The sequence below is a fragment of the Hippopotamus amphibius genome, chromosome 9 (assembly GCF_030028045.1).
Source record: "Hippopotamus amphibius kiboko isolate mHipAmp2 chromosome 9, mHipAmp2.hap2, whole genome shotgun sequence".
NCBI classification, from domain to species: domain Eukaryota; kingdom Metazoa; phylum Chordata; class Mammalia; order Artiodactyla; family Hippopotamidae; genus Hippopotamus; species Hippopotamus amphibius.
The window spans coordinates 39,279,785-39,351,873 of NC_080194.1; the positions used below are offsets into that span (position 1 = coordinate 39,279,785).

At 38.8% G+C, this 72,089-nt stretch overlaps 6 protein-coding genes and 2 pseudogenes across 6 annotated transcripts; 3 read left to right on the plus strand and 5 right to left on the minus strand.

Moving 5' to 3' along the window:
• Positions 1 to 1,135: 1,135 nt before the first annotated feature.
• LOC130861544 (olfactory receptor 51I2) lies at positions 1,136 to 2,074 on the minus strand. Its single transcript, XM_057750534.1, has one exon. It carries the CDS (start codon positions 2,072 to 2,074, stop codon positions 1,136 to 1,138), a length of 939 nt encoding a protein of 312 aa, XP_057606517.1.
• A 10,235-nt stretch (positions 2,075 to 12,309) lies between these two features.
• On the minus strand, positions 12,310 to 13,491 carry LOC130860814 (tubulin alpha-1C chain-like; annotated as a pseudogene).
• A 572-nt stretch (positions 13,492 to 14,063) lies between these two features.
• On the minus strand, positions 14,064 to 15,002 carry LOC130861268 (olfactory receptor 51I2-like). Its single transcript, XM_057749960.1, has one exon. The coding sequence runs from the start codon at positions 15,000 to 15,002 to the stop codon at positions 14,064 to 14,066; it is 939 nt and encodes a 312-aa protein (XP_057605943.1).
• Positions 15,003 to 27,013: 12,011 nt separating this feature from the next.
• LOC130861611 (olfactory receptor 51I1) lies at positions 27,014 to 27,958 on the plus strand. Its single transcript, XM_057750658.1, has one exon. The coding sequence runs from the start codon at positions 27,014 to 27,016 to the stop codon at positions 27,956 to 27,958; it is 945 nt and encodes a 314-aa protein (XP_057606641.1).
• A 7,411-nt stretch (positions 27,959 to 35,369) lies between these two features.
• LOC130829183 (olfactory receptor 51I2-like) lies at positions 35,370 to 36,320 on the plus strand. Its single transcript, XM_057695442.1, has one exon. It carries the CDS (start codon positions 35,370 to 35,372, stop codon positions 36,318 to 36,320), a length of 951 nt encoding a protein of 316 aa, XP_057551425.1.
• A 9,011-nt stretch (positions 36,321 to 45,331) lies between these two features.
• LOC130860815 (olfactory receptor 51Q1-like) lies at positions 45,332 to 46,305 on the minus strand. Its single transcript, XM_057749376.1, is given in 2 exon segments — positions 45,332 to 46,230; positions 46,233 to 46,305. Coding segments are annotated over 2 exon segments (972 nt in total).
• Positions 46,306 to 50,045: 3,740 nt separating this feature from the next.
• Positions 50,046 to 51,035, minus strand: LOC130860816 (olfactory receptor 51Q1-like). The gene has a single exon (XM_057749379.1). The coding sequence runs from the start codon at positions 51,033 to 51,035 to the stop codon at positions 50,046 to 50,048; it is 990 nt and encodes a 329-aa protein (XP_057605362.1).
• A 12,441-nt stretch (positions 51,036 to 63,476) lies between these two features.
• Positions 63,477 to 66,239, plus strand: LOC130860817 (olfactory receptor 52A1-like; annotated as a pseudogene).
• The last annotated feature ends 5,850 nt before the right edge of the window (positions 66,240 to 72,089 follow it).

Sequence of the window (72,089 nt, forward strand, 5' to 3'; positions counted from 1 at the left end):
AGGACAAGACAGGGGCAGGTGATTAAGAGGTACAAAGTACTACCTATAAAATAAATAAGATACAAGGATATATTGTACAGCACAGGAAATATATCCATATTTTATAATAAGTATGAATGGAGTATAACTTTTAAAAATTGTGAATCACTATGTTGTACAACTGAAACTTTTATAATATTATAAATCAGCTATACCTCAATTTTAAAAAAATCCTAAGAAGTGAAGAGAGAGAGAAATTGTATATGTAGTAAAATTTTCTAAAAAAAAATCTCTGGTTCACTGCTGTATAGCACAAAGAACTCCACCGTGCAGTAGAAACTAACACAACATTGTAAAACAATTATACCTTAATAAAAAAAATGTGTGGTTCAGATATTAAATATTATTTTCCTTGGGAAAATAAGACATGATTAAATGGTGGTCAGACAAAGGAAGCAGAGAGGAATCTGGAGTTTCTTTTCGACGTCAACCTTTATCATTTTTCCTGGGTCATATTCATACATCTTATGGCAAGTTCTGAACATGCATCCAATCTCACTTTGTGAAGTTAAAACAACTCATGAATGTTTGCGAATGACAATGGTGGTGAAAGCAAGGATAGCAGTTGCAATATTCATAGTGATGCCATTAGAGAGGCATTATTTGCAGTGGTTGAGTATAAATACTGGAGACAGACTAGTACTAAATCTCATCTGGATCACATATTATATGTGTTACTCTGAACAATTTAGTTAATTCTATATATCTCATAAGATTGTTATAAAGATTAAGGGAATTCCTACAAAAATAATTTAGAACAAAACCTGGCACTTTTAAGGACACAATATATGAATTAGTATTATATTAGCAATATGTATCATTACAGAAAATGATTCCTAGCTTATCTCAAGCCCCTTTGTAATGTTTTGTCTAATCACTCAACTGCCTCTAATATTTATGTTTCTATGGACGCTATTGAAGTTTACGGAATGTACTACTCATTTGTTTTGTGTTATAAGTATTGCAGCTCCATTCCTGATCGTTTACTTTTCCCCCAGTACACACATCTATCATATTCTTGATGATGTGATGATGATACCATGGATGACAGTCTATGACTACAATAAACATCAGATTTTAAAGCCAAATGCGGAAGTCACATTTTGATACGGTGAAACATGCGAACAATGGCTCGGCGGATCTCCTTTGTCTTGGCGCTGTAAATGAGAGGGTTGAGCACAGGAGGTACAAACAAGTAGACATTGGACAAAAGGACATGTATATAGCGTGGGGCGTGTTTCCCAAAGCGGTGCACCGTGGAGACCCCAATCATTGGCACGTAAAATGCAAGCACAGCCAAGATATATGACACACATGTGTTGAGAGCTTTGAGGCGTTCCTCACGGGAGGCAATGGCCATGACTGAGTGCAGAATGAGCACATAGGAGAGGACGATAAATAACAGGTCCAAGCCAAAGGTGGATATGAGAACAAAGAATCCATAGATGCTGTTGATGGTGATATCAGCACAGGCGAGCTTCATCATGTCTGGGTGAAGGCAGTAGGAGTGGGAAAGCACATTGGATCTGCAGATAGGCAGCCTCTGGATGAGGAAGGGAAGAGGAAAGAGGATGATGAAGCTCCGGGCAGTCACCGCTACACCCATTCCAGCGATGACTTCATTAGTGAGCACAGTGGCATAGCGCAAGGGATCACAAATGGCCACATAGCGGTCAAAGCTCATGGCCAGCAGAATGCCTGACTCCATCATGGAGAAGGAATGGATGAGAAACATCTGGATTAGGCAGGCATCAAAATCAATGTTGCGGGCATTGAGGCAGAAGGTTCTGAGCACCGTAGGCAGTGTGGCCATGGACATGGCCACATCGCTGAAGGACAGCATGGACAGGAAGTAGTACATGGGCTGGTGCAGGCTGGGCTCCACTCGCACAGCCTGCAGGATCACTGTGTTGCCCCCAAGAGCCACAGCATACATCACACAGAGGGGTCCTGCCAGCCAGAACTGAGAGCTCTCCAGACCAGGGATACCCGTCAGAAGGAAAGAGGCAGGGTGGGTGATGTTGAACAATCCCATGGCAGGAGGAAGCCAGAGCACTTTTCAGTCAGATGTTCTGATTTAGAGATTTCTAAGAGTTTCACTTAATAGAGGAGGAGGAACCAGGGAGTAAGAAGATGCAGCAGATGGTGTCTATACAGTTTAAACTGATACATTCATGAAATCACTTGTTTTGGGAAAATACAGGCAAACTTCCTTCTTCATATTCTATGATCATCAAGCCATGGGCCGGGCTACTATTTGCCTCTGTTTTATGGAAAAAGGAAGATACTGACAAATGCTTAAATACATCCATTAGTTACAAAGAAAATGTTCAGACTATGTTATTTACAATTTTAATGTGCTTTAAAAGCATCATTGAATGGAAAGGTTAACGAAAATTCGCAGGGACTTATTATAAAAGAACACAGGGAATTTGAGTCATCAATAACTGTTGGAAGTATTTAAATTTTTCCTTCAAAATGTTGTTTGGTTCAGACATGTCACTGATTAATGAGAGCATTGCCCAGAGCTAGTTTGCATTGTGATGTGTATTCGTTCAAGGAGGGTCAGGGAAATTGACTGCCTCTGGACATCATCTTTTCATTGGCAGAAGTGCTGCAAAAAAGCAACAAAGAAACTGTTTATTTGTGCAAAGGCACAAAGCTGTTCCTGGTTTTGGAAAAACTGTGAATAATTCTCTCCTAAATCTGACATAGGTACACTAACATTCAGCTTGTCTAAAGACCATAACTTTTTCTTTATTTTTTAATTGAAGTGTAGCTGATGTAAGGACCACAGTTTTAAATCTATGTCCCAGTTATCCACGTTTAGAAATGCTTATCTATTTATGGCTAATCTAAAGTTTATGACTAACTGATTTCTTTTTCTCTCTTAATCTCCTTGCTGACTTTTACATATTGTTTGGCAGAATTCATAAGATGAGAACAAAGTGAGACCCTGTGTGCTGCCTCAGCTGTTAGTCTGAGTCATGGGATTGGTAGTGACCACTTTGCTCCTGCATTTCTGAACCTTCCTTGTGCCCCCAGCCCTGCTTTCCTTCCTGAAATTGCAACAATGTTTGTGAATCATAGAAACACTGATCCCAAGGAAATTGACTCTAGAAAGTGACAATGTAGAGAAGTACAGTGAATTACCCAGAGTTACACAATCAGTTAGTGGCAGTGCCAGGACAAGAACCCCAAGTCCAGGGACGTTTCCATCTGCTCTGCTCACTCAATTAAGATGCTACTATCTGACAAGCTCCACTGTCAGTCTCTCTCTCTTCACCTTGCCTACCCCTTTCCAAGTTTAACCCTTTCTTGGGTCAGGTTTCAGGAGAGTCAGCTAGTTCACCCCTACTGGTTTTCAGAACTCACCAGAGAACAGGCAGATGGGAGACACCCACAGAACAACCCACTCTTCTTTCTGTCTGCTAAAGTGCATTCATGCCTTCCTCTTTTATACCTCACTCTAAGCCCCAGGAGAGAGGGCAATGTTGCTGACTTTGTGTCTCAAAACTGATTAGGACGGGTTTAGTCTCTTGAGGTCTTTCGTGACTGCTGAGAATAAAACACATACTCTTTTAGCTGAAAAAGAACTCAGCAATCTGCCAGACTGATTCTCTACCCAATGCAAGACACCATCTGGTGAAGTCTGGGAGGCATATAAGAGAGGAACTCATTACCCTCTAAGAAATCCCAGAATTGTGTGACATATTGACCAAGCTCAACAAAGAAACTATAATCAGAAATAGTGTTTACTTTTCTTTTCCCTTTAAATATATTGAAAAGGCTAGTTCATTTTTTACCCCTGGATGAAAACTAAGTTCCCTAAGATGTCTGCTCACATTTACCTAATAAAAAATCCTCTGAGGCGTAATTGGAAAACCCAGCCTCATGTAATAGTCAAATTTTCCAGTGTTCAGAGTTGTAGTCTGTTTTTTCTCTTCTCCCATCCTTCCCTTGCTAACCATGGTTTCTAGCTGCTCATCCAGGAAGGCACCAGCGAGGGAAGTGCAGGATTCATAATTCATTATGGTCCAGTTAGCTGCTATCATGCTTCCTAGATGTGTGAAATGTTTAAAGCTGATTCTTTATTTCATTGGATGTTTTCATTGATTATTTGAGGAAATCTCCCCAGCTTTTACATCTCCACTTGCTTTTGATCTCGGAGAGACAGCAGTAAGTAGTCTTAAAGAGAGATCTTAGGTCCCTGCCCAGGAATTGGACGTAGGTAGCCTGGATGATAATCAGGAATCCTAGCCGCTAGTCTACCAGGGGCTAGAGTCTAGAAGCAAAGTTTCTCTGGCTCTTGCCCTGTTTGAAAAATGAACTTCTCAAGGAGATGAAAACTACTAAAATGGGTACAAAGTTTATTATCAGAGGTAGAGCAAAACATGTGGGAGAGCATACAGATAGTTTCTTTATTTAAGACAAAATCAAGGCAGAAATACACACCCAGAGAGAAAGGGTGCGGGTAGCCTCCCTAATGAGGAGAAGCACAGTAAAGAGATGATTTAAATCACTTATATGGGAGGGTTCTTCTGGGTCTTTGTTTACCTTTAGCCAATTATCTTGTTTCCTTTTTCACACCTGACCTGCCCTAGGACCCTCCCCAACATGCATGAGCAACATTTTGCTAAGATGGATTCCAGTGCAGAGGGCTGTGGGGGTCTTGGCATCACCTGTTATGGGATGGTGCCCCATTCTTTTTGACCCCCAAGGAGTCTTTCTGTGTCTGTGCAGTCAAGGATGTTTCCTTGATCTCAGAAGTGGTCATCTTATCTCTTTACTCCAGCAGAGCTCAGCTTCTGCCACCAGCTTTGTCCTTGCAGTGTTTGGGGCAAAACAAAGCTTCAGTTTTACTCCACTTGACAAACACCAGCTGTTCAGCCCAGGGGCCCATCTACCTCCTACCTCAAATTTCACTAATATATCTTACCTTGTATGGTTGCTTTTGACTTCATCCACAACCCAGACTCCCTTTATGAAACCATACATTCTTCTGGTCAGGATCTACAGTAATGCCATGTCAGCTCTCTCTAACATGTAGCCCCCGAGGAAATGGTTAGCCCTTGTGTGCGTAACAAATGCCCTACCTCAAAACAGCAATAGTCTCCTATTCAGTCCTGCTATCAGAACAGCAAGGTGACTTTCGTCACACCATTACATTTTCAGGCATAATGAGGAACCAGTCTTCTGCTGTGTCTCTTTGTCCCCACAACTCAGGGGACCTATGTTTCTTGAGTAGAATCCTTGAGGAAACTCTATTTTTATTCAAGGAAAAGTGGGATATACCCCTGTATCCCTTCCTCTTGAGTGTGGGATGTGGGATGGGATACTTAGCTCTTTCTAATGATTGTCTTCAGAAATGCTTATTTAAATCCTCTAATTCATAGCTCTTTTAAACCTTACATAGGGCAGAGTTTCTCAGCCTCAGCAATGTTAATGTCTTGTGCCGTATGTTTCTTTGCTGTGTGTGATGTCTTGTGCACTGATCATCGCTGCTCTTAACATAGTAGATACTTCACCCCAATTGTCACAACCAAAAAATGCCAACAGACTGCCAAATGTCCCCTGAGGGACAAAAGCACCCCTGGTTGAGAGCTACAGAATTCAGAGGAGTTTACAAGTCAGCTAACTGGTTCAAAAAAATGAAATCAAAATTTCCCCGTGGTTGTTCATTGAGAATATACTATCACCTATTAGCCATTTTGAGATATTCAGAATCCATTTAAAATTCTGTTTGATGTATAAAACATCTCAAACTCTTAGTGTATTAGACTTTCTCCTCTCAAATGGCCATTCTCTGAACTGCAATTATGCAATTTGGGATTTGTCTATAATCAAACCATTCCTTCTGCAAGGATTGCAACTGTTGAGTATATACAAGATCCTTCACTGCTTCTCTTTCCAATAATTTCTCTTTACTTCAAGCCTTATAACATTTGTTCCAGTCTAACTGAACCTCTTGCAGATTCTCAAGCAAATATGCCATTACACTTAATCACAACTCTATAAGGTGCTTGAAAAGATCAATGGAGAATGTAATATAAGCATTTGTTAGGCTAGGAGGTTAGGGGAACCTTCCACAGGGCAGTTTAAGCTAGGAGATGGTGGGTAGAGATCCAGCTAGAGGAAGGGAAGGAGAGTGGGGAAAAGTCTCCAAGACTTGGGAAGTGGCACTTGTGAAGGCCACATGGAAGGAGCAAACTTTGCATATTCAAGAAACTAGAAGATCATTTTGGTTGCAACAGAAAAAAAAAAACCAAGGAAAATGGCTCAAGATAAAGTTTGGAAAAAAGACGGTTGTCATATCACACAGGGTCCTCTGAACCATATAAAAGGTTGGACTTTATCATAACAGAAAAATATAATATGATGGAATTTCACATTTCTGTAATTTGGGAAGTGGATTGGAAAAGGGCTGAATAATGTAGGGGAATCAGTTAAATCTCTGCTATAATTATCTAAGGTTGACATGTTGGTATTCTGACTAGAGAGGAATTGAGGAACTGGGAATGGAAAGAAGTGTCACCAATTGAATACAAATGTGCTGAGCTAAGTTCTGAATAAGTAAGGGACCACTGTCCAAAATAGTGATAGTTATTTCTTTCAGTGTCTGAAAATACTCACTTTCCAGCTCTTGCTTGGTTAGGGACCTCTGGGGCACGCACAGCTGTGCACACACACATACCACCTGTTTAGAGTGACTATAGATTGTGGAGACATGTTGAGGAGGCAGAAAATTATAAGCTCTTATATTCTTAATAGAGAAAAATAATCCGTTATATATACGCATGTATGTAAATATGTATGTGTATTACTGCTGCCTAATAAATATTGACCAATTCCCTAATTAATAGACTTGTGGAGGGTAAAAGTTGTTTTTTTTCCTGAGATAAATTGTATTTGTTCAAACTGTTAAAATAAGTATTTAAATAAGGTATTGGTATCTAAGTAAATTATAAATAATAAACCTGTTTGTAATATTTTTGTGTGTACTAAAGGTTAAGAGTGCTCTTTAAGAAATTATATTGAAAATATATCAAGATGGGCTTAAAAATAGTGCCTAATTGTCCAGTTTATACCTGAGTTGTGTCTCATAACTCTCTTTTCCCCTAAAAATAAAAAACTTATTTTTCTACATTATTTGTAAAAAGGTTCTTGCTGTTATTGGGTTTCTAAATGTTGAATGATATTTCCTGTTGAATGTAGTCTTTAAGCTACATACCTTGCTGAGTAACTGACATGAGCAATATTTACAATTTACTGTCTATAACTCATTATATAAAGTTTTGAATATATCTGTTGAACAGGAATTTCTTTGAGTTTCAGATTTATTTTACTTGTCTCTTCTACATTTAGTCAAGATTTATTTATTAAATTGCTGACAGATTTTTGAGTTAAAATCCACAACAGATTTGTTTTCACACAATGTCATGTCAAATATAGAAAAAGTCACTTAGCACTTTGTTTAATATTTATCGAAGAATTTATCTCAGTCAGGGACATCGGGCTTGACTATGGAGACTAATAATTAAACTTGACTCTAATCCATTGTTGCCTAGAATCTTTCATTGTAAACACACAGACTGTCACCCAGGAAGCTTATCTCTCCCAGCTAATAATATGGGATATCTGCCTTGTATATATACGTAGCCTTGGCAAGGTTCATGTGAACACTGACCACATTTCCACCAGTAACACTCCTCCCTCACACTACCACCATTCAAATGTGGTGGAGCTTCGCAGGGGGTATTTAAAAGGAATACACAGTTGGTAAACACATCCCAGGAGAGTATTTGACATCCTCCTTCCATCTCTCTCCAGGTAGGTTTTTCTCACAAACCCTAATGACTAAATTACATAATTGCTGAGCTCTCAAGTCTAACACATTGCAGGTTTCAATAAATATTGTTGGGTGAATAAACAAATGAACGAGCAGTTGTGTTTACTATAAGAAAACAAAGGAGAAGAAAAGCTTATAAGAAAACTACTTTGCCACCAGAATTATATTCATTCCCCCTCAAAATCACCACATTTCTTTAGACCTTGAGTTGAGCAAAGGAGGATGACTAAATATCTCTGCTAAGAGGAATGGAAGTTGAGAAACACTTTAGAGAGGAGTTCTCCTGAGCAACATGACTGACAGAAGATAATGGAAGATCCAGATTGCCCAATAAACAGCTCTGTTTTGTTTTAATTCTTTTGCTTTTCTTTTAGTTGAGATTTGTTTGTCATCTAAACTTTAATAGAGTTTGCCACACATCAATGCACTGAGTGATTGATACATGACTCCAGAAGTTTATAGACAGTTTTCGCTGGCAGTTATACTTTCCCCTTGAAGATGTTGGAGGCTTTTGCAAATTTCAGTGGAATATGAGATGTTTAGTTGGTATCAGTTGACTTCAGAGTTATTCTTGTTCAAAACACACACACTAAATAAAAATAATCATTTGATGAATAATTTACCTCTTCTATTTATTTTATTACATATATTTGATCAACGAGTTTTCCATGGGTAATAGAACAGAAAAAGGAAAACATTTTATATTATAAATATGAACACAAACCACATATACTTAATTCTAGTATGAGAAATACATGGAATCAAATCTTAGTTTCCAACATTCATGTAGAGTTACTGCCTGCTTAGCAGTCCTCCTCTTCCCCTGCAGAGGGTAAATCCTTGGCAGTGACTCCTGATTAACTGTCTGAGGTCAGGAATATGGTAATTCACAAAGTAATTGCTGACTCCATAAGCCATTTGCTGTTTCTATGAAACCTGAAAGGTTTTAGGAGCACATAGCCTACTCAGCTGTCTGGAGGGCAACTGGGTGCCTGTGCTCAAATGTACAACCACCACCAAACAGATGCCTTCTTATCAGAAAATGAAACAGAACAATAAAGGGTCTTGTGCCCACACTGCCTCTGCACAGTTAGAAAATATATCCAGTTGATAATGGAGTACTGGATAATCTTCTGATGAGGAAACACCCTTATAGAAAATCCTAACTGGGAAAATAGACTCTCTGTACCTTTTCTTTTATTTATTATTTTGTAAAACATCTTCTGGGGGGAGAGCACTTTTCATCTAACTGAAGTGTAACTGCACTGCAAAGCAGTCTTGTCCTAACAGAGCAGATCAGATGTGGAGACGGCTTTGATAAGGTCAGGCAAAACCTCTCTCTGGTACCCAGAAAGTGAGGCTGATGGTGAGCCACGCCTAGGGGCCCATCCATTTCCCCCTTTTACCACACTCTCATTTCTGAAGGTTCACCTATTTCCTGGGCTCACACAGAAAGTAATTCTATACAAGCTCATGCAATATGGATTTTTTTCAGTTCTGTATGATATTCAAGTCATGTTAAGTTTTCTATGAAACTCTATGAGGCACAGAGGTCAAACATCCTATCCTATTGTAACTCTCAAGATCCCATCCTACTATAACTCTCATTCTAGTTTCTTCTCTCTCTTTCTCTCTTCATCAACCACCTAACACTGACCCTGGAGGAAGAGATATACACACATGACAAAGCAAGACAAAATATGACTTTCATTACTCAGAGTATTTTTTCCACAAAGCTCAAAATAGCCCCTCACCAGCTTAGCTGAATCATGTTCAGTATTTAATTTTCTTAATTAGAGGCAGACATCACAGACCCCAAATAAAAGAATTAGAAGAATTAATTTTCTCCTTTTTACTAGACCAGAATTCACGTATTTTACCACTTTACCAGGAAAAAAAATCTTGAGTTCAAAGGAAAGCTTTTTAAATAAAAAGAGGTGAAAGCAAATTTCTACATAAGGCCAAATGATGGGGCTTATTGTAGACTTGCTCAGGATAGAAGCTGAGGTTGTGGTCGTAAGTTATTTTTATGGCACCTGTCTCACAGGAGGAGATGAAACCTAAAAATACTTTTTCCCTTACCCCCAGGAACATGCAGCATTTCTAATTGATGATGGAGAACAAAGGATAAAATACAGCGGAGAGAAGCCTGAGGCTATTTAGAAGGCTCACATTCCCTGCTCCTTGTCCTTTGCCCTGGCATACTTCTGGGTTTCTACTTTGAAACTTTAGGCCTGTGGTCAAAGGATGGCTTTCTCTTGTCCCGTAGGGTGAGAATCTGTGAGTGTGTAACTCATTTTCATGTGTAGCAACTTCTCCAAGCCTTGTCTTTGCATCTATATAATCATTTAAAACTAAACTCTCAAGGCATTATGGGTTACTATTATTATTATTGTTATTATTATTATTATTATTTGATGTTGAAATAACAAGTTGTGTGAATCAGAAAGGTCATTATTTTAATTGGCTGAGGACCATTGTCTGACTCTGGACCACTCAATACCCCAAGTATTTTCCATTTTAACTCATGCTAAGTTATATTATTCAATCATGCTCCTAAAATAATTTATTTAGTGGAAAAGTGCACATATATTATGAATCTCTTATTATACTTATGGATATTTTTGGAAACTTGGATTTTAAATATGTACATTTCCTCCATTCAGAAATAATTCCCTCTCTCTGGCACATAAATTTCAAGTCTAGAGTTTTGAACAGAGAGAAAAGCTCAAGGTAAGTCTATGATCTGCAACTACGAAGTCTCTCGCCCAGAGTCCCAGGTGAGTAGGTGAGCCTCCATAGGGCATCTCCTTTAATTCACGCTAGATATATGCCCAAATTTGTGTATGAGCACTAAAGAAAAGGGCAAGAGATTTCCTACTATATCCTACCTCCCTGCTATCAAGGAAAGAGTCTGCACGTAAAATCAACTTGAGAAGATCCAAAAATTATTTTATAATGCATAAATCATAAATGCTCTATTCTGTCTGTCCCCAGCCTGTTTGGAGCTAGAAATTCTAGAAGAATACAATTTTTGACATCTCTATGTCATCATGTGGAAAAAATTAACACCCCAAGAAGGGAAGAGAAAGAGAAATCATACACTCAGTAAAATGAAAAAAGTCTATGGTTAAGATATATTATTTTCCTTGGGGGAAGATTGAGTGGTGGGCAGATAAAAGAGGAGAGAGGAGTCTGAAATTTCTTCTGCATGTCAGTCTCTTTCAGTTTTCCTGGATCATATTTGTCCATACATCTTATGATAAGTTCTGACAGTGCGTCAAATTCCATTTTGTGAAGTTAAAATGACTCATGAATGTTTGAGAACGCCAATGGCAGTGAAAGAAAGGATAGCAGATGTAACTTTTTTAAAAATTTTCAGATGTAACTTCTATTAGTTGTTTTCCTCACATTTAGTTCTGTATTTAGTTATAGTGACTCACGCTAACAAAAGTCAACTCTATCAGCACTTTTTGTAGGAAATCACATTTTTATAATTTTTTATTTTTAATTTTTTATTTCTTTGGTTATATATATATTTTAAAAAACTTTATTGAAATGTAGTTGATGTACAATGTTGTGTTAGTTTCAGGTGTACAGTAAAGTGATTCTATTATATATATATAATATTATATATATTATTCTATTATATATATGTACATATTCTATTATATATGTGTATATATATACACATATTTCTTCTAGATTCTTTTCCACTATAGGTTATTACCAGATATTGAGTATAGTTCCCTGCGCTATAGAGTAGGTCCTTGTTGTTTATCTATTTTATGTATAGTAGTGTGTATATTTTAATTCCAAACTTCTAAATTATCCCTCCCTCCATTTTCCCCTTTGGTAACTGTTTTCTATGCCTGTGAGTGTAGTTCTGCTTTATAAAGATGTTCATTTGTGGACTGGAGAACTCGAGGTATGGGAGGGGGCGGGGGGTGAAGGGGAAACTGAGACAAAGCAAGAGAGTAGCACAGACATATATATACTACCAACTGTAAAATAGTCAGTGGGAAGTTGTTGTATAACAACGGGAGCCCAACTCGAGGATGGAAGATGCCTTTGAGGACTGGGGCGGGGAGGGTGGGGGGGACTCGAGGTGGGGGAGTCAAGGAAGGGAGGGAATATGGGGATATGTGTATAAAAACAGATGATTGAACCTGGTGTACCCCCAAAAAAATAAAAAAATAAATAAAAATAAAAATAAAAAGATGTTCATTTGTATCTTTTTTTTAGATTCCACATATAAGCAATATCATATGACGTTTGTCATTCTCTGTCTGACTTACTAGAAAAAGCTGTAATGTTAATAGTGATGTCAATTATACAGAGAGACAGCATTTGCTATGGTTGGATACAAACACTGGAGACAGAGTAGTATCAAATCTCATCTGCATCATGTATTATGTGTGTTACTCCTTTTTTTTTTTTTTGGACATTGAAAATAGAAATACTTTTATTAACAAGATAGGGCCAAAATGGGCAACTTCCAGGTCTCCTCCAGGTACTACAGTGGGAGGCTGGTAATTAATGCCAACTTTGAAGCCAGTGGGGCACCAGTCCACAAACTGGATGGTACGCTTGGTCTTGATGGTGGCAATGGCAGCATTGACATCTTTGGGAACCACGTCACTACGGTACAACAGGCAGCAAGCCATGTATTTACCGTGGCGAGGGTCGCATTTCACCGTCTGGTTGGCTGGCTCAAAGCAAGCATTGATGATCTCTGCTACAGTAAACTGTTCATGGTAGGCTTTCTCAGCAGAGATGACAGGGGCATATGTGGCCAGAGGGAAGTGGATGCAGGGATGGGGCACCAGGCTGCTCTGGAATTCTGTCAAATCGACATTCAGGGCTCCAGTAAACCTCAGGGAAGCAGTGATGGAGGACACAATCTGGCTCATGAGGCGACTAAGATTCGTGTAGGTTGGGTGCTCAATATCGAGGTTTCTATGACAGATGTCATAGATGGCCTCATTGTCTACCATGAAGGCACAATCAGAGTGCTCCAGAGTGGTGTGGGTGGTGAGGATGGAGTTGTAGGGCTCGACTATAGCTGTGGAAACCTGAGGGGCTGGGTAAATGGAGAACTCCAGCTTGGACTTCTTGCCATAATCGACAGAGAGATGTTTCATCAGCAGGGAGGTGAACCCAGAACCAGTTCCCCCACCAAAGCTGTGGAAAACCAGGAAGCCTTGAAGACCTGTGCACTAGTCAGCCAGTTTCCGAATTTGGTCCGAGACGAGGTCAATGATCTCGTTGCCAATGGTGTAGTGACCTCGGGCATAGTTATTGGCAGCATCTTCCTTGCCTGTGATTAGCTGCTTAGGGAGGAAGAGCTGGTGGTAGGTGCCAGTGCGAACTTCATCAGTGACCATGGGTTCCAGGTCTACAAACACTGCCCTGGACACATGCTTGCCAGTCCCTGTCTCACTGAAGAAGGTGTTGAAGGAGCCATCTCCTCCCCCAATGGTCTTGTCACTTGGTATCTGGCCATCAGGCGGGATGCCGTGTTCCAGGCAGTAGAGCTCCCAGCAGGCATTGCCGATCTGGACACCAGCCTGGCCAACCTGGATGGAGATGCACTCATGCATGACTGAGACCTATAGGGTTCTGCGGGGCTGGAGGAGGTGAGGAGACGGCCACGAAGACCTTCCACTGACAGACTACCAAGGAGTCCGGAGGAGCAGTATGTGTGTTACTCTTAACAATTTAATTAATTCTCTATACATCATAAGATTGTTATAAATGTTAAATGAATTAATGCACAAAATAATTTAGAACCAAACCTGGCACTTTTAGGAACCTGATACTACAATAATTATTATATTAGTAACATTTGTTATTATAGAAAATTACTCCTAACTTAGATTAATCTTCCTCTACGAAGTTTCGTCTAATCACACAGTTGCCTCTAATAGCTATCTTTCTATGAATGCCACTGATGTTTGCTGAATGCGCTGTTATATATTTGTTCTATGCTATAAATTTTGAATCTCCATTCCGGAACTTCTACTTTTCCCCCAGTAAATCTATCTTATTCTTTATGATGATATGAGTATGACCATGCTTCAGACGATAACATCGACAATGATGATGATGATTATACCATGGATGACAGTCTATGACTACAATAAACATCAGATTTTAAAGCCAAATGCGGAAGTCACATTTTGACGCGGTGAAACATGTGGACAATAGCCCGGCGGATCTCCTTTGTCTTGGCGCTATAAATGAGAGGGTTGAGCACAGGAGGTACAAACAAGTAGACATTGGACAAAAGGACATGTATGTAGCGTGGGGCATGCTTCCCAAAGCGGTGCACCGTGGAGACCCCAGTCATTGGCACGTAAAATGCAAGCACAGCCAAGATATGTGACACACATGTGTTGAGAGCTTTGAGGCGTTCCTCACGGGAGGCAATGGCCATGACTGAGTGCAGAATGAGCACGTAGGAGAGGACGATAAATAACAGGTCCAAGCCAAAGGTAGATATGAGAACAAAGAGTCCATAGATGCTGTTGATGGTGATATCAGCACAGGCGAGCTTCATCATGTCTGGGTGAAGGCAGTAGGAGTGGGAAAGCACATTGGATCTGCAGATAGGCAGCCTCTGGATGAGGAAGGGAAGAGGTAAGAGGGTGATGAAGCTCCGGGCAGTCACCGCTACACCCATTCCAGCGATGACTTCATTAGTGAGCACAGTGGCATAGCGCAAGGGATCACAAATGGCCACATAGCGGTCAAAGCTCATGGCCAGCAGAATGCCTGACTCCATCATGGAGAAGGAATGGATGAGAAACATCTGGATTAGGCAGGCATCAAAATCAATGTTGCGGGCATTGAGGCAGAAGGTTCTGAGCACCGTAGGCAGTGTGGCCATGGACATGGCCACATCGCTGAAGGACAGCATGGACAGGAAGTAGTACATGGGCTGGTGCAGGCTGGGCTCCACTCGCACAGCCTGCAGGATCACTGTGTTGCCCCCAAGAGCCACAGCATACATCACACAGAGGGGTCCTGCCAGCCAGAACTGAGAGCTCTCCAGACCAGGGATACCCGTCAGAAGGAAAGAGGCAGGGTGGGTGATGTTGAACAATCCCATGGCAGGAGGAAGCCAGAGCACTTTTCAGTCAGATGTTCTGATTTAGAGATTTCTAAGAGTTTCACTTAATAGAGGAGGAGGAACCAGGGAGTAAGAAGATGCAGCAGATGGTGTCTATACAGTTTAAACTGATACATTCATGAAATCACTTGTTTTGGGAAAATACAGGCAAACTTCCTTCTTCATATTCTATGATCATCAAGCCATGGGCCGGGCTACTATTTGCCTCTGTTTTATGGAAAAAGGAAGATACTGACAAATGCTTAAATACATCCATTAGTTACAAAGAAAATGTTCAGACTATGTTATTTACAATTTTAATGTGCTTTAAAAGCATCATTGAATGGAAAGGTTAACGAAAATTCGCAGGGACTTATTATAAAAGAACACAGGGAATTTGAGTCATCAATAACTGTTGGAAGTATTTAAATTTTTCCTTCAAAATGTTGTTTGGTTCAGACATGTCACTGATTAATGAGAGCATTGCCCAGAGCTAGTTTGCATTGTGATGTGTATTCGTTCAAGGAGGGTCAGGGAAATTGACTGCCTCTGGACATCATCTTTTCATTGGCAGAAGTGCTGCAAAAAAGCAACAAAGAAACTGTTTATTTGTGCAAAGGCACAAAGCTGTTCCTGGTTTTGGAAAAACTGTGAATAATTCTCTCCTAAATCTGACATAGGTACACTAACATTCAGCTTGTCTAAAGACCATAACTTTTTCTTTATTTTTTAATTGAAGTGTAGCTGATGTAAGGACCACAGTTTTAAATCTATGTCCCAGTTATCCACGTTTAGAAATGCTTATCTATTTATGGCTAATCTAAAGTTTATGACTAACTGATTTCTTTTTCTCTCTTAATCTCCTTGCTGACTTTTACATATTGTTTGGCAGAATTCATAAGATGAGAACAAAGTGAGACCCTGTGTGCTGCCTCAGCTGTTAGTCTGAGTCATGGGATTGGTAGTGACCACTTTGCTCCTGCATTTCTGAACCTTCCTTGTGCCCCCAGCCCTGCTTTCCTTCCTGAAATTGCAACAATGTTTGTGAATCATAGAAACACTGATCCCAAGGAAATTGACTCTAGAAAGTGACAATGTAGAGAAGTACAGTGAATTACCCAGAGTTACACAATCAGTTAGTGGCAGTGCCAGGACAAGAACCCCAAGTCCAGGGACGTTTCCATCTGCCCTGCTCACTCAGCTAAGATGCTACTATCTGACAAGCTCCACTGTCAGTCTCTCTCTCTTCACCTTGCCTACCCCTTTCCCAGTTTAACCCTTTCTTGGGTCAGGTTTCAGGAGAGTCAGCTAGTTCACCCCTACTGGGTTTCAGAACTCACCAGAGAACAGGCAGATGGGAGACACCCACAGAACAACCCACTCTTCTTTCTGTCTGCTAAAGTGCATTCATGCCTGCCTCTTATATATCTCACTCTAAGCCCCAGGAGAGAGGGCAGTGGTGCTGACTTTGTGTCTCAAAACTGATTAGGACGGGTTTAGTCTCTTGAGGTCTTTCATGACTGCTGAGAATAAAACACATACTCTTTTAGCTGAAAAAGAACTCAGCAATCTGCCAGTCCAGTTCCTCACACAATACAAGACACCATCTGGTGAAGGCTGGGCAGGCATATAAGACGGGAGCTCATTATCTTCAAAGAATTCCCAGAATTATATGACATATTGACCTAGCCCAACAAATAAAGTATAATCAGAAAATAACTAAGTTTACTTTTCTTCTCCCTTTAAATGTATTGAATATGCTAGTTCTTTCTTTATCCCTTTGTGGAACCATACATTCTTTGGGTCAAGATCTATAACAGCACCGTGCCAGCTCTCTCTAACATGGAGCCACACAGGAAATGCTCAGCCTTTCTGTATGTAACAAATGCCCTACCTCAACACAGCAATAGTCCCCTATTCAATCCTACTTTCAGAACATCAAGGTGATTTTTATCGCACCGTTTAAATTTCCAAGCATAATGAGGAACCATTCTGCTGTGTCTCTTTTCCCCCACAACTTAGGGGACCTATGTTTCCTGAGTAGAATCCTTGAGGAATCTCTCTTTTTATTCAAGGAAAGTGGGTTGTACCTCTGTATCCCTTTCTCTTGGATGTGGGTTGTGCGATGGGATACTTAGCTCTTTCCAATGATTCGCTTCAGAAATCTTTATTTAAATCATCTAATTTATAACTCTTTTAAACGTTATATAGGGCAGAGTTTCGCAGTAACAGTAGTGTTAACATTTTGTGCCAGATAATTCTTTGTTCTGATGTGATATCTTACGCAATGTAAGAATTTTGGCAGCATCACTGGTCTTGATAGATGCTCTACCTCAGTTGTGACAACCAAAAATTCCACCAGACATTGCCAAGTGTCCCCTTAGGGAGAAAAGAATCTTTGGTTGAGAGCTACTGAATTTCAACAAGGAGAGTACGTGTCCGCTAACTGGCTCTATGAAAACAGATTCGAAATTTCCCGTGGTAGTTCATTAAGAATGTAATATCCATTGTGTTCATATATTAGCCATTTTGAGATATGCAAAATCCATTTTAAAATTCTTTTCTGTGTACAAAACATCTCAAGCGCTTAGCAGATTAGATTTTCTCCTCTCAAAAGGCCATTTTTAAAAAAATTCTATTGAAGTGTAGTTGATTTCTTAAATATTTGTTTATTTATTTATTTATTTATTGGCTGTGTTGGGTCTTCGTTGCTGCACATGGGCTTTCTCTATTTGCCGCAAGTGGGGGCTACTCTTTATTGTGGTGCACAGGCTCCTCATTGCCGTGGCTTCTCCTGTTTTGGAGCATGGGCTCTAGGTGTGTGGGCTTCCGTAGTTGTGGCACATGGGCTCAATAGCTGTGGCTCATGGGCTCTAGAGTGTGCAGCCTCAATAGTTGTGGTGCATGGTCTTAGTTGCTCAGAGGCATGTGGCATCTTCCTGGAGCAGGGATCGAACCACTGTCCCCTGCATTGGCAGGCAGATTCTTAACCATTGCAAAAAGGGCATTTTCTGAGCTGCAATTATGCAATTTGGGATTTGTCTCTTCTCTGTTATCAAACCATTCCTCTGCAAGGATTGCAGCTGTTGAGTATATACAAGACCCTTCACTGCTCCCCTTTCCAATGATCTTTCTTCACTCAAATCCTTATAACATTTGTTCTTTCTTCACTGAACCTCTTGCAGATTCTCAAACAAATATGCCATTTCATGACCTTGAGCTTCTGTATTTTGTCCACATCATTTCCTCTGCTGGGAATTCTGTCACCTAAAACTTTTCTTAGTGGATCCTAAAACTATAAGATTCATTATGAGCTTTGCCTGCTTTATCTAATTATTTTTCTAATCTCTTGAGCTTTTTGTGACACCCTGGTTGCTTGACACTTTTTTTTTTTCCATTTCTGAGTTTATCAAATGCTACGGAAACCTTAAATAAATTATGCATTTTGTGTCTTACTCATTGCATTATCCTCAATACCTAGCTCAGTGCCTGGGACTTTTTTGACCCTTAGGGAGAATGAATAAAGAAAATTATTTTCAGCTTTATGGTCACAGAAACCATACCTTATCCAGACTCTGGCCTGACTTCATGTGATGCAGGCACTTAGAAACTGATTTTGGAATGGAGCGAGCCCAAGGTGGTGTACATAATCATGGAAATAGCTAAAGGTTTTCCCATAATTTAGCAGTTATAACATGTAGCCTAAGATGGTGTCATCTACATTCATTGCCATTCACTGGTTTTCAAAGTTTCTCTGAAAAGAAGTTGAGGAATTTTTCTGAGGTGAGAAAATAATATGGGATGTTAAAACATATGTTGCTGACTATAAGACTAACTCCTAGGATTTTTTTTTTTTTTTAACTGCTAGGATTTTAAACAAAGTATTTATCACCTCGAGGCAAAGAAGATAAGAATAAAGGAAAGTTCCATGGATTAAGAAATTATAAATTACTTGTTCAAACTGCTACCACCTTCCCATTATTTTCCTCTTTTCGCTTCTCATCCTCCTTCTCCTCTTTCTCTTCTTCCTCCTTTTAATTCTACCCCCTTTTTTTCTAGATATTTCTCTTATTTCTTTTTATTTTCTCATCTTTTCTTCTTCTCTCCCACCTCTCTTCTTTCTCCTTTCTTGTCTCCATATTTTGGTCCACTTATGCCTCTTTATCTTCTTCCACAGCAACAGCTGTGGTTCTTTCTACTCAACATCCTCCTACCCTAAGATTTAGCCCATGCCGTTCCTTATCTCCTTCTTTACACTGCAGAAAGCAAAGCGCAACAAAAGAACAAAACTAAACCCGAATTCTACAGTGCCCATGTCATTTGAAACTTCCTCTGTTTATTCAATCAATGTATGTCCAGCTTTTACTAAGGGTCAAGGCACTATGTAAAGAATTAGCAAACCTGAAAATATGACAATATATTTTAGGGTTTACTTTCTTTCTTCATCCCTCTCTTCACTCTCTGAATTATTGTATCACTTGTTATTGTCTGTCATCTCCACTATACTATAAACACCATCCAAATTGGCCTTGACTGTTTTGTTCACAGTTGTGTCTACATTATTTTAAAAGTTGTAGGACACCCGGTAGGTGCTCATATGCGTCTGTTGAATAAGTGAATTTATAATCTCTGCTCTTTTTCAAAAAAACCCTTGTGAATGTGTCTCTTACTTAAGCATCTTTGAAATTTTAGTGTCTTCTATGTTCAAGTATTTCTGATTATTTTCATAACAAATGCTCAGGTAATCTCAGAATATTTCTTACTTTCTTGATAACGGTCCTTTCACATTGATTGCAGTGGATTCACCTGTTGTATTTCCAACTGTATAATGAGTTCTCCCAGAGAAGGATCCCTCTGGTCTTGATTTTTGCTACATGTTCAGGTCCTAGAATAGTGCTTGGAATGTAGTATTTAGTGATATCTATTAAATTCATATGTGTTACTTATAATCTAACCCAGAAAACAAAAACTATGGTCTAGTTATGGTTCACTCAGAATAAAAGAACCATGCCAATTTCTTTAATGGAGAAAAATTAATGTAAAAAATTCTTAACCAAGCATTAGAGATGCACAAGACAAAAAGAGACTATGACATTGTCATTGGAAGTAGTAACTTCAGGAAATAGTTTCTAACCATGGGACTGGAAGAACAAAGCAGGAGGTCTGGAATTATTAATTCTTACAAGCTTAAAGGAAGAGTACTGAAGAGCTGAAACTTAGACTCCTGAGAAGTGGGCACTGTTATGTGGTGCTGGGGTCTTGATTTCAGACAAGAGGCCCTATATAACTGAGACTTATTCCTCTGAGATGGGAGGGATAGGGAACTTCTCTGGCTTGTTCTGAGGTCTTTAAGAGGTCATAGTGAGACTGGTTCTAGGCGTCTTGAAAAGCTACAAAATGGAACCAACTAATGCACTGGAAAGAACCACTGTAGCTTGAGTGCAAAAGTGTTGCTGGGGTAACACTGACTGAAACAGAAAGCAATCTTCCTTCCTGCCCCAGCTTCCTAGCACCCCTGTTTGCAGATCTTGGGAGCTGGTTGGCAAGGGAGAAATGGACTTTACAGAGACCCAGCCCCAGTATTGCAAAGAATAGTGTAAAAGATGGGATTGAGACTAAGAGATAGTTATCATTGTAAGCAGTATAGTAAAGCAGAGTGAACTTTTATTCCTGTGTAAAAATTCCTGGGAATTTTGAAACACAGGTTTCAAAAGAGCTAAGAAACTGACCAACAGTTGCTAACACAACCTAGAGATTTGCCACTATGACCCATAGGCTGAAGACTCCAGGTGGTGTCACCAGAACTGAAGCTAAGGCGATCTCAACTGGCAGAAGCTGGAGCTGTGGAAGAGATGCAGCCCATGCCAGAGACGTCTATAGGCAGGAGAACGGAGTGAGTGACATAACCTCCATCTAAGTGCTTCCCAACCACTGAACCCATCTTGAAACCAGCTGATGTTAAAGTTTGGGATATTCTTCAAGTAATAATTGGATCCTTGTGACATGGAGAAGAGCCACAGAAGAGTAAAAGGTGGATTTGAGGATAAAGAGACCAATCCTTGGTACAGAATAGAAGTAGAATTCATCCATTCACCTCAGTCTAATTATATCACTAGAATTGTAAGATACATGACACGATCTCCTATGAACTTTCACCTTCATTGTTTGCACCATGCAAGGTATGGACTCACTGTAGTCTGTGAAATAAATCACAGTAATAGAACTTAGTTCTTAGAAGTAAAATTTCTATTGTATAAAATGATCTTCTCTTGCAAAGCCAGATAGCCAGATTTCCCTGGAAACTTCTTCAAGATTGGCACACAATCAACACCTACTCATATCCCTGAAACCTTACTCAAGTAGAATTGATGACTTTTTCTTCATAACATTGTCCACTTCTGCCATGAAAGCAGTGACTGGGCTCTATTATAGTTGGCCCTATGTAGTTCTGTAGCCTCGATGGGAGAGAAATGAGTCTGGGGGAAGAACCAGATGCCCCTGGGATGGAGCACAGCTGTGGCATGGAGTGTTAATTTGTTAAACATAAGTGACTGACCTTGGGACAAAGCAAGCTGCAGCTGAGAAATTTGATTCTTGTCTTTAATCATATGAAAAGATATCAATTATGTCAAATCCATAATATTTAGCTCAAAGCATATTTATGCAGAAGATATTCAGGGTTGGTTTAAAATAGGACTTCAGATCATTTACATCAGATTGAATTTTCTTTGCAGTTGAATGTAGTTTGTGCTTTCAGAAGAAAGGTCTCTGTTTTGCTCCATCTGTTTTTTTTTTTAATTCAAAAATTTTCCCCAAATTTTACCATGAAAAAATTCAAACACACAGAAGATTTTAAATAATTTTCCAATGAACATCAGTCTACCTAGATTATATCAATATAATACCAACCACCTAGGTTATATCAATAATAGTTTGCTTGCCTTATCATACACTTGTACATGTAGGCATTCCTTGAACGATCCATCAGTCCATTTGTCTTACTGTGCTTTTCAAAATAAGCTGTAATGTCAATACACTTCCTTCTAAATATTTCAGCATTCATATCGTTGATTGAAGTTTATGATTTTGTATAGCTCTTTGATCTCTTTCATAATGCACAGTCCTTACATGCATGTTAGATAAGTTCTGACAAACACATTGGTTTTGTTGTGAAATACATTTATGAATATTTCTGAGTAGTGTTGGGAGGCATATTTACCTCTGGGTAGCATCTGGACAGTTGAGTGGATAAGTTTTTTAATATTTATCTTTTTTGCTAGAATAGGTGCTGTGTCTACATTGCTCTATATAATATCAATGCTGAGAATAATACCTGGAGCAAAATAATGCTCAAACATGTGTTTTCCGTCTGTAGAGACGTGGATGGACCTAGAGACGGCCACACAGAGTGAAGTGAGTCAGAAAGAGGAAAACAAATGTCGTATATTAATGCAAATATGTAGAATGTCAAAAAATGGCACAGATCAACCAGTTTGCAAGGCAGAAATAGAGACACAGTTGTAGAGGACAAACATATGGACACCAAAGCGGGGAAGCAGGAGTAGGGGGAGGTTGGGGTGGGATGAGTTGGGAGATTGGAATTGCAAAAAAAAAAAAAAAAAAAATGTGTTGTCCATTTTTTTTGTTTGTTTGGTTCTAGTTGAACAGAACTAAGTTTGTAATTTTTAGGCCCCAGACAGTAGTGGAGTAAAAGCAGTGCTTGCATGAGAAGCATGTGAAATGGATCCACTGACATGCAGTTTAAAAAAATGCAAAGCACATTCCATATATGGATCTGTGTAGAGATGTGGGGATATGGATTGCTGAACATTTTGATCTGTTAATGAGAATATGAGTATTTGTTTGAAATGCTATACAGTTTTAGATTTGTGAGAATAAGACTATATTTGAAATATCTGAATATTTCTTTGGTTATGTGTATGAGTCTCTACTTAACTGTTTCTAAAATCCTGTCTATGATCTCTGTGAGTCTCTATCATCAATGTAAGATGTAGCATGTGTATGGGCCCAGATGTGTGATCAGTGACCAGAGCATTGGGCAGTTGTAGGAACACATTTGGGTTTATTTGTATGTGTATCTGAAAGAGGCAATGTGAATGTTAGTAAATAGATGGCTGAATGTGCCTAAGGGTGTATCTGTGGGAGTCTCAGAATATCTGTGATATGTATCTTTGTATGCATACAAGGGGTTTGCATTCCTTGACCAAGGAAGGATTAACATAGTAATGGATGTGGATGATAACATCGGTGATGATGGGGTTAAGAAGGAGATTCTCTTGGGAGCAATTCTCCTATAGCCAGTTCATTATTCATTGATACCACCCTCCCCATTATTTTCACTCTTCGTCCTCCAACCACAAGCAAACAAGCCTAGGGATTTGATACATTTAGGAGCCACAAAAGACTGGGCTGATGCTGTTCTGCCTGCAGGACCCAGAGACCAGTGCATCCAGCTACAGGGAAAAGAGTCCTTGTCTGCCATCCAGTGAGTGCCACCTCCTCCAGGCTGCTTACCAGAGTTCCTTATCTAAAACTTATCCCAAACTTTAATATTCTTACTCTTACCCCAGGCAGACTCTGACCCTCATACTCCTCCTCCAAATATGAGCCAAATCTTTTCTCTTCAAAGCCTATGATCACGAACTCTGATGCCAGGTCCCCATCTGAATCAAAATCCTAGTATCAAACCACACATCTTTAAATTAAGCCACCGATTCATCAGATCTAGATTTGGTGTTGAGAGTATCCATACCTTTTCACTCTGCAATTTGCATTATTGTCTCCTGTACCTAACTCTTGGTGTGCAGCTGGAGAAAATCACAGAACCAAATGAACTGAAGTCATTTAATAATGGTCTTCAATCATGGATGGATTTTCAGTATCAAGTATGCCATGAGAACATAATTGATGGGGATGTTACTGTGAGTCTGTTAATGCTGATGTATTCATGGCACTGTGTGTGTGTATGTGTGTGCATGCAGTTATATGTGTGTGTTCAGGTGGGTATAAACATGAGAGAATATGTGAAATGTACCATATAATACCAATGAATAGCTATTAGTCTTCTTAAATTCTGTGGTTGTGCTAGTGTTATGTGTGAGCAAAGGAGTGCGCAATAGTTTCTGTCTGTGTAATGTGAGATAGTGCCCATGACTACTTGAGTGTGTGTAAGTGTGTACAGGAGTGTAAAGAATATTCATTGGTATCTTTACGTGACTGTGTGAGTGTATGTGCTTCTGTACATGCTGTGCAAAAGAAGTTCTTTGCTTTTGTCTGTCTACATTTTCTTGATGTTTATTCCCAGATTAGTTACATTTAGGAAGACTTAACTGATACCCCTTTGGTCAAAACAAAGAAAAATTTGTTGTTGGGTGGTGAAAGAGACAACACTGGGGGAGACATTTTCAAAGTTGCTTTCTATACTGAGGAAAATCTGAAACATTGATGAAATATGCCCTTCTAGATTACATAAATTTGTACCCTAGAGGTTAAGGAGAGCGGGGTAAACCTCTCTTGTAGTGAGTCCTTAGTGTCTGTTGATGCTTTTAAGAGTCTTCATATTTCAAGACCTAGAAATAATCTTGGAGTGAAGATGATAAAAAAGTAAATACAAGACAGGCTGTATCTGAGAAGACTTCTTGGAGACATTAACTTTTCAACCTAGATGGGGAGGAAGAGAGAAGTTTACAGGGGAAGTAAGGGAAATAAACTCTACTTATTAAAGTTTTCCTTTGAATTCTCACTTGGAAGGGAGAGAAACCAAAGGAATATAATTCCTTCTCATGACCCATATACTTTCAGGATTGTTATTGATATCAGAGCATCTCCAGCCTCTAGTCACCATCTACTTTCATTGAATTTACTAAGAGGGCTGGAAGAAGATAGAAACTAGAAAAGTCAAAGGAATATGGAACTTATTATTCCTAAATTTCAGAATAGAGCTGTATTTTAAATTTATTTTAAATATAGATTTCCAGCTTTATTGAGCCATTGTTGACATACAACATATGTAAGTATAACTTAATGCGATATGATGATTTGGTAGGCATATGTGTTGCAAAATGATCACACATAAGGTTAGTTAGCACCTCTATTTCCTTAGTAATTACCATTTTTTTTGAGTGTGGTAATAACAGTTAAGATCTACTTTCTTAACAACTTTCAAGTGTGTATATTACAGTATTGTTAATTATAGTTACCATGTTGTAATTAGATCCCCAGAATTTATGTATCTTATAGTGTGAAGTTTGTACCCTTTGACCAACATCTCCCCATTTCCCCCCAACCTGCCCCAGCCCCTGTAAACCACTATTCTACTCTCTATGAGTGGAGCTTTAATGTTGAGATATCTGGTACCATAGAAATATGGTTACAGAGATATTTTGGATAAAGTCTGGGAAGAAGTCCTTTATGACATGGTATCTCAATTATTACTATTCTATCAATTTCTTTTCCTGGAGTTAGACTGTGCTGCTTAAGGACAAAGATAGAAAAGAGGAATCAGTAAAGAAGGTAGAAAAGAAGATGCCAAGGTAGGAGTAAAATTAGGGAGAAATGATGCCTCCAAAGTAAGAAGACAGTTCTAAAAAGACGAGTTACCAACAGTATTAACTCTGGTAGGAAAGTCAAATAGATTAGGAGAGAGAATATTTTCATTTGATTTGGTGACAAAGTGGTCACTGATGACCACACAGAAATTAGTTTCAGTTGGGAGGGTGCAGTGTGGAAGCCACAATACAGTAAGGTCAGTAAGATCAAATACCTGAACTTGGGGATCTCAGAATGGAGTGGAAAAACAGACACACAAGGAAGCTCCTCTTCCTTGGCATTCAGAGAGACAGTGTTTCAAGAAGCATGACTGTGAATTGGAGAAGAGTAAAAGAATGGCAGCTAGAGAAGGAAGGTTATGTTTTTATGATGCAATGGTCTTGTACATGCTTATTGCCTGATAGGAAACAGATAGAAAGTGAGAGATTGAAGATAACCATACAATGGACTAATGGAAGAGGTCTCTGAATGAAATGGCAAGAAGTCAAATATTAAAGGTGGAGGGCCTGCACTTGGAGAAGAAGAGATGTCTCTTTCTCAGAAACCAGGGAGTAGGTGTGAATAAGTTTAAATTTTTGTTAGTGGTAAACAATCTCTCTCTCTCTCTCCCAATGAAACACTTGCTTCTTTGGTTTTATCCAGCTGCACACACACACTTTGGTTATACAATTTTTCAGTGGTTAGGGTTTACTGTGTGAATGTGAAAGAGGGGCAAAGAGAAGATAAAGATATCAATCCTAGTGGGAGGGTGGGTGAGGAAAAAAGTGAGGAAGGAAAAGCTAATAGATAAATAGGCCAGAAGAAGGTGAAAGAATGATCAGAACTCTGAGAGCAGATTTATGAGCATGAGAAGGTAAGACAGCTGGTAAGTAGAAGGCTATGATCAGAAGCTAAAAAAATAAATAGAATTTAACATTTCAAAGGGATTGGGAGGTTGAGGTGAAGTCTAAGTAAAGTTTTTGAAGCCGTAACTTTCCAGCTGCAGAAGTTTCATTTTTGCCACCTCCAAAAGGGTTCCCAAAGGCATGGACAGTGTTTCCTTTTCCCCGTACTCTTTAATTTCTGTTTTTTCCTTAAAATTCCCAGAATATGACTTCTGGGGTAAGATGGGGAAGTGAAGAAATACTGCAGTTTTAGGTGAGAAGTAGGGAATTTTCTCATTTCCTATCTTGTTACCTGCCCTGTTATGGGTATTCACTTGTTCATCACACCTTCACAGAGTTTATACCATGGTTGAGAAGAATACTGGACTCTGGTGAGACAAAAATGAGTAGAACCCAGTTGCTATCTTCCAGTCTAGTGGCGGAAGTAGGACCATAAGCAAGCACTTTCAATCTCTAACCTTTTGTGTTGGAGACAGGATGTCTGAAAAAAAGTGAAGAACCTTCCCAACCCACCCTCTTGGGCGTATTTCCCCATCTGTATTCTCCCATCTGCCTGCCATGTTGGGCCTCAATGGCACCCCTTTCCAGCCAGCCACACTCCAGCTAACAGGCATCCCTGGGATGCAGACAGGTCAAGCCTGGGTTGCACTGGTTTTCTGCATCCTCTACCTGATCTCCATCATAGGCAACCTCATCATTCTCACTCTGGTAATTTGGGAGCCTGCTCTGCACCAGCCCATGTACTACTTCCTCTCTATGCTCTCTCTCAATGATCTGGAAGTGTCCTTCTCTACACTTCCCACCGTGCTTGCTACCTTCTGCTTCAACTACCGTCATGTTGGCTTTGATGCCTGCTTGGTTCAGATGTTCTTCATCCACACTTTCTCTTTTATGGAATCAGGCATACTGCTGGCCATGAGCTTTGATCGTTTTGTGGCTATCTGTGACCCACTACGCTATGTGGCTGTGCTCAACAACAACCGCATCTTGGCTATGGGTCTGGGCATCCTTGCCAAAAGTTTCTCCACTCTCTTCCCTTTCCCCTTTCTGGTAAAACGACTGCCCTTCTGCAAAGGCAATGTTTTGCATCACTCGTACTGCCTCCATCTAGACCTCATGAAAGTGGCATGTGGAGACATTCATGTTAATAACATCTATGGGCTCTTTGTGGTCATTTTCACCTATGGCATAGACTCAGCTTTCATCCTGCTTTCTTATACATTGATCCTGAGAGCTGTGCTGGCCATTGCATCCCGGGAGCAGCAGCTCAAGGCACTCAACACCTGCATGTCACACATGTGTGCAGTGCTGGCTTTTTATGTGCCCATAATTGCTGTCTCCATGATCCACCGCTTCTGGAAAAATGCGCCAACTGTTGTGCATGTCGTGATGTCCAATGTCTACCTATTTGTACCCCCCATGCTCAACCCCATCATCTACAGTGTGAAGACAAAGGAGATACGCAGAGGGATCCGCCAAGTCTTCTATAAATCCCGGGGCTGAAGAAGGCTGCAGACCCTCAGAGAACTACTTTGGAGGAAGGACTGGGACTTTGCCGACTTTAGGAAAGCCAAAACCAGGAGGATAAGAACCAGGATCTTGATAGTTGTGAATATGGAACTAATAAAAGAATATGTGCCCCAATAAAATGACATAAATATGTATTGAACATTTACTGTGTGAGAACCTTTGTCTAGGTGCTAAGAATTTTATAATGGTGAGTAAGACATATTCTTAAGTAAGGGATAACTGCGTTAAGGGAAAAACATAAAAATAAAGATGCCCTGAAAAATGTTTGACGTGAAAATAATGGAAGTTCTGCTGAGCAAATATCCTTGAATACAAATAATTCTACTACCACTGGGAGTGAGGAAATAATAAACATTGAGGACAAACAAAAATCTCTGGAGGCTTGGTGCTTCATGAGAGAGAGAAGACCCATTGGTTTGTGGAGATCAAGGAAATTTTTTTTTTCTATTTATTTGTGAAGTAGCTTGTGAAGGAGGAAAAGTATTGTGGTAGTTGGTCAGGGTGGCAGGAAGAACGGAAGGTAATAATCTTGGCGTAACTAACTGCTGGAGAAAAAAAGATTTAGTCAAGAGAGCTTAGAACTTCACTATTCCAACCGTGGTCTGATGAACAACAGCATTGGTATATCTGGTGGTTTGTTAGAGAAACAGAATATTAGACCCCAGACAAGACCTACTGAATTGAAATTGCATTTAATAAGACTCTTGGGTGATTAAAGCTTGAGAGGCACAGTGTTTTTCTCTTTTCTAACCCCTCTGAGGTTCTGGCTATCCGATGTGCAACAAACATAACAAGGATTAAGAGTAATAAGAGTCTGGAAAAGTAGTTCTCAAAGTGTGATGCCCAGACCAGAATCATCAGCATTGTTTGGGAAATTGTTTGGCATACAATTTCTCAGGCATTTCCTCAGATATCCTGATCAGAAACTCTTAGGTAGTGAGGTCCAGCAATTTGTATTTTAGTAAGTCCTCCAAGCAATTCTGAGATGTGTTAAAGGTTGAGAACATTTAATCTAGAATATTGATCTAGAATATTTGGGAGAATTGCAAACAGCTTTGTTTAGAGAAAGGAGAATTTTCACACTGAGAAGCTCTGGAAACAAGATCGATCCTGAGAGTTTGCCTAAATTAGATTGTGGGTGTTTTTTAAAGCTGGAGGAAACTGAGCGCCTAACAACTAGGCATGTAGTGTTGGTGGTAAAGGGAAATGCAGGCTTATAGCCTCTATCTCCACGAGGTGGCACACGTGGAACACAGAAATAACTTCACAGAAGAATGGGATGAACAATCTCCAGCCACTCCACCGCCACTCTGAGGCTCCTGCCCCATAATGTGATTCCCTTCTTCCCCCTCCTCCAGTTTCCACCCCCTAAGATTCCAACTTACTTGAACTCCAAAATTTAGGTAAAATCAAATTATAAGGCTGCCCTGTAAGCAAATAGATCCCAGAGGGGAAAATAATCAGTTGGTTTTTACAGTGAGATACAGGATGTGGCACGAGTTCTTGGGGTGGGACTTCAGTGCATACAAGTATCCTGATCAAGACCTCTTCTGAGACTTCTTTTTTCTTTTCTACAAAGTCTACTAACTTCCCTCTGAGCTATGTATTCCTCCTTTAAATGGGAAATGTTTAATGTGGTTGTATTTTTCTACACCAAACTTGTACCTGCATTGTGCCTATCTTTGCTTTGCTCCATTGTGGAAATTTTGATTTACATGCCACAAGACACATTTATTTCCCTATTTAAGCTCTGTGGGGGAAAGTGCTTTATAATTTTGCCATAAATGACATGTAACGCTTCTAATAAATCCCTCTTGTTGGGATTTGTATAGATGTTATGTTTGGCATTATCACTCTTGGAGTGAACTTTTTTTCCTGATTTCTTTTCTCATTTAATGGAGACAGAAACTAAGTTTTGGGAAGGGACTTTTCAAAAGTCAGAAAAGAGATAATGGCAGTCAAACCTAAAATCCTACACCTAACACAGTGTTTGTTGTGTCCAGTACATGTGAATTGAATGAACAACCAAATGACTGATTAAATAAATGAAAGAATGGATCCAGGCTGATGCTTATTTCCCATTATGCTGTCTCTACTGACATCGCTAGGGTCACTTTGCTCTGTGACTTCTCGAAGCCCTGCCTCTCCTCACCAGGGACTTATGTTCAGCCTGAGACACCATGTAGGTCTCTCTCTTTTTGCATAATTTATGACCTTATTCACAAGATCGTTTTCTGCATTCTCCTGAATTCTATCTTTTTGCTCCTAATTCATTAATTTTAACCCAACAAATTCCACAATGATGGAAAGCAGAAAGTTTTCAAATTGCCTCTCTAAGATACTTCCAACTTTCACATGGAGAAGAGAAAATTTCCTCTATGTCCAATTCTGTTTGCACGTCCCACCCATCCCACCGCTTGATAGAAAAAGGAGAGAGCTCTCCCACTATTCCTTCCCTCAATACACCCTTACTCTGTATGAAACTGAAACTAGGAGGAGGTACAATGAAATATGTAATGGGAAGATCAGGTATCTGGGAAAATAAATTATTTGGAGTATCTTAAATTGGAACTTGCAGTAGAACTTCTGATGGGCATAATTATCATGTGTGGTACAATCACATTTTTAAAAAGTCACTTTCTTCTTTTTTATTTGAATACCTTGTAGACAGGTTCTATTCTCTTTACAGACCAGGTACCAATTTGAAGGAATACTAGTTTCATGAGATCATGAAGCTAGTAGATGGCAAAGCTAGGACTCAAACCCATGTCTGTGTGACTTTGAACCCAATGTTCTCTCAGTGGGGATATCTCTCCTGGAGGAGACCTCAGTCATGTGGAACTTGGTAGAGGGTTGGGTGGGAGGTGATGCGAGTGAGAGTTGAGTAGGAACAGTAGTGATAAGTGGATGGAGGCAACTGTGGCCATATACTCTATTGGTTAAACCCTGGGGCTAGATCTACACTTCAAGGTCTGTTCTCTTGGCTCTGAATTCTAGAAATTGTCCATAGGGTCTAAGCTTTATGTTCTGCCTGAAACATGCATCTTAAGCTCAGAATTCAGGAGATAAACTCTGGGTTCTGAGCTGAGAGCTCTGATTTTGAGACTGGATAATTGAGATAGGAAGGATGTAGCTATGGAGCTTGGAGGAATTTATCTCCATTTTCCTCTTCAACACAAGGAAGAAGTTGGAATTTTATTTTCTCTTTGGAAAGAGGGCAGTGTCCCCAGGGGAAGTATTTTTTTTTTCTCTTCTGTTCCCAAGGTGAGAGCTAATCCCCTCTTTTTCCCATCACAAGCACAGCATCACACTCAGGCAAACCAGGACCCCAGAGGCCCTGGTCCCTAGGAACTCTTACTCAGAGATATAAAGGTTGCCAGTCTCTTGGCTGGTACCTGCCTGAGGCCCATTTTGGAGCCACTGTGAGCTCTAGTCTTCTGTCTTTCAGTCCAATTCTCACTTCACAGATCTTTTTCAGGTGAGTTTGAATCTATTTGTATGTGCACAGAAGTGTATTTCTGTCTACAATTCTGTCTGTGATGATGTGTGGTTCTCTAAGTCTCCCTCAAGTCTCTGTATCTTTGAGTGAGTCTCTGTCCATGCATATGTGTTTGTGTATTTGCTGTGATTTGTTTGGCCTATGATGAAAGGATTTAAAACAAATGAAAATAAAATTCCCAAATCTTATTTTCTTAAAAAAATAGTAATATACTTTCCAATGCCCAGTGTCCTCCCAGCCACTCTCAGATAGCCCTGTGGAGACTGCTCTAGTGCTGAAAGACACATGGTGATCCCATGACAAGGGTTGAGAGCTCGTTTCTGTTCTGTTCCACACAGATCCAAAGTCATAATATTCTCAGCATCACAGACTAGTAGCGACATTGACCTTCTGAAACATGAGGCCCAAGGGCAAAAGGAGAGTTGAGAGGGTCTTTAATCCCAGTTCAGCCACTGCTGGAATTCTCCCCGAGCATTCCCATCAAAGGTTACACAATTGTTGCAGTTGTTGCTTGAACATGTTCACTGACCAGAAACCTGTTATCTCATCATGTAGCTTTGACTCCTAGAAAAATCTTCCTTACCTGAGCCCTAGACAGTCACCCTGTCATCTCCACCTATCGCTCGCTACCTCTAACACCCATCCCCATCCATCTCTGCTGAAGTCTCCTCTTCTCAAAACAAGGCATCGCTGGTTCCTTCAATGCTCTTTATGTGACTTGGTTCCCCCGTCTTTGTGTTTGTCCCATTGGTTTAACTCCGATTTAGAGTATGGAACCCAGAAAAGAATGTACTTCAGTTATGGCCCTGAGCAGTGTGTTCATGCTTTTATTAATTCATGAATTCTTGAGCATGTCTTTGTGTGAGAATCATGAAGCGGTGGGGAGGCAAGACTGAACCAGGCACAGGTTTAACCCTAAAAGAACCCAAACTATGACAAGGAGAACAAAGGTATAAAAGTACTCCTCATTAAATAAAAAGTATGTATAAAATATTATAAAGTCATAGATGATAAAGTTATTATTTCCACTTAAATAGTAATAGGGAAAGCTGCAGATAAAATCAAGGTGTTGAGTATGAATGAGAGTAGGATTTCAAAAACAAGGAAGAAGACAATGTAAGCAAGAACCACCCCGCCCCAGTCTGCATAGGAGGCAGGAAAAAAATCTGTCTATCTGCCATTCTGTGCTTTGCTCTTCCTGCGAAAATAAAGATCACCAACTTCTCCAGCATCCCCTCTTTCTTCTTACTTAGGTGGCTTCAGTTTCAGAAGGCTGGCTGCTGGGTTTCACAGGCAAGACCACAGGACTTACAGTTGAAAGAATTAGGTTCTAGTCCCAGCTTAGCCACTTACTGGCTTAAGGACAGTCACTTAACACGGTTGTTATGGGACTAACCTGAGGCAGCTTAGTAGGGAGGCAGTTACCCCTCTGATTATCCTTTCTAGCACCAAAAGATTGAGTTAATTTCCTGGAGCTGTGCTCTCCTGGGTGCTGCCCTTCCCATTCCCCATCCTGCATGTTCCTCCTCCATGACATGGGTCAGGGCTAGTGTTCCTCAGCCTTCATTTTTACTTTTTGTAACAAATGAGGCTTTCCCAGTGACTGGCAATCTCAGATGAGGCAAGGTCAAGACCCACAGTTGAGATGATTAGACAAAGGCACAAAATGCTCCTGACAGGCCCTCTCTCCCCTTGGCTGCATCTCCAGGGAAGTGATATGCAGTGCTAGCCCAAATCTAGGTTACACCTTCAGTACCATCTTGGAGTATTTAAGCAAACCCAACTTTATTTAGAGGAACTCCAGGATGCTGCAGAATATAGCAGATGAGGAACACAAGGAAGAGAAGCAGGAATATTATGTGTATATACAAGAAGGCTTGGATAGCTCTTGCCAGGTTACTCTGTTGTCTAAAACACGGTCACTCTAAAGTGACTGATGGCACAAAATGAGTCTGGAGTAGTTCTCAACATTAGGTTCACCTCTGGAGCTTTAAAATATATTGCTAACTAGAGACCACGTCCACAAATTTTAATTTAATTGGTATAGGATGTTACCTGGGCACTTGGATTTTTAAGTTCCCCAGGTGATCCTAATGTGTAGCCAAGACTGAGAACCATCAGTCTACAAGGCAGAACCAAGGGACATTAATGGACAAAAGACATGAGTAAGTGTATTTCACCTGTCAGGGACATTGTTAAACTCAGGGGAAGCACATAGATAGAAGGCACAAAAATTTCATCAAGGCTGGTGCATGAAGACAGGACTTGAGAGTGAAGAGAGTAAGAGAATGTGGGTTCTGGGGCCACCTCACTATGACACTGTATGTGTTTCCATGGTCTTAGACTTTGTATTCCCTTAGCAGTGTACTCTCTTAACTGTCCATCCACTTCCTGTGGAACATTCCCATTAATCTCTTTAGGTATACAGACCATTTCACATCAAAAGTGGGTAATCACAGGATAAAGAATTGACAATCTGTGAATCATACCTCCAAGTTGGTTGAGTGAGTGAATGAATGAACTAATATTTGGAGATAATTCAGGTTTCATACCAACTGTGACTGCATTTTCCTACTTCATTTTTTAAAGTTTTACTTTAAAATTTTAATTTATTACATTGCATTATATAATGTTACATTGTTATATTGCATTATATTATATGTTACGTTATGTTATGCTATGTTATGTTATGTTATGTTACTTTCACCTTCTAGTTGGAATTTATTTCTCTCTGATCTCTTGGCTACTAATGGAGTCCCGTATCTCTGTATCTTATCTTTCCATGGATTCTGGATCAAATTTGCTGTTTTGAGGCCACTTTTACTTAATAGCATTTCTGAGCTCTGTTTTTAAATCCAGAGGTCACTTGTGTTTTAGTGTAATTTTCATCTGGAATGCCCTTATCTTTCACCATCCTTATTTGCATTTCTTTCTTTTTTAGCTTTCTAAAACCACTATTTCACTTTCATTCAAAACCTTCTCAGACCCACATTGGCAGAGCTAAACCTCAATTTTTTCTTATAACTCCACCCTAGATCAGACTGGAACTTACTCTTATCTCCATAGTGAAATAGAAATATCACTATGAAAAGAGTCTGTGGCTGTCGGCTCTAACTAGGCTCTGCAAAAATTGACTCTTAAGCTTTTGGTAGATTACTTTTTCCCTCTGAGTCTTAGTGTCTCCCTACGAATAAAATAGTTTATATGTATTCAGTGCTTCATATACCAAAGAATATCTTGTTTACCTTTACAATGACCATATGCAACAGACATATTTTATTCCTATTTTAAATAGACACACAGAGGCTTGGAGAGGTTAAGTTACCTGCTCAAGGTCACACTGAGCATAAACTGTAAATTGGGTTTCAAACTAAGGTCTGCCAGAATTCATTTGCAGAGCTCTAAAACACTAAACATATAAGGTTAATTTTTTTAATTTGTTTTTTATATCCGAACAAGAGAATATTATTATTATGTCTACAAGTTAAAAAAACACAAACCCTTTGTATCAGGGTATAAATAAGTTGCCCTCATCACACACCTATTAACTGACTGAGTATGGATTTTGACCCAGTTCTGATTTATTCCAATGTTTCTGCTCTTACTTTTCAAGCGATGCTGTCTTTCACAAGTTTGGGCAGTCTCAAATATCTCTTTTACATGTAAAATTTTAGGATTCTGGCTATCAGGGGAATAGCAGGTGAGAATATTTTTACAAGGAATGATGTAAATGGTTCCAGCTTCCTTATTCTCTTTCCATATCTCTCTTCTTCAGACTTTGAGGTCGGCTGAGAAGGCAGACTTCTGCTAAGGCTGCTAAGGAGCTAACTTTGATTTCTATTTTTCTCAAATGGCAGGTGAAGACTGATCATTGTTGTTGGTGACATGAAGGCTGAGAGCAATGAAAGTCTTGACCTCCTATCCGTCTTCCTGACTGGCATTCCAGGATTGGATGCCAAACATGGCTGGCTGTCCATCCCCTTCTTCACCATGTACGTTGTAGCCATTGTGGGCAACAGCCTAATCCTGGCAGCAGTGCAGGCAGACCCTGCCCTGCATGAGCCCATGTACCTGTTTCTCTCTATGCTGGCTGTCACTGAGGTGGGTGTGTCTGTGTCTACATTGCCCACTGTCATGGGCGTTCTTTGGTTTGAAGCCCGCCAGGTTGACTTTGATGGCTGCCTGGCCCAGATGTTCTTCATTCACACCTTCTCTTGCATGGAGTCAGGGGTCCTGCTGGCCATGAGCTGTGATCACTTCGTAGCCATCTACAATCCACTGCGCTACACAGCCATCCTGACCCTGCCCCGTATCACCTCCACGGGTCTGGGCATTACACTGAAGAGTGTGACACTCATGGCTCCCCTTCCAATCCTTTTGAGGCTACTGCCCTATTGCCACACTAATATCCTCTCCCACTCTTACTGCCTCCATTCAGACCTGATCCAGTTGCCTTGTGCTGATACGAAGCTCAATAGCATCTTGGGTTTGGCCATTGTCTTGGCTACTTTTGGGCTGGACTCACTGCTTATCGTGGTCTCTTATATGCTGATTCTTTACACCGTGTTAGGCATTGCTTCTGGGGATGGACGGTGGAAGGCCCTCAATACGTGTGTGTCACACGTCTGTGCGGTGCTTGTGTACTATGTGCCTATGATTGGTGTGTCTGTAATGCATCGTACTGCCAAGCATGCCTCACCTCTGGTCCACACACTCATGTCCAGCATCTACCTCTTTGTGCCTCCCATGCTCAACCCCATTATCTACAGCATCAAGACCAAACCAATCAGACAGGGAATTGTCACCTTGTTTTCCTGTAAGAGAGAATTACTCTGAATCATTCCAAGGGGGCAGGGACTTTGAGTCAGTCCATAAATTCTGATGGTGTTTCTTCTGTGGGCAAAGCTCTGTACCAGGAGTTCAGAGGAGGAATAGGAGTGAGGAACTCATGGGCTTGAATCTGGATCACTAGAGTTATCTTTACTCCTTCCCATCTCACTTCTTACCAATGTATGTGTGTCCCTGTATGTACCCATGTGCATGCCATCTCTGACAGATACAATTAACCTGAGGGCAGAGATCGTGAGCTCCCTTTGCCTTTTCCTCTCAAAGCTGCCAGCAAACAGCCTGATAAATAGTCAGTTAACAGTAAAGGCTTGAGACTTAATAATATTTGAGTTGAAATAAAACAGATTATTGTTTTGATGGGTCAGGCAGAGATTAAGAGTCTTCCCCCAATAAAAGATCATCCTAGGAACATGACTTTGAGTAAGGTAAGCATTCTTTCTGTTTTGCTGAAGATAGTCATGATCTACACTTATTTTTCTCAGCAATATTATTAAGAGCACTCCCTTTTCCTCTCAAAAATATCCTTGTTAAAACAGTAAATTTATGGTAAACCTACTTATGAAGCAACCTCCTTATTGTGCAAGGAACCAGACTCTCCCTACAACTCACTATCCAGTGCTGTCTACTCTCAGAGTTTATGTACCAGAAGATTCTGAGGATGGGTAAATCCCTCAATTTAGGTGTCAAGTAAAATATGGACAACCTTGCAACACCAGGTTTCAGATCCTAAGAATCCCAGCAAAAGCACCAAATTCTGCTTTAGTAACTTGGGCCCTGTGTTTCCCATGTCACTGTGCCTGGGTATTTTTGTTCCCCTCTCCTCCCATCCCTTCAGGCTTCAGTAACCTCACCATGCCATGTAGCAGGTATATTTGTATCTGTTCCTTTACCCCACCCCTTCTCTAGCGCTGTCAGCATAGTTCCAGTTGGGACTGCTTGCTTCTGCTTGCGGCTGTCTATGTTTTCCTGGAAACCTTCGGTCAAGTGGGAAAGTGTGTCATCACACCTCCTAAACAGCAGAGGTGTGTGTAGGGTGGATTGTGCTGGTTGATCAGATCTCAGCCTCTCTCGCTTCAGGGCCTCCAATTACAATGAAAATGTTTTCCTCATCATAGCTTCCTAACCTCATCCAACTCATCAGGGGCACCTTTACACAGGGAACTTTTGAAGTGCTCAGTCTTTTAGAATAGTGGTTACCAAAATTCTTTGTACTGTATAAAATAATTAATGAAGAAGAAACTAGGTACCCTTTTATGCATTTTCAGGTTAACATCTAAAATTTTATCATAGATTTGCATAGTTGTTGAGCACGTATTTTGGGATACGTTATAAATACAGTAAGTTAAATATAAAGTGTTACATCACATTTGAAAATAACTAATGAAAACTAAATGCATGATATTTTGCTACCTGACATTGCGAATTTAAAAATGCATGAACATATTCTTTAACAGCCCATCCACATATTTTGTATCAGTCCCTTTTCTCCTCAAACTCAAATTTTTATTTTACCTCCACCAAAGAGTTTGTAATACATGTAATGTATTTTTCCGTTTGAAACAGTTTTAATGATCACTCTTTCATAATACTTTCAAAAAAAGGACATATATTTAAATGTGATGTATAAAATTTTGTGACATATAGAGCATTATTCTAAAGATGTATTTAGTATTGAGTTATTTTTCCAATACTTATTAGTAGATAACTTATCAAAATAACATAAGCATAATGCAAATTTTGATATATTGAAAGTACACTGTGATTGTCAGTCCATCTGTTAATGAGCCGTTTGAGCTTCTTCGGGATTTGGAAATGAATATTATTTATTATCAGAATGAGGCACAGTTAAGTGACAATTCTATTCCTATTTACTTTCTTCCCCTTCTGTGAATGTTAATGCTCATAAGTTTGATAACATAAGGTAATGGCATTGGTACCATTTATCACTGCCCAGTGCCATTTTTTGCCTTTGGAATTAAATGATAAAAATCATTTGATGATCTCTTATGGAAAATTATTTTAATGACCTAATAAGTGATAATTCCATTAGATCCCTCTTTACTTTTGTTGAAAGCAATACAATTGACACCATTCAACTTACACTAGAATGTGTTACCCTGTCACTGGTGTCATTCACTTCATTAAAATCTGTGCCAATGTTTCCTGTAGTCCCTTTGTTTGGTATCTCTGCAATTTTTACCATTTGGGATGTATCATGGAAATATGAAATGGCTTTTTTTAAAATTAAAATTTATTTTATTACTTTTGGTAAAGTGAGAGAATGAGATCATAAAATGGAAGAAAAAATGGTATAACAAAGACACAGTCAAATCAGGTACAAAGCAATTTAAGCGAAGAAACTATATGGATTTTGAATATCTAAAAATGTATTGCTATAAAACGATTTGTGCTCAGGCACTCCCCAAAATGTCTTCTTATTTCTCTAGAGGAGCATGTAATCAATTTGAAGGCAACTAGATTAGATATCCACCAATGACAGCTTCCATAAAGCCAAGCGAATTTCCTAGACAAATCCTGATCAAATTTCACAGTCAAATATCAGGGAAAATGATTTCTTCTGGAGCGGTACCCAAAGACTTGGACTTATAAACTACCATGCATATATTTCACTGAAAGGCTAATCATTTTCTTCATTTATTCAAGTAATATTTTTCAGCACCGACTACATGTGAAGGGCAGATATGTCATGATATTTTATTTTTAGATGCAGTACAGAAAATAAAATCTAAAAACCTAACAAGGATGTTGCAGTAATTTCTTGGGGCAGGTCAAATATTTCCTTCTAGATTTTAAGTGTCATCAGCAGATGAATACACCATGTAAGCTACAAGTCTAAAGCATGAACGTGAGCGAATACTGGATATGTGTTCAAGTTTCATTTTTAGCAGCATTATTTTCAGAGTCACTTCTTTTATAATAGAAATCACCACTTCAGGGGACATGACTGACTAGCAGCAACACTCAGAGTGATGTTCAGATTATTCGTAATAGATTTTTTTTTCAAAATTGTTCAGGAATTCAATTCTTAGAAAAATCCAAGGTGATAGTTGCACGATTTATTTAAAGTATTATTTTATGACATTATCTAGTAAATTTTTTTGTCTATTGTCTGACTCTCTCAAGGATTGTGACTCTGAGTAACAATTTCCAAATGACAAAAGCAGAGATGTTTTGCAGCCTTGTAAGGTTAAGGATAAATCTATATTGTCTCATATGATGGCTACTAGCCACACATGGTAATTGAGCTCTTGAAATATGTCTAGTTTGAATTGATATGTGTTGTAATAACATGTGACCAGATTTTGGAGACCTAACATGAAAAGAAAGAGTGTAAAATATTATTTTTTAAACATAGGTTGCATGTTTAAATGATTACATTTTAGATATATGGGGTTAAACAACATATATTTTGAAAATCACTTTTACCTATTTCTTTTTACTTTTTAAATGTTGCTACTAGAAAATTGTAACTAACATATGCTTGTATTATATATCTATTAGATAGCACTAGGTTTGAAGTTAATGTAGAAACTAATAAATTATAATGAAATAGAGTAATACATTTCAATTATCTATCAGTATTTCTTTGTTTAATGAATCCTATAGGTTTAAGGCCATGAAATTTCCAACATGAGTGGTAGAGAAAATATCTTATGTTTAGATTACTTTATATATATGTATATGATACATTACATATATATATAACTAATATTTATTTATTTCACTTACAAATTGTTGCAAAACATGATCAGCTTTATCATGGAGACAAGTATCCCTCAACATTTTAAATAATTTAAAAAGTGGCTGACCTGCTTCCCAAGTAACATTTTTCACATAATATGTTGAAGTTACCAATACTGATATGCACAAATAGTTAATTTCTAAGAAAAAATGTGTACAGTACTGCAGCATAATGAAGATGGTATCTGCAATAACTTAGCCAGGTTTTAATATACATGATGCTGCTACCATTTTCTGCCAATTTTATAAGTTAAAAGTTGTTATTGGAGCTTTTGGTTTTGTACATATTACCCAGTGTTTAATACACAATGCAGATACCATATTTGCTTAAAAATATTTATATACACATATTTACATATTTACTGAAAATAATCAATCCATGACAAAAACCTAGCTTCCAAGAGGAGAGGCAAAAAAATTACAAATAGATATCAGGTTAGAAATACATAATCATAAAAATGTGACAATAAAATATGCTCACATGAAGAAATAAACAGCATGTAAAATGTTTTAATATTTTGTAAATAAATGCAGAAGGGTTGTATAAGAATTCAAATTTACTTAGTATTCCTGCTAAGAGTGAATCATTTGACAAATTAAACTAGTTTGGCATTTTTACAAAAAAGGTTTAAATCTTTTTTTTTCTAATATTGTTTCAGTATGGAATATAATGGTAGAATAACATTTTAATTTATGGAAGTGTTGAGTTAATTTTCTCGTTGAAATCTAACAAATTTTAGTTTCAATATTTCCTATATTGATTTTATTTGTCAGATAAGTTAAAATTGTTTCCCAAAATATTTAAGTTTATGTGATGTATGTGATTGTTGCTACTGGGTTGTCATTTCTTCTAGGTCCACCCAGCTAAGAGAGCAAGAAAATATATGTCTGCATACTAACCTGTGAATATACAAATATCTATAAATATATTTTACTTAATCATCTGCATCTACATTAAGCTCGACAGGACTGCATGCTAATGTCTCCAACTTCAGTCCTGCTTTTCTGTAACATCCCAGTTAGGGAGAAACCTGGCTCCCACTATCTACTATCCATTTGCTTAATTGTTCAATTCCAGGACACATGTATAGTGTCTGTAGAACTGTTAATCTATACTTTCATGAGAAATTACATTATCAAAGAGTGCAACATTTATTAGATTTCATTTTGCCTTTAGTCTTACAGATTCCACCCATTTCCCAAGGTCAGCAACATTTTCCCTCATTTCTTTCAGTGCAGTTGTTTCATATATTCATAATAGAATTATATTCTTTTGTCATATTCTGCCTTCCACCCTGAGTGATTTTTTTAAATTATATATATTAAAGTTCACTCTGTGCTGCTGTAAAGTTCTATGGGTTTTGGCAAATTCATAGTGTCATGTGTGCACCATCAAAGTATTACAGAATGATTCCATGCTCTAAAAAACCTTCTGAGGAATTCCTGGGTGGTCCAGTGGTAAAGAATCTGTCTTCCAATGCAGGGGATGTGGGTTTGATCCCTCGTCAGGGAACTAAGATCCCACATACCATAGGGCAACTAAGCCCGTGGACCACAATTAGAGAGCCTGAGTGCCACAAAATACAGAGCCCATGTGCTCTGGAACCCCTGCACCACAACTAAGAGAGAAGCTCAGGTGCAACAACACAATTAATTAATTAATTAATTAAATTAAAAAAAAAACTCTCTGTGCTTGACCAATTCACTATTCCACTCTCCCAAATTCTCAGTTATCACTAATCAGTTTACTCTCTATGTAGTTTTATCTTTTTCAGAGTTTCGTATATATGGAATCATACTTTTTTTAGACCTCTTAGACTGGCTTCTTTCACTTAGCAATACACATTTAGGATTCATCCATGTCTTTATGTACCTTGGTAGCTCATTTCTTTTTTTTAATTAAAAGTGTACAATTTGATATTTTTTTCTTATTAGTAATGTCTGTATGGCAATCCCAATCTCTAGATTCATTCCACCCCAACCCCTGCCCCCCCCCACTTTCCCCGCTTGGTGTCGCTCATTTTTTCTAATTTCTGAATAATATACCATTATATGGAGGTACCACACTTTGTTTATCCATTTACCTAGTGAAAGACATCTTGGTTGCTTAAAGTTTTCTGCCTCTTCTTTTTATGCTTATTATTTGCAAAAGAAAGCTATTCAGGTGACTGAATGGAATCAAGCTGCTTCTTCTATAGCTGCAGGCTGGGCTATCTTCGACTTGAACTACTGTACTCCAATTAACATCACCAAAAAATTGATATCCAATCCTGTGTCCTCTAATGTGTCTCATTTAAATTAATTTACAAAACGTCAATAAGACCACACTCTAAATTCCATGAAATACAAAATATTTTCATATGAAAATATGACTAGTATAGCTATTTACGTTCTAGGCACTGAATAAATTGATGCAGAGACATTTACCAATAATAATAAATATTGGTGAATTTGAAAATAATAAATTTTCGAAAAACCAAATCTATTTTGAAACCTAAGCATATCATGCCATTTCTTATGTCATAAATCACACATACAAAAGAAATCATAAATAGTTTTGTTTAAGGAGAGGAAACAGATAGAAAATCTTGAAGAACAAAGATTAAAAGCAGACTACTTGACTTAATATCTTCATTTGATTTCTAGTTAAATTTTGGCTATTCTAGAGTTCATGATCTGTGATCGTAAAATTCAGTTCATAGATAGCCCTCATCAGGAGATCATTTACAAGGTAGATGTAATTCTCAGTAGCTACTGTAAAAGCATTTTGCAGATGCATGACTGACAACAGCCAGTTAGTTTTGCGTCAAAGCATACCTTGTCTTTAATTGCTTAGCCTATATTTTGTAATCAGGACAGTCAGTCAGACCATTCATTGGACATTGAACAAATTATTTTGCCCTAGAATCCCCCTTCATGTTTCTAAACTCTAGTCCCTTTATAACCTAAATATTACTGTTTTCTTCTCCTACAGCTGCTCTTAATACGCCATGGGTCCCTGGTTGTATTAGTTTGCTAAGACTGCTGTAACAAAGTACCGCAGAGTGGGTGGCTTAAACAACAAAAATTTATTTTCTTAAAATTCTGGAGGCCTCTCAAACTTTCTCACATTACTGGTTTCTTTGGAGGCCTCTCTCCTCTGGCTTGTAGCTGGTTGTCTTCTCTCTGTGTCATCCTTCTGGTCTTCTTTATGTACTCATGCTTATCTGAGTCCTAAGTCTCTTCATATAAGGACACAAATCATACTGGATTAGAGCCCACCCTAATGACCTCACTTTAACTCAAATGTGTCTTTAAAGACCCTATCTCCAAATACAGTCACCTGCTAAAACATGTGCTAAGATACTGGTGGTTAGCACTTCATTATATGAATTTGTGAGGGACTCAATTTAGCTCATGACACTGACAGATCTCATTGTCCTGAAGCTAATTTTGTTTTGTCACCTCTGCTCTCAGCACCCCCCTTTCTGTCCAGGGAAGTCCTCAGAGGGGCAATAGGATCATCCGTGTATGTGGCCAATCACCATTTGGCCACCCTAATTCCTGTTCCCACAAGGGTTGAACACACAGATGTGCCCATAGATGTTCATATCCATAACCTGCGGTGTAAATTTTTGTAATGGAGAAGAAGAAAATAATTCACATAAACTGAGCACTTATGAAGCCTAAGAGGAATACAAGACTATGTCTTTTACATACTGTTTATTTTAAAACTCAACAGCCTTATGAGAAGGGTATTATCATCCTAGTTTTAGAATTCCAAAAAATGAACCTCAGAAAATTTAACAAGCTGGTTCAAAAGTCACACAATCAGCAATGAAAATAAAAAGATATACAGAGAAATTGTTAATAGTATCCAGTGCTCCTCTTCAAAAACTGACATCTCAAGATTTATTTTCTTCTCATGCTGTTTCAGGACATTCTCAAGGCTGTATCATTCACTGAAAGAAACGTCTCCTTTGATCCACAGTAAACTCATTTTATCGACTTTTTTTTAACATTTGGAATTTCTGATCCTAACCTTCCCAACTCTCAGATGGACATGCATCCCATTCTGAAATTTATTACCCTATACCAGTTGACCTATGGCTCTCCGGAGAAATATGCTAACTTCTAGGCTCTGGTTCAAAAAAAATGGGAAAATAAGGGAGGAAAGGGATGTTAGCAGAGAAAGACATCTCTTCCCCACTTGCTTTCTGTTTCACCTCTTTAACATCCCTCCCTTAGCCTCCCACCAAAGCCCTGCCTAATTTGATTCAAATCTAAGTTGATCCTGATAATGGCCACCTGTACCATGGATTCAATAATCAGAAGCTGTGACCAAAATTATGGCTGCCCTTCAAACTGATACTTCTGAGAGCCTACCTGGTTTCCATAAAATAGCCCTTATGATCATTAAAGCCAATTCTCTTCTATCAGCATATTTCCTAGTACAAAGCCCAAGATGCCAAAGGAAACCTGTTCTGAAGAATTTGAAACAGGTTAAGAACATTAAAATTAAAAAGAAACAAAACAGAACAGTCTGTTGTGGTCAGAAAAATGAATTCCTATTCCCACAAATGCTATTTGTAGACATACTTGAAGTTCTAATTCTAATGCCCTGTAGCAAGGCAGGATTCTTAGACATTGTGGGAGCTCTAACCACCCCACCCCATCTTTAGGCTCTTTGCTCATTGGGTGTGCAGCAACCATGCTGGGGGCTGATTGGGTAATCTCAGCTCAATAGCTGTTGATATCAGCTGAATAGCTTAGAAACTTGATTAATATGCATCTTTACTCAAATATTTACTATTCTTCTGCAAGAGAAAATCAGAGCACACCTACCCATTATAGTAACCAGGGCAATGGAGTTTACTTGAAAGTTTCAGAGGAGTTGCCTAGGAGAATGAGTAGTGGGAGCAACAGCTATGGGTTTCATTCAAATTTATGTAACCACGCCCACTGGGGATAAAAAAATCCTAAAAGGAAAAAAAAACTTAGACCTTTATTCAGTCAATGTAGCTTATTTCATTGGCTTGTAAATGCACTATAATAAGATCAAATAGGATCCACAGATATTTTGGACAGAATGTCTGCTGCTAGCTCCACCCAGACAAAAATCTGCTAAAGACCAAGATCATCTCATACTGCCTTAAAAGCATGATTTTATTTTTACAATCTCCATTTCACAAATCTGACTATACTCTTCCTGTAAACCTATGCCTACAATTTCTGAGTAATTTAATGGATTCAGTCCTTTATCTTAAAAGCATATTTCTTTGAGAAAAGAGGTGTATAATTCCCTCATGGATCTGCTTAGTCTTTACACTGTAAATGATGGGGTTCATCACAGGAGGCGCCAGCAGGTAAATATTGGCCATGATAACATGGACCAGAGGAGAGGCATGCTTGGCAAATCGATGAGTCATAGATACCCCAACCATGGGAACATAGAGGACCAGAACAGCCAGCATGTGGGACAGACAGTTATTGAGGGCCCGGAGCCACTCAGGCCAGGAGGCTGTGCCCACGATGCTTTTCAGGATGACGATGTAGGAGAGCGCAATGAGCACAGGGTCCATCACAACAGTGAGTAAAACCACAGCAATAGCACACCAGCTGTTGACTCGGATGTCAGCACAGACCAGGCGAATCATATCCTGGTGGAGGCAGTAGGAGTGAGAGAGAAGGTGGGAGCGGCAGAAGCGCAGGCGCTTGAGTAGGAAAAGGGAGGGAAGAACAGCCAGAACAGAGCGGCCAAGGATGGCTAACCCAATCCTGCCAATGACTTTGTTGGTGAGGATGGTGTTATAATGGAGGGGGTGGCAGATGGCCACGTAGCGGTCAAAGGACATGGCCAGCAGGACTGAAGATTCCATAAAAGAGAATGCATGGAGGAAGAAGCACTGGGCAAAACAGTCCTCAAAACTGATCTTATGAATGTTGAACCAGAGGAGCTGCATGACTGTGGGCAGGGTGCTGAGGGTGAGACCCAGGTCAGTCAGGGCCAGCATGGAGAGGAACAGGTACACGGGCTGGTGGAGGGATGGCTGTTTGCGGATGACAGTGAGAATGGTGGTGTTTCCCGTGATGGAGATGGTGTAGAGACAGCAGAAGGGGATGGAGATCCAGATGTGGGAGTCCTCAAATCCTGGATGCCCGTGAGGATGAAGTAGAAGAGGTCCTGGGTGGTGTTAGTCACCTCTTATATGATAGATGAATGAAGTTTCATGTTCAGTGTCTTTGCTCAGAGAGAAGCAGAAACAAGAAAAAGTACCCTTTCCTTGTTTGATCTAAACTCTATCCCAGTAAAGGTACAGATTTCTTGAGTTTTAGTAAGAGACCGTTAAGGACACCATGATTGCGGTTCCTTAGCCTGTCTTGAAGATTGCATTCAAATGACTCATATTCTCCTGATAACTATACATACATCAACTCTTGGATAACTCTTTGTTTTCTGCTTCTATTTTTCCACTGCATTCAGTTCTTAGAGGCCAGGAATCTGCTTTCGTCCAAATCACATCACCAATACTATTCTCACTAAGATTTCAAATGAACTCCTAAATGCAAATGTAATGGCTAAGATCTAGTCCTCATCCTTTGTCACGCAGCATCTCCTTTTGAAGTTTCCTTTGACTATAATAACAGTACCCTCCCCTGTTTCACTGGTTCTAAAGTCATCACCATCTCTTTCTCTACCTTTGGTACATTTCATTTGACACTAAGGTCATTATTCCTCCTGATCAGGTCAGTCAGGGCCAGCATGGAAAGGAGACGTGTCGAATCTGTCTTCTAATTCTCATTAGCTGTTATCATCTGACACCATGGACTCCATTCATATGACATTAAAAGAGCACTGGCAGCAAAGATTGGGGTGCAGAGGCGAGGAGGGTGGGTAGAACTCAGGTGAGGACCGTCACATTTACTGATTGCTCTCTGTATTTCAGCACTGCTCTCTGTGGATTCCATGTACCATTTTTTTTTCATGCTCTAGCAATAGTCATCACCCCTCCTTCTTTTCCCTGAACGTTCACAGAGGGGTCTTACCTGTGGTTTCTCCTACCTGGTGCCCTCTTCACTACCTGTGGCTTCTGTTTTCTCTGTGTGGCTCACAAGGTAGATAAGTTATAAGCTCTTGCAAATCTCTAGGCTGGCAGTGGGGAGGTATGGCAGGTCCCTTAGGGATTACATGGAGAGGCTTACTGAGACCTGGGGTCCCACGGGGGAGGCAGGAAGTCATTTGTGTCTGTGATATCCTTTGCTGCCCCTGGTGTCCTCTTAGAGCAACAAGTCCGGAAACCATACTGCAGTTCTGCTCTTATAGCTTGTTGAATGTGACTGGAAACTACTTGCTTTTGCTTGGGGAAAAACGCTCATGGTCTCCAAAAATTAGCTCTGAGAACATTTTGCTTCTAAAAGCAGTGTGAATCAAGGGCAGAGTTAGAAGGGCCAGGAGAGCTCCAGGTTTAAGGAATACTGTATGGCACTTTCAAGGAGCATTCAACAGACTCCATGTTTTTTGAGAGTTTGTTTTCTTTTCTTAAAGCCTAAACTTATGATTATCTCCCTTTGTCAAAAGTGAAAGGCAGGGCCATGAGAAACATTTAATAATTACATATATTTTGAAGGGTCTCATTTAGATGACAAAAGCAGATGGTATTCTGGTGACAAAAGCAACTGTACTCAGCAGCAGAGTGTTGTGGTTATTTCAGTGAATCTCTTCTTTGATCAACCAATTAAATTACATAGTAAGAAAAACCCATCTTTTCTAATAACTTTGTCTTAAAAACAAATAATTAAGGATGAGCTACTGAATTTGATCTCACAACTTGAGAGAAGGTGGAGCAGTAGCACTTGGACAACTGGTGTGGAACCCATCCTGAGCTGGACACTTATTCCAGGATCAACTCCCTGGCATCTCCCTTGAATACAGAGCTAACACTGGGGCTGCAATACTGCTGATTAAAACTCATTAAAATAAGAAAATTTTTGAGACATACTTAAATATGTGGTGGGACAATTATTTGAGTTTATTAAAAGATTAAGATATTCCTAAAATGTTTCTTAATATATATGCTGTTCTGAGACTTAATTTTTTATTCTTGAATTCTTTTTGTTATTGAGAACCACGTGTTTAATCTTGTTTATGGCGTCTGAGAGGTAAGATGTGGGAAGTAAAGCACAGGAGATAGCCTAGCTCTCCCAGGTGGGTTAGCGGGCAACCCTAGGCCCTCTTAGACAGGTAGATAGATACATAGATATATAGATACAGATATAGACATATGGTAACAGTTGAAAAATCATAGAATGAGATTAGTGAAGGAAAATAAGTCACATACGTTAAGAACAATCTGCACTTTAAACATTTACTTAATAACCTCTTATCACAGCTCTCATTCCTTACCCCACATTAATACTATTTACAGTTTTATTGAGAGTTCTTCCTGATTTTAACTTTAAGTTTCTTTGCCAAAATATTCCTGCAAACCTAAGGCAGTTTGCAGGTATATATAAATTGTGCACAATTTACAAATGAAGAAGCTAGGCCTCCAAAAAGTTAAATAACATTCTCAGCTCATTTATTAACAAGTCATAATGGCAAATCAAAGATACCCCACAAAACAGGAACACAGTTTGAGCCAGCTTAGAAAACAAGTCTAATTTTAAACAATTCTCAGTTGTTTCTGCACATTCACACTTTTAACATTCAAGCTTCTTATGCTTGTCTCCAGAGAAGGCTGTCTTATAACTCCTCCCTGAATTTGCCAACTTCTTTCAGCAGTAGTTTTCATCTCTCTGTATCCCTGTTTCCACCATTGAGTTTAAGTGAACTCCGCATTAAATTTAGTTCAACAGTTTCTCAAATCCTCAGGCTACTTCCACTTTGGTTTTTGATATTTGGCGTGTTTTTTTTTGTTTGTTTGTTTTGTTTTTTAACAGAGTAAAAACATCGATATCCACAGTGGTCTGTCTTCAAATTGACCTCCTAATTTATGAAGGTTCTCTTTCATTACTGCAGATTGAGAGTAGACGTGCACCTGCATTTATTTAAAAGTTGATATTTGCTTTAGGAATTACTTATAAGGGTATGAACATGCTACATCTTCAATAAATATTATATTTTTATACAGTAGCAAGCATTTTGAGTTTATGAAGCAGAATCTTATATTTTAACATGTACTTAATAACACCACCACTGTGAAGAAAGCAGAACAGTTGTTATATATTGAATTATAGTTTTAAATACATTTTCCCTCAAAGTCATATGGCTAGCAAAGAGAAGAGTTTAAAAAAACTTTAAGTTTTTTAAAATTTCTACTCAAGGTATTATGGTATATCTTTATTTACACTGGAGGTTTCTTGCTGTTGACAAAAAGTCAATTAAATAACAAGTTAGGAAGAAAAAAGGAAATTTTATTCTAATCAACTTAAGGATTATAACCTGGGAAGCAGATTCTCAGAAAGCTCTGAGACTTGTTGCACCTGTTATAAGTCAAAAGCAGAGTCATATACATTTTCAAGACAAATGATTGTACATTGAAATTATATACTTATTTTACATAAAGTTCAGCAGGGATACATGGTACAGGTAAGCATGTACAAAGCAAGCAACAGGTTACCATGCAACCCTACAGAGCTGAGAAAGAACACTATTCTTTTAAGAAGTTTCATCGCTGGCATCAGAAAAAAGAAAAAAAAAAACATTGATACTTAACATGGAGTGGACATTCTTTGATGAGTTTTGGTTACTCTGTAACCCAGATGCACACTGAACATTAGGGAGGGGCAGAGAGAGAGAGAATTTTATGCTTAATTTTCCTTGTCCTGCCTTAAAATGTGAATTCTATTTCATCATTATACAAAAGCTGTTCTTTCCCCCGTCTATGCTACTTACAATTTTGATGGTACTAGTCCTTGCCCTTGATTCCATCTTAATCATAAAATTACTCCCATACACCTCAATTCCAAACCTTAGTGCACTTTCCTCTGCAGGAGTAGATGGAAGATTCCCTGGCGGATCTGCTTAGTCTTTACACTGTAAATGATGGGGTTCATCACAGGAGGCGCCAGCAGGTAAATATTGGCCATGATAACATGGACCAGAGGAGAGGCATGCTTGGCAAATCGATGAGTCATAGATACCCCAACCATGGGAACATAGAGGACCAGAACAGCCAGCATGTGGGACAGACAGTTATTGAGGGCCCGGAGCCACTCAGGCCAGGAGGCTGTGCCCACGATGCTTTTCAGGATGACGATGTAGGAGAGCGCAATGAGCACAGGGTCCATCACAACAGTGAGTAAAACCACAGCAATAGCACACCAGCTGTTGACTCGGATGTCAGCACAGACCAGGCGAATCATATCCTGGTGGAGGCAGTAGGAGTGAGAGAGAAGGTGGGAGCGGCAGAAGCGCAGGCGCTTGAGTAGGAAAAGGGAGGGAAGAACAGCCAGAACAGAGCGGCCAAGGATGGCTAACCCAATCCTGCCAATGACTTTGTTGGTGAGGATGGTGTTATAATGGAGGGGGTGGCAGATGGCCACGTAGCGGTCAAAGGACATGGCCAGCAGGACTGAAGATTCCATAAAAGAGAATGCATGGAGGAAGAAGCACTGGGCAAAACAGTCCTCAAAACTGATCTTATGAATGTTGAACCAGAGGAGCTGCATGACTGTGGGCAGGGTGCTGAGGGTGAGACCCAGGTCAGTCAGGGCCAGCATGGAGAGGAACAGGTACACGGGCTGGTGGAGGGATGGCTGTTTGCGGATGACAGTGAGAATGGTGGTGTTTCCCGTGATGGAGATGGTGTAGAGACAGCAGAAGGGGATGGAGATCCAGATGTGGGAGTCCTCAAATCCCGGGATGCCCGTGAGGATAAAGTAGAAGAGGTCCTGGGTGGCATTAGTCATGCTTGATGAATGCAAAACCAGAATCTGTGTGTTCCACAGTAAAAATTCCATCAGTGTGCTACTGCCATAGAAATATTATCTATTCAATCCAGGCCCCAAATATTTGTCTAGGATTGCTTTTTTCACACCATGGAGCAATACACCAGTCAGAGCACTAACAACAGAACTGTGGGTCCTCCTGCTCTACATTCTTATTCAAAAGGACCTTATGTTTTCAACTTTCACCCTGACTGTGTGCACTGAAAAAGAACAGTATGCTTCCTGTAAACCTTGTCTTATACTTCTTACCTGCTCAGGTATAAATGTATATATACATATACATATGCATTTTGTAACTGAAACTTCTTGCATCAATATTCCAAATAAATTTTCTAGTATCCAAATCCAGAGACTTATTTCAGTTAATCTAATACTTACACACAGAAGAATAAGATTCTTCTAACTACTTCCTTCTATTCAGCTGACTGGAACTCATTGAGAAAATAAAGTACGGACACACCCAGGTATCTTGTTGGAGCAACTCTGTGGATTATGGTCACAATTACTTTTATCTGGCACATTAGAAAAAGAGGCAACTGTGGGAAAGATCACAGGTTTGGTTTGTGCACGTTGAGTTTGATGTCCATAGGAGCTATCCAAGATAAATGACACTTAGGCAGGTGAATATAAGGACCAAGAAACAGAGAAGTCTGCTAAGCATTTTCAGAGTCATTGGCATATTGGTAGTAGCTGCTTACCTAGAAGTTGATGTGATAATCTTGGCAAGAATTTAGGGTGAGAAAAGAAGAAGATCGAGGAGAGATCTATTTAAAAAGGCAAAGTTTAGCAATCGGGTAGATGTGAAAGATAAAGCAAAGGAAACTGAAGGACTGCTCATAGAAGTAGGTGAAAAAACAATGAAAATGGTAGGCACGGAGACCAAGAAGGTAAAGATTGTGGTTACTACAGTTTAGTGCTTTGCAGATACTCAGTAAAACACATGCTAGAAAGCATCTATTCAATTTAGGGATGTAAATGCCCGTAGAAACCTTTTGGAAAGACATTTCTGTAGAGCGATGGGACAAGAAGCTAAATTAAAGTGGTTTGAGAAGTGAATTAATATGAAGAATTGGAGACAGTTTCTGTTAAGCACGTACTCTAAAGCTATACTGCCCCCTAGAGGGAGAATGGAGACTTCTATTCTTTAAATACAAGAGTGACTCTAACTTGAGGAAATGAATGGTAACTAATTTTTGGAGTGTATTGAGAAGGAGAGCTGTGAATCTTCTTGTAAGGAAATACACATAGGATTTAATGGGTTCCTAGAATTTGTGGATTCTACTCATATTCCCCCTAAAGTGGCCATAAATGCCAAACTAAGAATCCCTGGAAAATCGTTAAACTTGGGAATTTATTAAATAACATAAAATAAAATTAGGGGAAATGGGAAAATAAAGATGGAGAAAATGATGGAATTTTTCTATTGGAAAAGTGAAAAAGATAAACATTGAAAAATTATGTCTTTGAAAGGATCTATGTAACTTGAAACTCTCTAGCAAATCTGATCAAGAAAAAGAAATATAGGCAAATATTTAGAAATGAAATATAATGAAAGTAGCAAAACAGCAGAAGAATTGCAGTGGTCAATAGAGGTTACCAATAAAATAGTAAATAGGAATTATTTATAAGATTTAAACTATAAACCAAAAGGGAGGAGGTTAGGGCAAAAGTTTTTTAAATTTCTTAGCACTGAATATGAATAGACTTGATTAATATAGCTGAGGTATTAGAAACTTTTAAAATATTCTAAGTACAGAACATGCTAATCAGAGACATGTTTTGGTCATTTGTAGAAGTGTAAAGAACATCCTAGTTACAAATGGTGGTGGTGCCCATTCAAATACTCATGGAACTGTAGGCTCACCTTTCCTCCAGTGCTCTCTGTAGCTCTGTTGTCTGTTCTGTGGCTGAGTGTGGTTTTATGCTCCTGAAGATCCCAAGCTGGAATGCAGGGGGTGGATGAAGAAACCTCTGGAAGAATCTTATAGGAATATGAGGACTGTGCTCTGAGACCTGAGGCCCCAAGGGACAAAATCAGGAAACATAACAGTTATAATAAATATAATAGCAGCTAACACTTACTGAGTGTTAAACAGGTACCAACCATTGAGCTAGCTGACTCATGGAAATGTGAAGATTTTGTTAGATAATGTGGAAAAGGCATAGCCTATATTCTGGCAGGGGGTTTTTTTGTTTGTTTTTTCCTTCGCGATCATTAATTCCCTTCTGTGCTCTACAGAACAGAGCTGCCCTTTGATGCTGTCATCCTGAATGTGATCAAGCTCAGTTTTGAAACAGCTTGAAGATTTTGAGGAAGATATCTCAGATCTCTTGATAGATTCAAAAACCAGAGAGGCAAAATGGGGTTTTTCTCTCTTTGGGTCTTACAGATATTAGCCTCAACATACATTGAATTTTACTTCTTCCCCAGGAAGAAGTATCTAGGGATAATTGACCTAGGGTTTTATGTGTGACTTTATTTAGATTATACTTCTCTCCAGACAGTGGGAATCAGCAGCTGTTTAGGCGTTCACTGTGAACATCTCTTGTTTTCTACCACCGAAGGCACAGTGTTTCCTTCAAATGTGCCTTATCTCTGTGATTCCTCCTGTCTCTGGCTTAGTTGGCTTTTGGGAGCTTTTTGGCTCCAGGGAAGATGCACCATTCCCACTGCTTCAAAAGAGACTTTATGATTATAGAGAAGAATATAAAGTTATAAATCTTGAAAATGTAGAAATTAAATAAAAGACACAATTTGGTTTGGAATGTAGTATTACACACATTTGAGGAGTAGTATTAAGTACATGATGAGTCCACCTTTAGTAGTCAAGGCTTAAAAGACATAATGTAAACTTGAAAATTAAAGTATTAAACTAAACACTATACTTATCATTACAGTTAAAATTGTTAAAATTGATAAAATATTGATAATATTGATAATTCTTGAGGTTCAGGTTAATGAAGAGTACATAGGAGTTCTTTATCATATTCCTTTTTGATACATATTTGAACATTTACTTACTAAAACATTTTTAAAATCAGGTAATAGGTAGTAATGGGGAGCCCATTAATTTCATTATTGTTTATAGTAAGATATTAGTAGGTGCTGTCTAAAAAATATGTTAAATGTGTTTTTGTGTGCCTCAGAAGATAAGTACTGTTTTAAAAAATTTAAATGATTAAAAAAAACCAGAAGTCAAAGATTCTGTGACACATGAAAATTATATTGAATTTCAGTGTCCATATATAAAATTTTATTGGAATACACTCATGCTTATTTATTTTCATGTTGTCTATGGCTGCCTTCATGCTACCATGGCAGAGTTGAATAGCTCTGAAAAAAGCTGTAGGGCCCACAAAGCCCAAAATATTTATTATCTATCTCTTTGCAGAAAAAAAAAAAATTACTGGGGAAAAAAAGATGGCGGCGAAGTAGAGGGACATGGAGTGCATCCCTCTCCACAGATGCATTGGGAATGCACCGAAGGACGTAGTAATTCCCACAGAGAACCAGCTGAACACCAGCAGACGGCCTCGGACACCAGAAAGGACCGTGGGGAGCCCGACATAGCCGGTAGGGAGGCATCTACGAGGGCTCAAAGAGGGTGAAGCGGCGGAGCTGTGGCAGACGGGAGGGAGTGAGAAACACACGGAGGGTCCTCAGCGCAGCTCAGCGTTCCCGGACCGAGACATCGATCTGTGGCTGAACGGAGAGTCCGGGAGCGGGAGCGTGGGAACCGGAGAGCTGGTTCAGGGTGAGAAACATTGTTGCCAGTAAGGTGATGGACCGAGAGGACAGGAGGGAGGAGGTCCGTGGCGAGCAGTGCCCGCCCCTGAGAGCTGCCCGGCCATGATGGCGGCTGGAGGCTGCAGGCTCATGGGCGGGGGGGGAGGAGCTGCGCGTGTAGCCTCTCTCTCTCTTTCAGCGCCTCTGCAACAGGCAGTGGAGAGACGCCCTGCAGGCCACCTAAGGAGCTCAGGGATAACAAGCACCCTCAGGCGCTCGGGCGGGGCTAGATTAAAACCCCTTGCAATGCCAGCAGCAGGGAGGCTGCCAAGAAAAAAAAAAAACAAAAACAACAGCAACAAAAAAAAAACCCAAGAGAGGCCCAACTCTAAGATTTTCTGTTTACACCTGAGCCACCAGTGTCCCTCTGCAACAGGCACCTCCAAGCCTGACTGAAACAACAGTGCGCCACTGCTCACTCACTCCCAGGAGAAGGAGCCACTATTGTATCCTCTCCCTCCCCACACAATAAAGGAAACTCTGCTGGTCACAGAATAATGCAAAAAAACCCAAGGCAAGGAGAAGGACACTTACAGCTGAGACGCTAAGGAAACAGAAATAGTAGTATCAATTCCTATTGAACTGGTCCATTCTGGGATCAGTTCTGGATTTTTTTTTTTTTCTCTTTTTTTTTTTCTTTATTAAATACTATCTTAGCCCTAAGGGATCTACAAGTTTTATAACATAATTTTTTAATGATTTTTTTTTTTTGCCTTTTTATATACTTCTATATCTAGCTAAGTTTTTGGTAGTACGGACAATATATCTCTCATACTTTCCTTTCATCCCTATCTTTTATACATTTCTATTCCTTTCTTTTTATTTGCATATTTCCAACCACACTACGCTCTTCTGTTCCCCTTTCTTCCAGCCATTTTAAGTTTATTTTATTTTAACATACTTATAAGCAACACTATCAATCTGCTCAGACTCCTTGCTCTATTCTCCAGATGACGCACTGCCTTGGTATTTAATATTAGGCTTTTGTCTTTATCTTAGTTCTTAGTACAGTGGTCTAATTACATTCTGAGAATCTCCATTCTCTCTGGTGGTACTCTAGCTCTTTTCTATATTTGATCCTAGCTTACAAAATCTCCCTGGATTAATGTTTGTATGTGTAAGGTGTTATTTATTTGTTTGTTTGCTTTTGCTTTTGTCTCTGATTTGTTCTGTTTCTGTTGTCAATTTCTGTTGGGTTTCTCTTTGAATATCTGATAGCACACTGGGGTTCTGTCAGGTCTTTCGAGAGCCTTATGTCCTAATGGACTCAGGAATTACGTATCTAATACATGTATGTGTTTCCTAGATTTAATATTTGCTTAATCCAATACTTGGACATTAGTGTGAGGCTTGGACAGTCTTCTATAAACACCTCTATTGCCAGGACAAGCAACCCCAAAAGCTTGGACAACCATGAGGAAACAAAGAAACCCCATGCAGGCAAAGGAGCAGGAAAAAAACCCACAAGACCAAATAAATGAGGAGGAAATAGGAAAAATGCCTGAAAAAGAATTTAGAGTAATGATAGTAAAAATGATACAAAATCTCGATAACAAAATAGAGAAAGTACAAGAAACAGTTCATAAGAACTCAGAAAAACAAACAACAATGGATAACAAAATAACTGAAATTAAAAATACTCTAGATGCTATAAGCAGCAGAATGACTGAGGCAGAAGAACGAATAAGTGAGTTGGAAGATAGAATGGGGGAAATAAACGCCACAGAGCAGGAAAAAGAAAAAAGAATGAAAAGAATAGAAGACAGTCTCAGAGACCTCAGTGATAACATTAAGCATACCAACATTCGAATTATAGGCATCCCAGAAGAAGAAGAAAACAAGAAAGGGTCTGAGAAAATATTGGAAGAGGTTCTAGTGGAAAACTTCCCCAACATGGGAAAGGAAATAATTCACCAAGTCCAAGAAGCACAGAGAGTCCCATACAGAATAAACCCAAGGAGAAATACACCAAGGCACATATTAATCAAACTAACAATTAAACACAAAGAAAAATATTAAAAGCAGCAAGAGAAAAGCAACAAACAACATATAAGGGAAAACCCATCAGGATAACAGCTGACCTCTCTACAGAAACTCTGCAGGCCAGAAGGGAATGGCAGGATATACTGAAAGTCCTGAAAGAGAGAAACCTACAGCCAAGAATACTCTACCCGGCAAGAATCTCATTCAGATTTGAGGGAGAAATCAAAAGCTTTCCAGACAAGCAAAAGTTAAGAGAATTCAGCACCACCAAACCAGCCTTACAACAAGTGCTAAAGGAACTTCTCTAAGTAGGAAACACAAGAAAAGGAAAACACCTACAAATACAAACCCAAAACAATTAAGAAAATGGTAATTGGAACACACATGTCAATAATCACTTTAAATGTAAATGGATTAAATGCTCCAACCAAAAGACACAGACTGGCTGAATGGATACAAAAACAAGACCCTTCTATATGCTGCCTCCAAGAAACCCACTTCAGACCAAGGGATACATATAGACTGAAAGTAAAGGGATGGAAAAAGATATTCCATGCAAATGGAAGTCAAAAGAAAGCTGGAGTAGCAATCCTCATATCAGACAAATTAGACTTGAAAGTAAAGACTATTACAAGAGACAAGGAAGGACACTCCATAATGATCAAGGGATCCATTCAAGAAGAACATATCACAATGGTAAATATCTATGCCCCCAATATAGGAGCACCTCCATACATAAGGCAAATGCTAACAGCTATAAAAGGGGACATCAACAGGAACACAATAATAGTGGGAGACTTGAACACCCCACTTACATCAATGGACAGATCATCCACACAGAAAATAAAGACACACAAGCTTTAAATGACACATTAGACCATCTCAACTTAATTGATATTTATAGGACATTCCATCCAAAAACGACAGACTACACGTTCTTCTCAAGTGCACACGGAACATTTTCCAGGATAGATCACATCTTGGGTCACAAATCAAACCTCAGCAAATTCAAGAAAATTGAAATCATATCAAGCATCTTCTCAGACCACAACGCCATGAGACTAGATATCAATTACAGGAAAAAAACTGCAAAAAATACAAACACCTGGAGGCTAAACAATTCTCTCTTAAACAACCAAGGAATCACTAAAGAAATCAAAGAGGAAATCAAAAAATATCTAGAAACAAATGACAACAAAAACACAACAACCCAAAGCCTATGGGATGCAGCAAAAGCAGTTCTAAGAGGGAAGTTTATAGCAATACAGTCCTACCTTAAGAAACAAGAAAATGATCGAATAAACAACCTAACCTTACACCTAAAACAACTAGAGAAGGAAGAACAAAGAAACCCCAAAGTGAGCAGAAGGAAAGAAATCATAAAGATCAGAGCAGAAATAAATGAAAAAGAAAGGAAGGAAACCATAGCAAAAATAAATGAAACTAAAAGCTGGTTCTTTGAGAAGATTAACAAAATTGGTAAACCATTAGCCAGACTCATCAAGAAAAAAAGGGAGAAGATGCAAATCAACAGAATTAGAAATGAAAAAGGAGAAGTCACAACGGACACCTCAGAAATACAAAAGATCATGAGAGACTACTACAAGCAACTATATGCCAATCAATTGGATAACCTGGAAGAAATAGATACATTCTTAGAAAAATACAATCTTCCAAGACTGAACCAGGAAGAAATAGAAACCATGAACAGACCAATCACAAGTACGGAAATTGAGGAAGTGATTAAAAATCTCCCAACACACAAAAGCCCAGGACCAGATGGATTCACAGGCAAATTCTATCAAACATTTCGAGAAGAGTTAACACCTATCCTTCTCAAACTATTCCAAAATATTGTGGAAGGCGGAGCACTCCCAAACTCATTCTACGAGGCTACCATCACCCTGATACCAAAACCAGGCAAAGATGTCACAAAAAAAGAAAACTACAGACCAATATCACTGATGAATATAGATGCAAAAATCCTCAACAAAATACTAGCTAACAGACTGCAACAGCACATTAAAAAAATCATACACCATGATCAAGTGGGGTTTATCCCTGGGATGCAAGGATTCTTCAATATACGCAAATCAATCAACGTGATACATCATATCAACAAATTGAAGGATAAAAACCATATGATCATTTCAATAGATGCAGAAAAAGCTTTTGACAAAGTTCAACATCCATTTATGATAAAAGCTCTCCAGAAAATGGGCATAGAAGGAAATTACCTCAACATAATAAAAGCCATATATGACAAACCAAAAGCCAACATTGTTCTCAATGGAGAAAAACTGGAAGAATTCCCTCTAAGAACAGGAACACGACAAGGGTGTCCACTCTCACCACTGTTATTCAACATAGTTTTGGAAGTGTTAGCCACAGCAATCAGAGAAGAAAAAGAAATCAAAGGAATCCAAATTGGAAAAGAAGAAGTCAAATTGTCACTCTTTGCAGATGACATGATAGTATATATAGAAAACCCTAAAGACTCTACCAGAAAACTGCTAGCACTCATTGATGAGTTTAGTAAAGTAGCAGGATACAAAATTAATGCACAGAAATCTCTTGCATTCCTATACACGAACAACGGAAGAGCAGAAAGAGAAATGAAGGAAACTCTCCCATTCACCATTGCAACCAAAAGAATAAAATACCTAGGAATAAACCTGCCTAAGGAGGCAAAAGATCTGTATGCAGAAAACTTTAAGACATTGATGAAAGAAATCAAAGATGACACAAACAGATGGAGGGACATACCATGTTCCTGGATTGGAAGAATCAACATCGTGAAAATGACTGTACTACCCAAAGCAATTTACAGATTCAATGCAATCCTGATCAAATTACCAATGGCATTTTTCACAGAACTAGAGCAAGAAATCTTACGATTTGTATGGAAACGCAAAAGACCCCCAAAAGCCAAAGCAATCTTGAGAAGGAAAAATGGAGTTGGTGGAATCAGGCTTCCTGACTTCAAACTATACTACAAGGCCATAGTGATCAAGACAGTATGGGACTGGCACAAAAATAGAAAGGAAGATCAATGGAATAGAATAGAGAACTCAGAAGTAAGCCCAAACACATATGGGCACCTTATCTTTGACAAAGGAGGCACGAGTATACAATGGAAAAAAGACAGCCTCTTCAATAAGTGGTGCTGGGAAAATTGGACAGCAACATGTCAAAGAATGAAATTCGAACACTTCCTAACACCATACACAAAAATAAACTCCAAATGGATTAAAGACCTACATGTAAGGCCAGACACTATCAAACTCCTAGAGGAAATCATAGGCAGAACACTCTTTGACATACATCAAAACAACATCCTTTTTGACCCACCTCCTAGAATCATGGAAATAAAATCAAGAATAAACGAATGGGACCTCATGAAACTTAAAAGCTTTTGCACAGCAAAAGAAACCATAAACAAGACTAAAAGGCAACCCTCAGAATGGGAAAAAACAATTGCCTATGAAACAACGGACAAAGGATTAACCTCCAAAATATACAAGCAGCTCATGCAGCTTCATACCAAAAAAGCAAATAACCCAATCCACAAATGGGCAGAAGACCTAAATAGACATTTCTCCAAAGAAGACATACAGATGGCCAACAAACACATGAAAAGATGCTCAACATCACTCATGATCAGAGAAATGCAAGTCAAAGCCACAATGAGGTATCACCTCACACCGATCAGAATGGCCATCATCACAAAGTCTGGAAACAACAAATGTTGGAGAGGGTGTGGAGAAAAGGGAACTCTCCTGCACTGTTGGTGGGACTGTAAGTTGGTACAGCCACTATGGAAAACAATTTGGAGGTTCCTTCAAAAACTACAAATAGAACTACCATATGATCCAGTAATCCCACTCCTGGGCATATACCCAAAGAAAACCATAATCCCAAAAGAAACTTGTACCATAATGTTTATTGCAGCACTCTTTACAATAGCCAGGACATGGAAGCAACCTAAATGCCCATCAACAAATGAATGGATACAGAAGATGTGGCATATATATACAATGGAATATTACTCAGCTATAAAAAGGGATGAGATGGAGCTATATGTAATGAGGTGGATAGAACTACAATCTGTCATACAGAGTGAAGTAAGTCAGAAAGAGAAGGACAAATATTGTATGCTAACTCACATATATGGAATCTAAAAATGGTACTGATGAACTCAGTGACAAGAACAAGGACGCAGATACAGAGAATGGACTGGAGAACTCGAGGTATGGGAGGGGGCGGGGGGTGAAGGGGAAACTGAGAAGAAGCGAGAGAGTAGCACAGACATATATATACTACCAACTGTAAAATAGTCAGTGGGAAGTTGTTGTATAACAAAGGGAGTCCAACTCGAGGATGGAAGATGCCTTAGAGGACTGGGGCAGGGAGGGTGGGGGGGACTCGAAGGGGGGCGTCAAGGAAGGGAGGGAATATGGGGATATGTGTATAAAAACAGTTGATTGAACCTGGTGTACCCCCCCCCAAAAAAAAAATTGATAAAAAAAAAAAAAAAAAACAACCAAGGTGGGGACTCATCTGAGCCTGGCGCTGTAGCCAAAGTATGGATAGAAGTAAACAAAGTCTATCTTTAGTGGCAGCCCTGCCCCCCCCCCCCCCCCCCCGCAACAGACACACACACACACAGACACAGACACACACACACTCACGGTCTTCTTTGTCCTTCTCTCTCTTTGGCACTCTTCCTCCCTCACTTCCTTTTGCCCTACTTCTGGACAAACTCCCTTTCCCCACTCAGGAGCCACTGGAGGGAGACGTTGCAGTCTACTGTGCGTGAGGCCCTCGGCAATTTCGCAACCTCTCCAAGCCTCACTTTCCTCCGAGTAGTTCCAGCTTTGTCAGGATGTTGTGAATAGTTTTTAAAGGATTAATATGAAGTGCTTTACATGAATCCTTTAACATTACTTCTCTTTTGTATTAGTTTCCTGTTGCTGTAACAAATTACCACACACTTAGTGGTCTAAAACAACACGCTGTGATAACTTACAGGTGTGAAGGTTAGGAGTCTAACATGGGTCTCACTGGGCTAAGATCAAGGTGTTGGCAAGACTGTACTCCCTCTGGAGGCTCTGGGGGTAGAATCAATTTCCTTGTCTTTTCAGCTGCTGGAGGCTTTCTGCCTTTCACGGCTTGTGGCCCCCTTCTTTCCATCCCTCCGAGCTCTGCTTCCGTGGCCACAGCTCCTTCTTTGACTCTCCTGGCTTTCTCTTATATATAAGGACACTTGTGATTCCATTGTGCCCACCTCGATAATCCAGGATAAACTCCCCATCTCAAGATCCGTAACTCACATCTGCAAAGTCCCTTCTGCCATGTAAGTTGACATATTCGGTCATGGATATCTTTGGGGTCAGCATGCATTACTCTGCTAGGCCATGCTTTCCCTTTCCTCCCATATTTCTTAACTCCCAGGTATTCCCAATCTGTCCTCAACCTCCCTTTCTTGCTTGAGTTCTCTCAGATCTCCTGCTCAGGGCTTCACATTTCCAGATATTACTCTCTCCTTCTCTTCCAAGTTGAAAACCTACCCATTTCACAAATCCCAGTCAAATCATGAGTCCTTTGGTAAAGTCTTCCCAGGCCATTGACTTATACAGATAGCTTCCTAAAGCTCATTGCATATAGTAGCTGTACCATTCATTTGGCAAACACTCTGCCTTCTTGTCACATATGCATGGCACACAAATGCTGCATATATATTGAATAAATAAATAAATCTCCACCACCAGACCATAAAAAAAAATGTAATAAAAGATCAATTACAGATAGAAATTTTTTCTTTCCAGAGATACCTCAGTGAAAGGAAGGGTCACAAGAATATGTATATAAATAGAATTTACTTGGCATAGCAACAAGTCAGAACTCCACTTATAAAAAGAAATCTTGCATATATTAATTTCTCTGCATTTGGTCTGTGGGAAAAGAGAAAAGAAAGCAAGGCAATTTCTGCAGGTTGTACAAATGATATCACAGGGAAATTAGCTGTGGATGAACTGAAGGGGGCTTAATTAAAATATGTTGGGTTCCTTGTGGTTTTGTCTAGTGGCTATAAATCCCTCATTCCATATTCATAAGTCCCTCTTGTTTATATATTTATTAGGGAATATTAAAATTGGTGACTAGCAGCTTTCTTCTCCAATTTGAGCGCAATAAATTGATACCCTGTCTCAGAAAAACACAGACTGTGATATGAGTTTTGTCAGAGGGTGAACACACCAACATGATCTCAGACAGATGTACAGAAGATGGAGAATGTCTGCATTGCAGAGAGAGAAGAGAAGCATGAAAGGCAATCCCAGAGGTGCCCTCATATTGGTAGATGGCCACAGCACCAAATGGATTAGGATTCCTGACACTGCCTGGGTTCTGTTACAGAGGGCTCAGAGAAAGAAGAGGCATTGCAGAATGTATAGTGCAAGGAAATGAGACTGAAATCTGGGGAGAGGACCTGTTGAATGATAAATAATGAGTGATAGTGAAATGAAGAATTTATGTTACTCTTGGGTGTCATGTAGTAGCAGGCCCTGGGTCCAAAAACAATCAGCAAGTAATTCTTACTATCCCCACATTTAATCCCATAATTTTTCATTACCAGCTCTTCCAATAATGATAGCTCCATCCCACAAGCCCTGTATTCAAGTATGTACTCGCCACCTGCCACCCCACTATCTGTACCTGTCTGGTAATGCTCATATGTCTCTTCTTACCCCTTGAATAAGTAACATAGGGTGCTTTTTATTAAAGGCTCCTATTCTAATTCTGATTATCTTTGAAGAGGAAAAAGTTTACTGCCATTAGGAAGTCAGTGATCTATGGATCGCAGAGTCATAGAATTAAGGAATGGAGAGGAAACCTGTGAAAATCAAGGTACTCACTTGACTGACTAGTCTATCCTGAATATATGTCAGCCCATACAGCCTTCTGTCACAGAGTGACCCCTGCTGACAATGTTCTTTCCCTTAAGGATTAGCAGCATAAATCCCAGCTGCTTCCTGCATCACTGGCACGTTTGGTGACATCCAGTAAACAGTTCGCTGATCATTAGCTTACAGACCAAAAACAACATTCCTGGAGAGTCTACAAAACAATAAAATAACCTAATTCTAGTTTTTGCATGATCACAAACATTTATGTAATGTATAGCTTTAGAATCTTGATTCAAAATACGTAATTTTTAAAAGTACTAATTTTGGTCAGAGAAGAACTTTCATATAAAGCATAAGATCTCAAGTTTTAAGAAAAAACAGTAGTCAGTGAATTGCGCAGTGATGAAATTTTCATCAGTTGCTCTGAGGCCCTTGACTGAATCATGTCAGGTACCAAGATCTGCCTTCTGTTTTCCATATCTGTTTCTTTGACTCCTTTTAGGGACTGTCCTTATCCTTTATTTCCTATTAATTTCTTATATCTTAGCTCATAAAATGATTCAAGTGTTCTATATAATCTATAATTCATTAAGAATGAATGAGACTAAATTGACCAAATCTCATCCTCACTATAGCTCTGAATAGTTTAAATCCAAGAAACTAGCCTCTCTCTGGCTAAGTTACCCATTTAACTATTTTTTTTCTATATTCCATAGTCATCAAGAATGAGTCATCTTTCCCTCATACATTGCTGGTGCTAATTATCTTGCTTCTTAGAGATTCTTCCCCCTTTAGATATTCTGTAATGTGCATTATGGAATTTTAACTATTTTAAAACAAAACTAATTTTGAGGACTTCAGCTGTTAAATATATGGGCATAAGGAAATATAATTTTACTAGACATGTAAAAATTAGTAAAGAAAAGTTTGACCCAAATTCACCAAAACACATAGATTTGAATGATCTTTTCTAAAGCTCTTTCCTTCACATTCTTTGAAAGGACATCCATTTTATAGAGAGATGACTAGATAGATATAGATACATAAATCTATATCTACTGATGCTACCTCTATTTTGTTTCATAGGTAGTCTTTTATCCTAATATACTGATCATAGTCTAAAAAATTGCTGATCCAAACCAGTAGTTTCTGAATTAAAGACAACTGGGAATAATACAGTCCTAACATAACTGGATAGGGGTGACAGAGAAATTAAACAATCACAGATAAACTCAGATTAAAATGAAATCTCCAAGCAAAATAAGCAAGTCTAAGTATTTTGTCAACAGGTCCAGGAAAGAAGGACAGAAACCAGCGGTTTCTCGCCTTGCCCAGGTATTTTGCTAGTTCTAATGCATATACTCTGCCATGCACATGACATCTTACTGTAATTCTGTGCTTGTGGACACCTTCCCTGAAAACGTGATGTGTCTCTAAGGATCTGTCTTTTCCCTTCGATAGGTGAACGTATGCATGATATAAGTGTAGAGTTCAACAAAATTCTGATAATATGATGACTTTGGATAAAAATAAGAAATAGAACAGTGGCACTAACTTTTTTTGTTTACATCAGGAGACCCAAGGACACTACGTGCATTTCCAACATCACAGTCTTCATGCCTTCTGTGTTGACACTAACCGGGGTCCCAGGCCTGGAGTCCGTGCAGTGCTGGACTGCAATTCCATTCTGTGCCATGTACCTCATTGCTGTGATTGGAATTTCCTCACCCCTGATCATCATCCAATCAGAACGCAGCCTCCATGAGCCCACGTACACTTTCCTAGGCATGCTAGGAGTCACAGATATTGCACTTAGTACCAGCATTGTGCCCAAGATGCTTGGAATCTTCTGGTTTCATATGCCAGAAATTTATTTTCACTCCTGCTTGCTTTAAATGTAGCTCATCCACACATTTGAGGGCTTAGAGTCAGCCTTCCTGCTGGCCATGGCCCTAGACCAATATGCGGCCATCTGTTATCTCCTGAGACATGCTGCCATCCTCACCCACCAGCTAGTCACCCAAATCAGGGCTGTGGTGACACTCAGGACTGCCATTCTTGTAGCCCCATGACTAGTACTGATAAAATGGCGGTTACAATTTTATCATACAACTGTCTTCTCCCACTCCTACTGTGAGCATATGGCCATTGTGAAACTGGCTGCAGAAAATATCTGGGTCAACAAAATCAATGGTTTGTTTGTGGCCTTCACTGTTGCAGGGCTTGATCTCACATTCATCACATTGTCCTATGTACAAATATTTATCACTTTTTCATTTTCTCCCCAAGGATGCTAGGTTGAAAGCATTCAGTACTTGCATTGCTCACATCTGTGTCTTCCTCCAGCTCTACCTCCTTGCTTTCTTCTCCTTCTTTGCTCACAGGTTTGGTTCTCAATATCCCTCCTTATATCCACATCCTCATTTCTAAGATGGTCCCTCTATTTAATTCGTGGTCCCTCCATTTCTCAATCCACTTTTCTATGGTGCAAAGACCAAGCAGATCCGCATTCATGTAGTAAAAATGTTCTGTTCATAAAATCCATCATGATTAATACTTTCCTGCTTTGCTTTTTGTGATATAGTAACAATCTTTAAAAACAAAAATAAGCAATAAAAATCATGTTATTTGATATATTTGAGTTTTCTATGTAATTGTTTTGTGAAATTTTCCAGGATGTTAGTTAGTTTTAGATCATCATAGCCCATGACACCTGTCAATCAATGGGGTTGTGAATCCTGAGTAGAGTGAGGTATGTAGAAAGAGCAAATATTGCTTCCTGTTCTTTTTTTGGATTTAGTCCCAGGTTGAGCTACATTCCTTAAGAATCCTTCTCCAGAAAGATTCACGGATAATGGATTTCTCACTGATTTTTAATGCACGCAAAGCTAGTTGTTCTGGAGTGTTCAATGAATACAAGTTGCTGAGTCACTTTGTTTCTTGATCAAAACATCATCTTAAAAAAAAAAGTGTATCTTAATCATGTTCCTACCAAAAACATTGCACCTAATGAGACAATAAAGTCTAAAATTTTCAGTATGTTTCTAGGGTCATTCAGGAGGTTGCAAGCACAAAAGTCTTGAGAACTCCAGGGTTCCCATTTAGCATAAATATTTTTTCTGCTACCTCCATCATTTACTTCTTCATTAATTCATCAATTGTTATCAAAGTTCCATAATATTATAAATATTATGATAGATAATAGTGGCTTAGTGGTAAATTTGGCATAGTGTTTATGTTTTGTGAGTTTGTAGCCTTTGCAGCCCTATATTTCTGGGGGAAAGAGTGACAAAGAAAGTGAGAAAGGGAAATGCGAGAGAAGTAGTAGTGGTACCCATGGAATGTGGAGTTAGGGAAGAGAACAAAGGATTGAATATAACTGAAAGCTGCAGTTATAGAACTCCTTTGTTTAATTTTTAAATTAGGTAGTGTGATTCTTGAGGAATGATGACTGAGTGACCATGGAAGTAAGGGCACAGCATGCCAGGTATTGGATAGAGGAGATTTAAAATAGAGAATGTTGGTTAAGGTAACTGCTCAGGTTTGTTGTTCTGTTGTTCTTGTTGTTTTGTTTTGGTTTGATTTTTTGCTTTTTTTTTTTTTTGCAACGTAAGGTACACTTTGGAGAAACAAAATGCAAATATCAAGAATGGCCGTGCACAAAGTTGTTGAACTTTATTCTGAAAGCTGTTATGTCTCATACTCTATAAGACTAATGTATGTGTGTGTATCTCCTTTGGCATGTGACAGCATATCTTCTCAATGAATACAAATTACTATGGTTTTTAAACAGCTAATTTGATTATATTAGTAAATATATGATTGTTCCAAGAGTAATGACTTTAGAATCTAGGTGTAGTGGATTGTTCCTGAAAAACTCAACTCATTGAACATTTTTTTTAATCAAGAGGATAAAAAATATTCACTTGTGTGAAGATGACCATACTTTGATTTATGACATTAGAATCACTGTGTATGTAATAAATGTTACAGTTCATGTTGATAAATGGAATATTTATAAATGGAATATTTCCTGCCAAACCAATAAATGAAGGCTATCACAGTCATCAATGATTGCAGCCCTTCAGTGTGAGCTGGTGAACTCTGAAGAAATTCAAGGCTGAAAAGAATACCTGCCATCTAGCAGCCAACAGACTACAGCCACTCCCTGAAGTGAGCCCTGAGGAAACTCAGGATGTGAAAATACAGGATACTGGCCCCAGATAGCTGAGGTGCATATCAAAGAAATAATTTCAGTTAGCCCAGACTCTTGCATCTTCCCATATATAGAAAAGCACTGAATTCCTTAACTTGAGATATCTGCTTTTCTTTATTTAACAATAATCTTTTGAAGTTCTGGATTAGTTGCCCTTGGTTCAAAACTCCTATATATCCTGGCTCCTCTCCTCGCCTCCTCAGAGCAGTTTTTCAGAGCTATCTGAAATACTGTCTCCCAGGCTGCAGTCCTCATTTTGCCCCAAATAAAACTTAACTCGCAACTCTTACATTGTGCATTTTTTTAAGTCAACAATGTTGTATAGATAGTGGGTACTCTGGCTGGTTTTATGATCTGAGCTTATCAGATGCCAGTTGGGAATGATTATTTTGTCAATCTCAAGGCTACTTTGGGGCATCTTTGGAGAATGTTTTAAATATCGGTGTTTATTAGAGATGATTAGATTGCATTACTGATGGGGTTGTTGTTCTTAGATAACATAACTTCCTTCGGTATAAAACTAAAATAGAATCAGAGTTAATTTCTTAATATTCTAGATGGGTTCAGGAAACTTTTAAACGCCAAATAAATGGTATAGGCTTTGTGGGCAAAGAGACAATTCAAGAATATTATGTGCTGTTTTTATAACAAAAGACAGAACATATTTCCACAAAAAAATTAATTCAATTTATAATAATAATTTAAATAACAGTAGTAATCATAACTGTGTTGTTTTCTGTAATGCCCATCCATTAATTAGAAGCATCAACTTTATTTTTTCTGGTAAATACTCTGCTTATGTGGGGATTAAATTTCAATATTTCTTAATGCAAAATTAATTGCAAAATTTCTGCTGTAAAACTATTCTTAGCTAGTGGGCTATACAAAAACAGGCAGCAACATAGCTTAGGATGTTCCACTATAATTCTAAGAAAATTTGGAGAAGTTTGAAATATGTTTAATAATTGAGAGTTGTGGAGAACACCCTGAAAATATGTGGAAATATAAGACCAACCTGGAGAAAGAAATGTGAGACTAGAAAATGTTTGCATCATATCAATTGTTGAATCCCATAAAATATCTAGCCTGGAGTCCAGATTGTTCAATTATGGTGGTCTTTCAATGATCAGAACCAGTCCCAAACTAAAACCTACAGATGGAAAAGAGAAAAAAAATACGTGGGCCATTACAGGGACCAGGGGACAACCAGGATTCTCTATCTACCCACGCACGTGGACCACAACAATTATAGGAAAAATTCTTAAATGGAAAATTGCTTGCAAAAGAAAATACATTTTGGGAAGTGTAATTTTAGTGATTTCTAGAAATTTAAAAATGAACCTTCAAAGAGACCTCAACAACTTCAATGAAGACAAAAATCCCAAAACTTTTCCTGAATTTTCAAAAATACTGATTAATATAAATATTTTTAACCTTGGACAATTTGATAAGTGAAATGATTCTTCTTATAACTGGCCTTTAAGAAAGACTGAAATATTTCTCATTTTTCTGATTTCTATTTCATAGAAAGGATTTCCTATATCCTTTCTATGAAATACTTTGTTTCCTTTGATAATTTTTCTAATTTCTGTCCATTTTTTCTTCTTGAGTTTAAGATCTGAGAAAGAAATTCTGAACTAATACTTTAAGGGTTTTATTCCTGGCGACATCACAGGAGACCTTCCAATAGGCCTTGGGTATTTTCTAGTAGAGTTACTTCAGATGAAGGAAGAGGTCTTGATGTTGATGATTTTTGACCCCTTAGGGGCAGGAATTGACTCTTCCCTTGCTTGATGATGGCTTTCAGGTGAGGTAGTAATAATGTTTTGACCCTTCTGGCTATTTGCATTTCCTTATCTAAATGTTTACTTTGGGAAGAATACCTTGCAACTTTTGGGACATCTCCACCCTTCTCTTGGTAGAGAACTGCACCCAGGCTGCGGGTCTTTTCTGCTGACCCTCCTGGAGTGGTCTATACTCTAGTGTGGAAATGTTGTTCTGACATCCATTTCACTCTCACTTGATGGAAAAATCAGGCTCATTTGGGATTTAATGAGCAGATCCAATTTGCTTTCATACTAAGCTGTATCCTTACATTTAAACTGTATCAAAAATATAGATGATATTTTGTTTTCCATCTACCACTTTTATGTATGAATCTTAAATTTCATATATTGTATAGGTCATGATTCTCCAGAGTAACAGAACAAATAAAATGTATGTATATAAGTCCCTATCTATCTATCTATCTATCTAGGAAAAGAGAGATGTAATATACTTATATTTATGCATATGTAAGTATATATATTTTGAAAAAAATCTAAAGCAACCTTCCAGTAAAACCCAGTATGCTCTTTGCTGTTTTTCCTAATAACTGGATACCTTAGCCCAGCCATGTGACACTTAAAAGTGACCATCACAGAACCCAAGGCACAAAGCAGTTAAGTATTTTTTTGGACCCCAGCAGAGGTTCACTTTTAAGGTTTAGAAGCTACAAGGAAGGGGATACTGGAATAAACAACTTGCAGGAACTTATTAATATTTATTTAATAAAGTAATAATCTCTAAAATGGTATGCTTGTTAATGTGATGTGTCAACTTGACTGGGCTACAGGGTGCCCAGATATTTGGTCAAACATTATTCTGGGTGTTTCATTGCGGGCGTATTTGAATGAGGTTAGCATTTAAAGTGGTTTAGTGAGGAAAGCAAATAGGCATCTATGCTGTAGTGTGCCTCCTCCAATCAGATGAAGACCCGAATAGAATGAAAAACCCGACCCTTCTTCAAGTAAGTGAAACATCTTCCTGTGTGATAGCTTTCAGATTGGAATCTTGGCTTTTTTTCTGTGTGAAGACTAGAACCGAAATATTGGCTTTTTCAGTGTTTTGAATTTTCACGCCTTCAGATCAAGACTATACCATCAACTTTCCTTGTTCATAGGCTTTCAAACTCAAACTGAAAAGAAGCCATTGGGTCTCCTGGGTCTCTAGCTTGCTAACTTTTCTGGTATAACTTGGGAGTTGCTAGACTACATAATTGTGTGATCAAATTGCTTTTAATCAATCTCTCTCTCTGTCTACCTATCTATCATCTATCTTTCTATCATCTAATCTATCATCTATCTATATATCTGTATCATCTATCTATCTATTATCTACATCCTATTGGTTCTGTTACTCTGGAGAATCCTGACTAATACAGTGATACAAAAGACTTCAAGAAGTCAGTATGAAATTAAAAGTTATGATAGGGTTCTGATAAATAGCTGTGCCCTATATTGTATGATTTAATACCTTGTAGGTAATAACTCCCAGAAGAATAGAGTATTAGATCAGAGAATAATGATTATCATCTATGTGCAAGGCCTTAGGCTGATATATACAATGCCAAATTCATACTTTATTTGTAGTAGACATAATTTTTTAATGTGAAAATACTTACAGAGTATATTTATAAAGTTAATAGCTTTATTCATAAGTGATATTAATAAGGTTGTAAGATAATAAGATTCATATAAAATGTTTTATAAATCTACTTACTGGAAAAAATAACTGGAAAGTAAAAAAAATAGTAATTTGCTATAGAGAATAAAAACAATACATTTATGTTATGTTTATATGTATGATAAAATAAAACACAAGGATTCTATATTGAAAATTACAAAAAATGTTGAGAGACAGTAGATAAGACCTAAAGAAATAGAGAGCCATACCACCTTCATATATTGGAATCTCAATATTGTTAAGATGTGAGTTCCCTTAATTTTATCTAATGATTTAAAGCAGTCCTGAAAAAATCCTAACACACATTTTTGAAAAGAATTGAGAAATTATTTTGTATTTTATAAGGAAATTCAAGGGACTTCCTCTTGTTTTTCTTTCTGCCACATTAGTTTGATGGTTTTCTATAATATTTTTTCAGTTTTCTCATTTTTATTTTGTCTCTTCTCTAGATTTAGATTTTGCTTTAACCATGAAGTTTGTATAAAATGTCTCATATGTAAAATAATATTTTTTTTCTGCTGATAGCATCTTATCTTCATTAGCCTATATGAGTTCAATCCTTTTCCTCTATGTTTTTTTTCTTCTCTAATTATCCCTTCTATTGTGAGTTTTTGACCAAAATGTGGTAACTATTGTTATTTGTACTGCTTTTTTTCCTTTAGCCTGTC

Coding starts and splice junctions, on each gene's coding strand:
- LOC130861268 (XM_057749960.1), bottom strand. CDS start 15,002: ATGGGATTGTTCAACATCACCCACCCTGCCTCTTTCCTTCTGACGGGT.
- LOC130829183 (XM_057695442.1), top strand. CDS start 35,370: ATGAAGGCTGAGAGCAATGAAAGTCTTGACCTCCTATCCGTCTTCCTG.
- LOC130861611 (XM_057750658.1), top strand. CDS start 27,014: ATGTTGGGCCTCAATGGCACCCCTTTCCAGCCAGCCACACTCCAGCTA.
- LOC130860816 (XM_057749379.1), bottom strand. CDS start 51,035: ATGGAATTTTTACTGTGGAACACACAGATTCTGGTTTTGCATTCATCA.
- LOC130861544 (XM_057750534.1), bottom strand. CDS start 2,074: ATGGGATTGTTCAACATCACCCACCCTGCCTCTTTCCTTCTGACGGGT.